General features: G+C 47.4%; 1 protein-coding gene across 1 annotated transcript; it reads left to right on the forward strand.

Annotated features, from left to right (window-relative positions):
- The first annotated feature begins 38,134 nt into the window (after nt 1-38,134).
- Nucleotides 38,135-59,517, forward strand: WNT5B (Wnt family member 5B). Its single transcript, XM_049783241.1, is given in 16 exon segments — nt 38,135-38,252; nt 38,254-38,276; nt 39,843-40,050; nt 40,052-40,091; nt 44,466-44,470; nt 51,101-51,182; nt 51,185-51,276; nt 51,278-51,383; nt 54,821-54,828; nt 58,904-58,948; nt 58,950-59,006; nt 59,008-59,049; nt 59,051-59,152; nt 59,154-59,204; nt 59,207-59,266; nt 59,268-59,517. Coding segments are annotated over 16 exon segments (1,095 nt in total). The 5' UTR covers nt 38,135-38,195; the 3' UTR covers nt 59,385-59,517.
- The last annotated feature ends 4,250 nt before the right edge of the window (nt 59,518-63,767 follow it).

Here is a 63,767-nt window from a genome sequence, read left to right on the forward strand (position 1 = left end):
CCTTCAACAAAGTGACTTCAAGTTTTTTTTACTTCAATTTCTTCCTGTCTCAGAAGGAAGCAATTGCTATTCGTGGAACAGTTGTATGGATTCCTGGAGAAAAATAGAGATCTGGTGTGGGCCGGGACACACAGTAGGGGTGGCCGGGGCACACAGTAGGAGTAGAACTGTTGCCCTTTTTGGCTTTTTCTTTCATAAGTCATAATGGAGGCAGGGAAATATGCACAGATGTGCCTCCAAATTGTACAGATATGCATCTGCAGACTCTTGTGTTTTTTTTAAGCTTTATTTCCTGTTTTTAAGAAAATGTGCAGGTTAAAGGAAGGGAAACAGAGCTGAAGTGCACAAGCAAAAGACATAGCTGCCAGTGAAAGTGAACCATCCCTCTCTTGGCACCTCATTTTCTCGGGCTGGAAGGGCAGCGCATTCCAGAACTCTCTTCTGTCAGACAAACATCCTGTCTACTGCCTTTGACCTTAGCCACTTACCTTACCTCACAGTAGCAGCTCTCCAACTTGAGTGGGCATCGGACTCGCCCAAAAGGAGCCGAAGCAACATTCCTAGCAAGTTCTGGGCCACTGTGACTGACCCTGAGCTGCCAACCTTCCATCTCGGTGGAGAGCAACTCACAGAACAACTCTCACTGCTCCGTTTTCTGCCTTCTGCTGTAAACATTGGGTGGTGGAGAGACAAAGCTAGAGCATCCCTCAAGGCACTTCCCTTGCAGATAGTCCAGCACATGATGCATTTGCCTTGCATGTGCCCCCCCCCTTGGATTCAGTCCCTGACCCTCTAAGTGGTCCCCTGGGCACTTCTGGGAGTGATTCCTGAATGCACAGCCAAGCTATCACCCCAAGACTGACTAGACAAACAAATATGGCAGGTCACACCCAGTGGTCCTTGGGAACTTTTCCAGCTTTGAGAATCATATGTGGTGCTTTGGCTAGAACCAGTGTCGACTGTATGCAAAGCAAGTGCCTTAACCCCTAGACTATCTCCTCTGTTCTAAAACTTATGAGAAGCGAGCAGGAGAATTGGCTCAATTTGCTCTGTGTGATCTCCTGAACTCTGCAGTCAGTGTGTGCAAGCACCCAGACCAGAAAGTGCAGTTTCCAGCAAGTACCACACAGATGAAATTTAGGGGGTACTACAGCAACCACATACGTGTGTAACATCAACAGCAAACAATCCCCGAAAGGGCAAAAACCCTTTTGATAATTTATACTTCTTTAAAAATTCCTCTTTTGGGGCCGGGTAGGTGGCGCTGGAGGTAAGGTGTCTGCCTTGCAAGCGCTAGCCAAGGAAGGACCTCGGTTCGATCCCCTGGCGTCCCATATGGTCCACCCAAGCCAGGGGCGATTTCTGAGCACATAGCCAGGAGTAACCCCTGAGCGTCAAACGGGTGTGGCCCAAAAACCAAAAAAAAAAAAAAAAAAAAAAAAAAAAAATTCCTCTTTTTAGCAAGATATAAGTATTGAACAAAACCTTTCTTTGATGGGTCCCATCTTTGTTCCTTAATTCATATATTTTCTGGCCCAAAAACTGAATACTAGGGGCTGGAGAGTACAGTGAGGTAAGGTATTTGCCTTATACGGGGCCAGAGCAATAGTACAACAGGTAGGACATATAGACCCGGGTTCAATACCCAGCATCCCATATATGCCCCTGAGCACTACCAGGAGGGATTTTTGAACACAGAGCCAGGACTAACCTGAGAATTGCCAAGTGTAGCTTCCCCACCTGAAAAGGTATTTGCCTGCAGGCAGTCGACCTGAGTTTAATACCTGGCATCACAGACATTCCCCTGAACTCCCACCAGGAGTAAGACCTGAGCAAACTGGATGTGGCCCAAACCATCTCTCACCCCTTAAAAATATTAAATTCTAAACACTACCTGCTCCCCTCTACTTTGCTCTTCCCTCCCCCCCCATGATATAATGAAAGAACATAGATTTATAGTTAGGGAGATTCTGGATTAAAATCTTGACTCGAATAGTACAGGAGGTAAATCACTTTCCTTGAATGAGACTGTGGTGACAGCAACCATGGTTCAAATCCCTGCATTGCATGGAGTCCTCTGAGCTCTGCCGGAAGACACTCATGAGCAGAGTCAGGAATAGCCCCTGAGCACCGCTGGGTGTGGCCTCCAAACAAAATAAAAGTTTGACTCTGTTTAAGTGACTAATTAGAGCCACGCAGTTCTTATCCTCTCCAAAATGAGACTAGGGATTTTTATATCCTGGTTGTTTTGTGAGGATTGCATGAGATAATAGATGTAATGTACTAATATAGTACCTAACCAAAATGAAAATTGCATTAAGGGCCACAGCGATAGCACAGTGGTCGAGTGTTTGCCTTGCATGTACCAACCCTGGAAGAATTTCGGTTCAACTCCCAGGATCCCATATAGTCCCCCGAGTCTGCCAGGAACGATTTCTGAGCACAGAACCAGGAGTAACCCTGAGTGTCACTGGGTGTGAGTGTGATCCAAAAATCAAAAAGAAAAAGAAAAGAAAATTGCATTGAGCACTGATTTACTTATTAAGCATTCTCTTTTGTGTGTGTGTGGGGGGGGCAGGTTTTTGGCCTACACCTGATAGTGTTCAAGCTGATTCTGACTCTGCACTTAGGAATCACCCCTGCCAGGTTCAAGGCACCGTATGTGGTGTCAGGGATTGAACCTGGGTTGGCCACATGCAAGGCAAGCACCCTCCCCTTAGTACTATCACTCCATCTCCCTTTATTAGACATTCTTTTATTGGTTTATTTTGCTTTTTGGAACACACCAGGTGGGACTCAGGGGTTACTCCTGGCTCTACACTCAGAAATAGCTCCTGGCAGGCTTGGGAGTCCATAAGGTATGCCAGGGATCAAACCTGCATCCCTCCTGGATTGTCCACATGCAAGGCAAATGCCCTATCACTGTGCTTTCGCTCCAGACCCTAGACATTCTTTTAAAGATCTTTGTCTACAGATTATTATCTATATACAAGAGCAAATCTTTCTCAGCTCGGAAGAAGGCTTCTTTTTCATCTGGATCCATGTGAGCTGTGAGGAACCAGAGATCAAGAACCCAACAGCCAGTAGAACTAGGAGCCTAGATCTAGAGACCGCACTGTCAAGCACTGTGCCTTGGGCGCAAGCACTGTCCATTCGGTGTCCTGCCTCTCTAGGATGCAGTTGCCAGAAGACAACAAAGAAATGTCCAAATGCACACAGAAGTTGTCCCGGGTGAAGAAGTATTGACTCGCCTAGGAACCCTAGTGGCTTTCCTAAGAAAACGTAGCGGGCAGGCCGATTTGCTAGTCAAAGTAGCCTGGGGTGTGTGTGCACGTAGGGGCCATGCCTGCTTGGGTGTGCATACACGGAGTGGGTAGATATGCTGATTCCCAATTCATACCTGCAGGCCATCAGCTGGATGCCTGGTTGTGAGGCCCCAAAGGAGTGCTTGTGTGTCATTCTGTCACCCTCTAGTGGCTACTCACCTATTAGCTTGGTGTCGGTGACCTCTTCTGAAGGAGTCTTTGATCTTCATCAGCCTAAGGGAAGGGTCTGGCCTGGAGGGGCAGGACTGAGGCCAGAGGAGCAGACCCTAAGGACCAGAAGACCCTGGCAGGGTCTGAAAAGGTTTGGACCAGTAGGACAGGGATACTGAGGCGTCCTGGCTGCCAAGAAAGGGGAGCAGGACCAGGCAACAAAGGGAGGTGCTCGCACAGCCATTTGGTTGTGGGCAGATTCTGACCCCCTTTGCAGAGTTTCGGCACTGCAGGCTGAGTGGAGCAGAGTGGTTCCAACTCGTTTCATTTCTCTCAGACAAGTAGACCCAGGCCTGGCACTGACAAAAGCCAGTGGTCTCCAAACTTCCATCTCAAGGGACTAGATTACCAACTCTTCTGCTTCTCTATAGCTTGGGACTAGGTTCTCTCTGCAGGAAAACTTTGTTTTATGCCTAACTCTCTTTCTTCCTTTCCATTCCTTCTTTCCTTTCCTTTCCTTTTCCTTTCTTTTTTTGGTTTTTGGACCACACCCGGCAGTGCTCAGGGGTTACTTCTGGCTGTCTGCTCAAAAATAGCTCCTGGCAGGCACAGGAGACCATATGGGACACTGGGATTCGAACCAACCGATTGGTCCTGAATCAGCTGCTTGCAAGGCAAACACCGCTGTACTATCTCTCCGGGCCCTCTTTTTCCTTTCTTTTCCTTTTTCCCTTTCCTCTTTTTCCTTTCCCTTCCCTTCCTTTCCTTTTCTCTTTCCTTTTCTTTCCTCTTTCCTTTCCTTTCCCTTCCCTTTCTTTCCTTTCCTTTCCTCTTTCCTTTCCCTTCCTCTTTCCTTTCCCTTCCCTTCCTTTTTTCTTTCCTTTTTTTCTTTCCCTTACCTTTCCTTCCCTTCCCTTCCCTTCCCTTCCCTTCCCTTCTCTTCCCTTCCCTTCCTTTCCTTTCCTTATCTTTCCTTTCCTTTCCCTTCCTTTCCTCTTTCCTTTCCCTTCCCTTCCTTTCCCTTCCTTTCCTCTTTTCTTTTTTCTATCCCTTCTTTTCTCTTCCCTTCCCTTCCTTTCCCTTCTCTTCCCTTCCCTTCCTTTCTTTTCCTTTCCTTTCCTTTCCTTTCCCTTCCCTTCCCTTCCCTTCCCTTTCCTTCCCTTCCCTTCCCTTCCCTTCCCTTCCCTTCCCTTCCCTTCTCTTCCCTTCCCTTCCTTTCTTTCTCTTCCCTTCCCTTCCCTTCCCTTCCTTTCTTGTCTTTTTGTTCTTTCCCCCTCCGCTCTCCCCTTCCTTTCTCTTCTCTTTTCCCTTCCCTTCCCTTCCCTTCCCTTCCCTTCCCTTCCCTTCTTGTCTTCTTTCCCTTTCTCCTTTCCTTTCCTTTTGTACACCCAATCATGCTTAGTGCTGTCTCCTGGCTCTGGACTCAGGGCTCATTCTTGACTGTGCTCAAGGGACCACATGGGGTGTTGGGGATCCAACCCAGGTCAGCCAGGCACACACAAAGCAAGTGCCCTCCTGCAGTGCTATCGCTGAAGCCCTGGGCTTGTCCTCTCTTGAGAACTATTTCAAAAGACAAGAAGGGAATCCAGATCCATTGACTTCGAACGGGTTTGCCTTCACCACACCAGGTCTGGAACTGTGCTGTCTCCCGCCTCGGGCCGGAGAGAGCAGGTTTTTCCCCATTTTGAAGAGATGCTGGCTGCCAGCCAGGCCTTGCTGGAAAAGCCCATTTGAATAAACGAGATCATTTACATTTCTTACATAATGTGAGACCCAGAGGAGTATTAGGAATCAGCCTCGTCGCAGAAGGCACAGCCTGTCTCCTTCTCGAAAAGAGGATGGGTGAAAGGGTTAAAGAAATAACCAGAGTCTCCTGGGAGGACGAGAAAGTGCAGTCTCAGCCAGTCTGCTGATTAACTCTTCGCACCCCAGAAAAGATACTTAGGAGGTTAAAATACAATCTTGGAGGCCAGGGCCCGAGAGATAGCACAGCGGTAAGGTCTTTGCCTTGCAAGAGGCTGACCCAGGACCGATGGTGGTTTGAATCCTGGCATCCCATATGCCCCCACCTTGTGCCTGCCAGGAGCAATTTTTTGAGAGCAGAGCCAGGAGTAACCCTGAGCACTGCCGGGTGTGACCCAAAAACCAAAACCAAAATAACAATAACAAAAAAAATCTTGAAGGCCAGAAAGATAGAAAGTCAGGGCCTATTCCTGACACTGCTCAGGAGTGTCTTCTGGCAGTGCTCAGAGGACTACAGGTCATGCTGAGTGATCCCTGAGCACTGAGTGATAAGTAAATCCTGAGCACCTCCAAAGGTAGCCCAATACCAAACAAAAACAAAAATATTTTTATATCTTTATTTAAACACCTTGATTACAAATATGATTGTAGTTGGGTTTCAGTCATGTAAAGAGCACCCCCCTTCACCAGTGCAACATTCCCATCACCAATGTCCCAGATCTCCCTCCTCCCCACCCTACCCCCACCTGTACTCTAGACAGGCTTTCCATTTCTCTCATACATTCTCATTATTAGGACAGTTCAAAATGTAGTTATTTCTCTAACTAAACTCATCACTCTTTGTGGTGAGCTTCATGTCATGAGCTGTTCCAGCCCTCTGCTCTTTTGTCTCTGAGAATTATTGCAAAGATGTCTTTTATTTTTTTTAAAAGCCATAGATGAGGGAGTCTATTCTGCATCTATATCTCACCCTCTGACTTATTTCACTCAGCATAATGGATTCCATGTACATCCATGTATAGAAAAATTTCATGACTTCATCTCTCCTGATGGCTGCATAATATTCCATTGTGTATATGTACCAGTTTCTTTAGCCATTCGTCTGTTGAAGGGCATCTTGGTTGTTTCCAGAGTCTGGCTGTTGTAAATAGTGCTGCAATAAATGCAGGTGTGAGGAAGGGATTTTTGTATTGTATTTTTGAGTTCCTAGGGTATATTCCTAGGAGTGGTATAGCTGGATTGAATGGGAGCTCAACTTCCATATGGAGAAATCTCCATATCGCTTTCCATAAAGGTTGGACTAGACGCATTCCCACCAGCAGTAAGTAAGAGTTCCTTTCTCTCCACATCCCTGCCAGCACTGCTTATTGCCATTCTTTGTGATGTGCGCCATTCTCAGTGGTGTGAGTTGGTACCTCATAGTTGTTTTGATTTGTATCTCCCTGATGGTTAGTGATATGGAGCATTTTTTCATGTGTTTTGGCCATTTGTGTTTCTTCTTTGACAAAGTGTCTGTTCATTTCTTCTCCCCATTTTTTGATGGGATTAGATGAAAAACAAAAAGTTTTAAGGTGGGCTGGTCAGTGGAATGTAGCTCAAAGATAGACTTCCTGCTTTTATTTTATTTTATTGGTTTTTGGGCCACACCTAGTGGTGCTCAGGGGTTACTCCTGGTTCTGCTCCTGGCAGGCTCTGAGGACCATATGGCATGCTGGGAATTGAACCTGCGTGCAAGGCAAAAGCCCTACCAGTGTGCTATCGCTCCTGCCCCAATTTCCTGCTTTTTATGCATGAGGCTTTAAGTTCTGTTTTCAGAATCCCAAATATTAATCAGTCAATCCTTATATGACATGCTACCTATTCTCCTGAATGTTCAGTTATCCTCAAAAAAAGCACCCATTGCTCAGATCTGGCATTTCCTCTTTGGTGAGGAATATGAGAACCCTGTCCTCTCCCCCCCCCAAAAAAAAAGTTTAAACAACTTGTCTCAGTCTTGAGGTCTGAGAATTCAGTGAACCTCTATGCTAGTTACTTACTTTCTACTTTTATTTTTATTTATTTTATTGTTTGTTTTTGGGTCCCCATGCTCAGGGTTTACTCTGGCTCTGCGCAAAGAAATCACCCCTGGCAGGCACAGGGAACCATATAGGATGCTGGGATTAGAACCACCATTCGTCCTGAATCAGCTGTGTGCAAGGCAAACGTCCTACTGCTGTGCTATCTCTCCAGCCCCATATTTTCTATTTATAAATGTTTCTTAACCCTTTATGGCCTCAGACTTAAGTAATTTATTTGAATGACAAGTGAGACTGCTGTCACCTCCAGGAGTCCCAGATTTAGTAGTGAGGGAAGACTTCATCAGAGATATCAACCCTGTTACCTAATGAGAACTTCTTAGTAATTAGATGATACCTTCCGCCTCAAAAGTGTGTGCAGATGTAGAATGTCAACCCCTGGGTTTTCACAAATGGAAGAAATGAGGCCTAAAGCAGTGGTTTTCCCAGGGGCAGGGGGCTATTGGGGGTTGAGTGTCTGTTTTCTCGGACTCATAGAGCAGCTCTGGTCCTGTCCCTCCGCTTGGATGCACACTTAGGATTGCCTTTGTACTTGATGGTCCCCTAAAACTCTTTATTTATTTATTTATTTGTTTATTTATTTATTTATTTATTTATTTATTTTTGGTTTTAGTTTTGGTTTTTGGGTCACACCCGGTGGTGCTTAGGGGTTACTCCTGGCTGTCTGCTCAGCAGTAGCTCCTGGCAGGCACGGGGGACCATATGGGACACCGGGATTCGAACCAACCACCTTGGGTCCTGGATCGGCTGCTTGCAAGGCAAAGGCCGCTGTGCTATCTCTCCGGCCCCCGCCCCCTAAAACTCTTGTGCAGTTGGCAGGAGAAGCAGACTTTGCCAGCGTCCATGGAAATTTGATCTCTTGGGCTGCTCAGTGCTGAGGATTGCTAATTGGAAATAATTGCAGTCAGGGAGAAAAAGCAGACCTTTTCTACGGCGTGATTATGTGTGACACCCAGGCATGTCACAGACTGTCACAGGGCTCTGGGAGAATGAAAATTGCACTTGGGGTCCTCTTTCTGTTTCCCTTGACATTTTCCCGATTTTAGTCCTATATATATTTTGGGAAGAAATTTGACATATTTTCAGAAATTGGGCCAGAGAAGATGATTCAGTAACCTGAGTGCATGTTTTACATGTAGCAGATCTGAGCTCAATTCCTAGAAAGGGGACCGAAGAGATAGTACAGAGGTTAAGGCATATGTCTTGCATGCAGCTGATTCTGGTTCTATCCATGGCACCATGCAGTCCCCCTAAATATTGCTGGTTACAGCCTTAGAGGTTCCTGAGGCTGCTGGGGTGACTGTGGCCCCCAAACAAACAACAACACTGCTGTTTCAGTTGACCAATAATTGCCAGGAGTAACTACCAAGCCTCCTGCCCCAAACAAAAACAGACAAACAAACAAAACCATGAAAAAAAAGTGCAGGCAAAGCTAAACTTGAACAGCTCTCATTGTCACGTCATCAGAAACACTTCCTGGTCTGTAATGCTTCTCTATAGAAAACTTCTCTGTTGGGGGCCGGAGAGATAGCATGGAGGTAAGGCATTTGCCTTTCATGCAGAAGGACAGTGGTTTGAATCCCGGCATCCCATATGGTCCCCCATGCCTGCTAGGGGCAATTTCTGAGCATAGAGCCAGGAGTAACTCCTGAAACCAAAAACAAAACAAACAAAAAGTACCCTGCCATTTCTTGATCTCCACCTTTTGACTCTCCTGTGTTTCATTATAAACACAGAATTTAACCCCTGTAAAACTCCCAGCCTAATAGATGGTTGGGAATACTATGTGAAGTAAGATTCTAATAGTTTCTGTGTTATATAGTTTAAGATACTGAGTACTTAAAGATTGTGGGGTTGGAGAGAGAGTAATCGGGTGCTTACTTGCACGCAGCCAACCTGGGTTAAATGCTCAGCATCCCAAAAGGTACCCTGAACTTGCCAGTGATCTCTGAAGGCAGAACCAGGAGTGAGCCCTGAACACAGCTAGGTGTAGCTCCAAAACAAAACAAAACAAAACAAAACATAACAAAACAAAACAACCAAAACCTCAATAATTCCAGCCGCTGGAGAGGTAGTATGAGGATTAAGGTACTTACCTTGCATGGAGCTGACACTGGTTCAATTCCTGACTCTACATATGTGCCCCCCAACCCCAGTCAAAACTAAACCAAAAAAGCAATGTTTCTTAATCCTTGACCACCTTTTTATTTTTCTTGAAATCCCATGATTAACATTTATCACCTTAAATTATTTGTGGCTCTGAGGGATGTTTATTCAGTTCTAATGCAGAGATCATATTCCAAGCCGAGAATTTTTGTTTGACCTTTTAAAGGAAATACTCAGATTTATGGGACTGGAAAGATGGAATAGGTGTTAAAGCATTTGGTCTTGCATATAGCTAGCCCAATACCCCAGTTTGAATCCCAGCAGCACGTAATGATCACAGCCTGATCACAGCCAGGTGTGACCCCTGAGCACAGAGCCAGGAGTAGTCCCTGAGAGCTGGGGAGGGGTGTCTTCAAAACAAAGAAACCAAAATCAAACAATCAAGTCTTATATTTGGGTATGGCCCAAAAACCAAGAACCAAAAAAAGGAGAACTGAAGACCTGGAAAGAACATTGACTGCCATTGCTGCTCCGCCATAGAAATGACTCATCAAAAATGAAAATTAAGAACATTGGTGGAAATAAACTTTGCAGGATTACGCAAGAGAAAGCAGCCAGGTTACATAGAAAAGTCAAACTGTTTCACACCCTGTTCCCAAACATGAGAGATGCAAATAGGTGGCAGCAATAGGGTAAAAACTGGAATGTTTTCTTAAACATTTCTTAAATGTTTAATGATCCTGAGAGATCCCTAAACAAGTACAAGGTTCTGCCCTGAATGAGTTTGTGTGTGCTTGCTAGAATGTTTTCTTTCCTTTCCCTTTTTCTTTTCTGGGGGAGCCACACCTGGCGGTGCTCAGGGGTTACTCTTGGCTCAAACTCAGGAATTACTTACTCCTGGTGTGTGCAAAACCCGGGAGTGCTGGGGTTTGATCCCAGTCAGCCGTGTGCAAGACAAGCATCCTACCCACTGTATTATTGTTCCGGTCCACTAGACTGTTTTCTAGACCTTCTTGGGTTGACCTCCCACTATACCTCTCCTCATCTCATCAGAAAAGGATAAAGTAGCTTAAAGGGAAAAAAAAGTGAAAATCAACAATGAAACAGCTTTAAAGAAATGCTTTAGAAGTGTCTCTGGATTTTATTCCTACAGTTTCCTGCAGCAAAAACAGTTTGGTTTGTCCAGAGTGAGATGGACAAACAATCTGGGTGGTGGTTTTGTGGTGTATGGCATATGTGAAAGCCCGTAGAGCTGTATATTTAAGATTGGTGCATTTTATACCGTTTTGTTTTGATGAAAAACGAAAACAATAATGTTGCTTGTTTGTCCAAGTCAAGGTTTTAATGGGTCAAGGACATTTTACTTCTCTGCATCTAAATGACCACAATTGCTGTTTGCTGAGCAGGCGAATAGAACGGAATACATTCAGCAGTGGCCGCTGCCCAGATTTAACACGAATAGTAATTTGACAGGGAACTGCGTCCTTCCCCTCAACCCCAACTCTCCCTGCCTGGGATGGCTGACTTGCTCTCCTTGGCATTCTCAGATTGCTTGGCTCTAGGCTTGGGGCCTCAAATTGCACATCTGCAGTGAGGATTCTCCTGCAGGTCTCTGCTTATTGCCAACCCCTCCCCCTCCCTCCTTCCCTTCCTTCCTTCCTTCCTTCCTTCCTTCCTTCCTTCCTTCCTTCCTTCCTTCCTTCCTTCCTTCCTTCCTTCCTTCCTTCCTTCCTTCCTTCCTTCCTTCCTTCCTTCCTTCCTTCCTTCCTTCCTTCCTTCCTTCCTTTCTTTCTTTTTCTTTTTTTTGTTTGTTTTTTTGGGCCACACCCAGCGGTGCTCAGGGGTTACTCCTGGCAGAAATAGCTCCTGGCAGGCACGGGGGACCATATGGGACACCGGGATTCGAACCAACCACCTTTGGTCCTGGATCGGCTGCTTGCAAGGCAAACGCCGCTGTGCTATCTCTCTGGGCCCTTTTCTTTCTTTCTTTCTTTCTTTCTTTCTTTCTTTCTTTCTTTCTTTCTTTCTTTCTTTCTTTCTTTCTTTCTTTCTTTCTTTCTTTCTTTCTTTCTTTCTTTCTTTCTTCTTTCTTTCTTTCTTTCTTTCTTTCTTCTTTCTTTCTTTCTTTCTTTTTCTTTCTTTCTTTCTTTCTTTCTTTCTTTCTTTCTTTCTTTTCCTTCCTTCCTTCCTTCCTTCCTTCCTTCCTTCCTTCCTTCCTTCCTTCCTTCCTTCCTTCCTTCCTTCCTTCCTTCCTTCCTTCCTTCCTTCCTTCCTTCCTTCCTTCCTTTCTTTCTTTCTTTTTTCCTTCTTCCTATTTGATTTTGGGACTATACCTGGCTATACTCTGTACTTACTCCTGGCAAGGGGTCAGGGAGACTATATGGGGTGCCAGGGATCAAACCTGGTTCAGTTGTGTTCAAGACTAGCACCCTACCCACTGTTCTATTTCTCTCTAGCCTCGTTGCCATCTTTAATTCCTAGTAAAGTATGCCCAGTCAGTGATATTTATCAGTAAATAATGAATTTAATCTGTACTTTTTTTCTTTCCTTCATTAGCTTTGAGAAGTAGGGAGTGAAAATAGGAGAGAAAAAGTAACTGGCTGTGTTTAGGGACTGGATGAGTGTCTCGAGAAGCAATCTGGATTGGCAGCTGAGAGAACACACAGACATTTCTCGCTTCGCCTCCATCTTTGAGCATTTTTCTCCACACTTTCTTCGCGTTGGAAAAGCATAATAATTTTATCATTTGCTGTGCACCATTCCATGCCAGGCCCAACCAAACCAGATCAGCTCACATTATACTTGTTATGTTTAGCAGTGCTGTTTTCCATTGACTTTCAGTTGTTGATATTGGCTTTTAGGATGGGGTCTGTGGTTTCCCTCGACACAAACATGAATACATTTTACCACCAGAATTTTCCTAGGCTGGAAATTGTCATTGGAGATGTGCTTTTTGCATTCCTGGTCTTGCTTTCCTCTTGGGTGCCACCAGAGTTTATTCACAGTGTAGACATGTGACTGATGAGCAGAAAGAAAAACAAACAAATTGACAACAACAAAAGGCAAAGCCAGAAGATAAGGAAACCATGGTTCTGTCTTCTACTATTAACTTACTTTTTTTTTTTTTTTTTTTAGTTTTTGGGCCATACCTGGTGACGCTCAGGGGTTACTTCTGGCTCTGTGCTCAGAAATTGCTCCTGGCTTGGGGGGCCACAATGGGTGCTGGGGATCCAACCCAAGTTTGTCCTCGGTCAGCCGAGTGCAAGACAAACACCATACCGCTATACTATTGCTCTAGCCCCTGACATGTATTATTAACTTACAATTTTATCTGTGGTATATCAGACCTTCAGACCCATCTTTCACTTGTTTCTTTGTTTTTATTTTAGCCTGCCCAGAGGTGCTCTGAACTTTGTGTCAGGGACCAGAATTTGGTCTTAACAATGCTTAGGGGACCATATGCTTGGGGTACCAGGTACTGGGAATTGAACTGGAGTTAGTCTTGTTCCAGGGAAGTTGTACTGTCTCGCTGATCACATTTCCATTTGTGTTCATTTTTCCTGTCAGCCTAGATAGCATTCCCACATTCTCTGCTTTTGTAGAAGACAAAACAAACAAACAAACAAAATTGCTGAGAATCTCCCACCCTTCCCAAGAGGGTTGTAGTTAGAATTTCTCTCTGAAACTTTTTAGACTATATTTTATTTTATTTATTTTTTATTTTTTATTTTATTTTTGTTTTTGGGCCACACCCGGCGGTGCTCAGGGGTTCCTCCTGGCTGTCTTCTCAGAAATAGCTCCTGGCAGGCATGGGGGGCCAAATGGGACACCGGGATTCGAACCAACCACCTTTGGTCCTCGATTGGCTGCTTGCAAGGCAAACGCCGCTGTGCTATCTCTCTGGGCCCTGACTATATTTTATTTATTTATTTTCTTGGATCACACCCAGCAGTGCTCAGGGGTCACTCCTGTCTCTGAAATTACTCATGGCAGGCTCAGGGGAACCATATAGGATACCGGGATTCGAACCACCATCCTTCTGCAAGCAAGGCAAATGCCATGCTATCTCTCCAGCCCCCTTTTTTTAAACTAAATTTCTAAAGGCTCTGGAAACCTGCTGGGTTTTGGTGGTGGTGGTTGGTTGGTTGGTAGTACCTAGATGGCAGAAGACAGTTAGTTGTCTTTTGCCCTTATTCGAGTCATTTTGCAGGCATGGTCACCTACACAAAAGAGTGTCGAGACAGACATGTTGTGGCCACAACGTGAGTGAGTTTAGGACAGAAACAATCCCATGATGCCTCCTGATTCAACACTTCTACCTTCTGGGTGACTTCAGCTCCTCTCTGGTTACAGGATTTCTTTGGCAAAATCAAATTTCTTTTGCACTAGAATTAGCCAGGCAGAGCTGGTATCTCTCAGCCAGTAGGATTCTGAGGACCCATCTGCCTCACACATCATTAGCAGCATTGTTTGCTTAGGGCCCTTCTGCAGCATCTTTATTCATGGAAAAGGAGAAAGAAGCTTAAACAGCCCAGCTGGATTTCCAGGTCCTGGGTGGAATTTGTAACCCCTTTGACTTTTCAACTGAGAAAATTGGATGCGGCTGTCACAGAGAAAGAATAAATATGGAACTCTACAATGCAGTGCTTACAGCACTTTTATGCCATTGAATCGAGCACATAATGAAAGGCAGCCATGCGCTGGGGGGCACAGAGCTGAGCCAATGCTTGGAGACCTACAATTCCATCAGTTGAGCCTGCAGTAGATAGTTCTGGTCCAGATATTTGGGTCACCTTTGGCTGGCAGCGGTGTGAAGGTGCAGGCCATATTAGGCCTTCCCGTGGCCCTACTGTGAGTGCTCTAATCCTAAATGCAAATGATCTATGAAAGAGAAACCTTTCATAGGGCTGGGGACATAGGACAGCAGGTAAGGCTTGCATGTGGTTGACCCAGGTTCAATCTCTGGCACCCCCTTTGGTCCCCAAAGCCCTGTTAGGACTGATCCCTGATCCCTGTAGAGCCAGGAGTAAGATCTGAGCACACCCAGCTGTGACTCAAAAATAAAAAGGAAAGCTAAAACTCAACTGATTTGAAAAATGCATGCCCAGTTTCCTCCCAAGATCATGTTTTCACTTAAACACACATATTCCTCTTTCTCTCTCATGTCTTCTTAAAGTGAATTTTGTTCAGTAAAAACTATATTGCAGGGCCAGAGCCATAGATAGCACAGCAGGTAAGGCATTTGCCTTGCATGTGGCCGACCCGGGTTCTATTCCTGACATTCCAAAAGGTCCCTCGAGATCTGCCAGGAGTGACCCTGGAGCAAAGAGCCAGGAGTAACTCCTGAGTGTTGCCCAAAACCCAAACAAAGAAAAATTACATTGCTTCACACACACACACACACACACACACACACACACACACACACACACGCAGAATGAAAGTGCATGCCCTCATTAGTAGAGAAACTCAATTTAAGAGGAAATCATCATGATCTGAAGAGATGACCTTAAAGGCTAGAGTGCAGATTTTGCATATGGGGCCCCACTCCTCCAAGCACAGTTGTGAGTGACCCCTGAACACAAACACAAATAAGATTAAAAGGCTGAAGATGTGGTTCAGAGTTATTGCATACCTCCTGTATAGGAAACCCTGAGTTCAGTCCTTGTCACCACAAGTGAAATAAAATTCAACCGAGATAACCATTTTTTAATTATAAGGAGAAAAAAAAATTTTTGTTAGTTTTTTGTTTGTTTGTTGTTGTTGTTGTTGTTGTTGTTTTTTGTATTTTGGGTCACACCCAGCAGTGCTCAGGGTTTACTCCTGGCTCTACACTCAGAAATCACTCCTGGCAGGCTCAGGGGTCCATATGGGATGCCAGGATTTGAACCACTGTTCCTCTGCATGGAAGGCAAACGCCCTACCTCCATGCTAGCTCGCTGGCCCCAGGAGAAAAAAATTTTAAAGGATACTATCCAAATGTTTTTATTAGCTTTTGTTAATAAACTCAAAACTAAAAACTAGGGGCAAAAGATAGTTCAGTGGGCTGGCATCTACTTTGCAGGTGTGAGGCATTGATTCAATTCCCAGAACTACGTGGGATGGTCCTCTGGCACCAACAGGGGTTTACCTGAATATCACTGGATGTAGGCCCCCCCCCACACACAAAAATAACACCAAAGCCAGATCGCAGAGATAGTACAGGGAGTCAACCACTTGCTTTGCAAATGGTCTCTTTGATCCTCTGCCAGGAGTGCTCCCCGAGCACAGAGCCAGGAGTAACCCCTAGCACCATGGGTGTGGCCCCCAAAAGCAAAACTAAAACAATGAAAAAGAAAACCTAGCTTATTTTTTTTTATCACATTTACTTCATATAAAGTTAGAAATACTTCCAACATTGGCCAAAGCCATATACAGGAGGTAAGGTACCTGCTTTGCATGCAGCTGTGTCAACCTCACGTGTGGTCTCTTGAGCATTGCCACGAGTCATTGCTGAGCGCAGAGCCAAGAATAACCTCTGAGTACCACCAGGCGTAGCCCCCAAAACCCACTCCTCTCTCCAAACAAAACAAAACAAAATATAATAGGTGCAGAGAGAGTAAAGGGATCAAGGCACTTGTATTTCAGTAGGTGCAATGTTTTTCCCTCTTTTATTGGGGATGAAAGGGTGGGCCACACCCAGCAGTGCTCAGCATTTACTCCTTGCTCTGTTCGTGGGGATCACTCTTGACAGGGTTGGGGGACCATATGAGATTCCGGGGGTTGAACTCAGGTCAGCTGTGCACAAGGGAAGCCCCCTGCCCTCTGTACTATCGCTCTGGCCCCAGATAGCAGCTCTTTCTAATCAGTAGCATGTGTTTGCAAGAAGTCAGATCTGCCTTAACCACTGAATGTGCACAGAGTCCCCAAAGCCACGCGGAGTTTGAGGTTCCCCTCAGCCTCCTCTGCTTCAATGCAGTAGTGACCAGAGGCAAGCGGCCTGAGGCCTGGCCCTGGCGGCTGGGCTGGTTCCCACCGCAAACATGTGTCTGGTTCCCATCTGCACGGCTGCCTCACGAAGACCTCCTCTCCTCCGCTGCTTCCACTCGGGCTGACTTGTCCTCTGCCCCTGGTGTTTCGACTGGATTAACCCTCCCAGCTGGGTTTCCAACCTCCAGACTCCATCTTTCTCCATGGCATCAATCATCCTCGCCTGCCAGGCACAATAAGAAGCTGCCAGTGCCTTTCTCCCAAGAAAGCGCCTTGTGTGGCCCCTGTTGGTCATAGTTTGTGCCCATCCTCTTGGGCAAGGTGATGGGTCTTCCCGGAGGGCCCCACTAGGATGATCTCTGACGTTTGTTCAGTGGAAGGGTCTTCTCTGCTTCTGCCTCCTCCTCTTTCTTCCCTTTTCTCCTTCGCTTCCTTCTTACCTACCTTCTCCTCTTCCTCTTTCTTTTTTTCCTTCTTTTCCTTCTCCACCTTTTCCTCTATTTCAACCACCTCCTCACTTTTGGGTCACAACCAGAGTACTTCAAGAGGGGCTGGAGGGTGATAGATAGCACAGTGGTTAGCGCGTTTGCCTTGCACATAGGCGACCTTCAATTCTTCAACTGACCCGGATTCGATCCCCGGCATCCCATGTGGTCCCCCAGCCTGCCAGGAGTGATTTCTGAGCAGAGAGCCAGGAGTAACCCCTGAGTGCTGCCAGTGTGGTGGTTCAAAAACAAACAACAAGGACAAAAAAAAAGCCCCCACACACCAAAAAAATAGAAGTACTTAAGATACCCTGTACTCTGGAACCATATACAGTTCTGGGGATCAAACCAGGGTCAGCTGATCAAACCAGGGACGCACCTTTACCCTGTACTATCTCTCCAAGAACGCAGTGTCTTCTCCTAAGGATAAGCTATAAATGGCTTCTCATTGGCTGCTTATTTGGGGGAGGACAGCATGGTTTATGATACTGCTAATGATAATGCATCTGAAGCTGTCATTGGCATGGAAGTTTCATTCCATTGCTGGTAGATGGTGTCTTAATCCTGGGCCATGGGTTACAAAGTTGATTAAATTGACCCTAAATCCAGGCAGTGCTTTCCAAATTATCTCTTGTTTATAACCTTAGCACTTCATAGATAAGAGATTCCAAATGGAGCTTTTCCTCTCATCTGAGGCATGATCTGCTTCTTTCCTGGATCCTCTTCTAGACCATGCATACACACGTTCTCTCTGAGGGTGGAATTGGTCTCTGATCTGTTCTGTCCAGGACGTTAGCCACCTGTGATCGCAATGTCCTTGAAATGTGACCTCCCGGGCCCGGAGAGATAGCTCAGCGGTGTTTTGCCTTGCAAGCAGCCGATCCTAGGACCAAAGGTGGTTGGTTCGAATCCCGGTGTCCCATAGGGTCCCCCGTGCCTGCCAGGAGCTATTTCTGAGCAGACAGCCAGGAGTAACCTCTGAGCAAGGCCGGGTGTGGCCCAAAAAAAAAAAAAACACAAAAATAAATAAATAAATAAAAATAATAATAAAAAAGAAATGTGGCCGCCCGCTGCTAAGAAGTCAAGTGACCATGTCAGTGCATCTGAAAAGTGAAGAGTGACGCATGTCAAAGGCATGGTGATAGAGCTCTGGAAGAGATGTATTTATCTCTTGTAACCCCTAGAGTGCTAGGAACCTAGTAGGTGCACAGTAAATACCTGTGAAGGGAACACGTCAGCATTTACTGCGGGGCTGCCCAATGCTAGGTGCTTGTCAGAGGCTGTCTGCATTGCCTTTCATTTTCCACAGAGCCAGCCCCTTGCTGAGGCAATGCGAACCACAAGGCTCAGCTTCTGTCTCTGCTGCCTTGGGGGCAATTAGCCAGAAGGTTGGGGGAGCTGTGAAAGCTGCCTGGCAGAGCTATCAAAGAAATGGGAAGCAACCTCAGCCGCCGCGAAACGGGTATCTTGAACCTGTCCAGGCCTGAATTTGGCAATCTGGCTTTCCCCCAAGTAGCCACAGGAGTTTGCTGGCAGAGACTGTGTTTTGGCATAGAAAATGTGAACATGTGAATATTTCAGCCCCAAGTGGAGGGAGCTAGGAGCCAGCCAGTTTGGCTGAAAGTTCTTCCTCTCCTCTGGCAAAGAACTTGGACTGTTATCAGGGAGAACAGAGCTTTTTCTGCCTCTGTTTTTTCTCTAGAAAGTGCTTCTCCCTGGACTGGAGAAAATAGTACAGCAGTACTGAAGTCCAGCCCCGATAGACAGGCCTGGAGCAGGGACACTGAGAAAAGTAAGTCAACAAGACAGGGGCCAGAGCAATAGCATAGCAGATAGGGCATTTGCCTTGTATGAGGCCTATCCTGGTTTGATCCCCAGCATCCCAAGGGTCCCCTGAGCTTCCAGGAGTAATTTCTTTCTTTTTTTTAAAATAAATTTTATTTTGGGGGCCGGAGAGGTAGCATGGAGGTAAGGCGTTTGCCTGTCATGCAGAAGGTCATCGGTTCGAATCCCAGCATCCCATATGGTCCCCAGAGCATGCCAGGAGCAATTTCTGAGCGTAGAGCCAGGAGGAACACCTGAGCGTTGCCAGGTGTGACCCAAAAACAAAAAATAAAGAAATTTTATTTTGACCAAAGTGAATTACAGATCTTTCACAGTAATGTTTTTAGGTACATAGTGACATTGAATCGGGGGCATTCCCACCACCAGTGCTGTCCTCCCTCCACCCCTGTGCCCAGCATCTTCCCATATCCCCATATCCCATATCCCCCCAGGCTGCTAGTATAAAGTTGTCCCTTCTGTGGTCTAGCTTGTTGTAGAATTGGGTATTGATTCTGTTGTGGTTGGCTTTGGATTTGGTGTTAAAGTCTGATCATTTTTTATCTCTACTCAATGTTCATTACAACTGTTTGGTCTTGGGACCTTCCAGGAGTAATTTCTGAAGCTGAGCCAGGAGTAAACCATGAGCACCGCTGGATGAGGCCCCCGAACAAAAACAAACAAAAATAAAACAAGACAAACTGAGGCAAGCATGAGGTCAGGAGGCTCCCAGCTTCATGGACTGAGAGCCTCCACTGCCCTCCATGTAGAACATTTATTGTTCAGGAGTAATCCATCACAGGAAGACCAGATAACAAATTCCTAACCAATGCTAACTAAGCCTAAAGGGGGGAGGGGCTACGTTTTAGAAGAGGATGTGAGGAAAGAGGAAACTAAGGTAAAATCTCTGAAGATTGGGCCAGAGAGATAGCACAGCGATAGGGCTTTTGCCTTGCATGCGGCCAACCCGGGAGGGACCCGGTTCGATTCCCAGCATCCCATATGATCCCCTAGCCTTCCAGGGGCAATTTCTGAATGCAGAGTCAGGAGTGACCCCTGAGCATCACTGTGATGGCCCCAAAACAAAAACAAGCAAGCAACTAAAAAAAATTCCTTCTCCATTTTTGACTGAGGACTTAGGAATCCTCCACAGAATAATGGAAAGGTCACTTTGGGAATACAGTGACAGTAGCATTCATTCTAGAGACCCATAGTAACTTAATTGCTGGTGTCCCTTTAGATCAAAGAACCAGAACCATTTCTGTGCTCGCCCCCCAAATGCTTGTAAGAATAAAATAACTGTCTGTTTCTTTTCCAAGTAAAAATTGCCAGTTTTTGAAACAGGAGGTTGGCAGTTTTGGAAAGACTTCAAGAGAGCTAGAAGCCTAGAATCAGATGAGGCAATAACTGCTCTTTCAAATAGTTTCTGGGATGGAAATCAAGGACTGTTTTGTCCTGGAGAGAAAACACAGGGGGGAAAATGTTTGTCTTGCATGTGCTGATCCTAGTTTGATCCCCAGCACCACGTATGGTGCTTAACATTGCCGGGGTCACCTCTGAACACAGAGGTGAGACTATTCCCTGAGCATTGCTAGCTGTGGCTCCACAGTCAAAGAAATAAAGGATTGTTTCAAAAAAGTAAGAATCTGGGGCTGGAGTAATAGCACAGCAGTAAGGGCATATGCCTTGCACACAGCAGACCCAGGACAGACCTGGGTTCGATCCCGGCTTCCCATATGGTCCCCTGAGTCTGCCAGGAATGATTTCTGAGTGCAGAGCCAGGAGGAACTCCTGAGCACCGCTGGGTGTGACCCAAAAACAACAACAAAAATTCCTAAAGCAGCTGAAGGTCTTTTCTAGAACATCTTTGGCCCTCATTTACCTGGGACTGGGAACACAGCTCCAGCAGAAAAAGCATGTCAGGGACCCAACATGGCCCCGGAGCCCCCCAAATGGCGCTCTGGGGCTGGGTGTGGCTCCAACATCACCAGGTGTCCCTTTAGAGATCCCCGGACAACACTGGCAAGGACACTACAAAATAAATAAAATTACATTACTTATTTTCTAGAACTTTTCTGAGAGGGGGTAGCTTCCAAAAGCAGAAAGGGAGTCCAAAGGCAACTCTGAGCTGAGCTGATGGAAGTTGTGTGAGGGCATGGCAGTACCTGGGCCACCCAGCAGGGCTGCACCCCACCCAGGATGTGGGGTCTGTGTGTGGGATTGGGGGAAAAGACACCCTGATACTGGGAATCAAGTTGAGTTCAGCTGCTTGTCAGACCACGTGCTTTAATCTCTGAGTGACCTTTCTGGCCCCAGAGGCATCTTTTGAGTTTTCATGATCTGGTTGATTCAAGAGAGGAAAAAATTCTTTTTTACCATCTTACAGAATAAGACTTCTGATGGGCTTGTGCTTGGGGCCTGAGGATAAAATGATGCATCCCAATATGATGTGGGGGTTGATAAAAAAAGCCAGGAGAAAAAATGGACCTGAGCGATAGTACTATTTAGGGCACTTGCCTTGCATGAGGCCAACCCCAGTTTGATCCCTGGCATCTCATATGGTCACCGGAGACCCTGCCAGAACTGATTCCTGAGTACAAAGCCAGGAACAACCCCTGAGCACTGTCAGATGTGCCCCCCCCCCACAAATAAGCAAATTAAAAAAAAAAAAGACATAGTATTTGGAAAATAAAGACCGATGGTATAAAAGTTTATTCCACCAAAGTTTTCAAAAAAAAACCAACAGCTCATTACCTGACAAGAAAATTGATTGGGTCTGGTGAGGTGGCGCTAGAGATAAGGTGTCTGCCTTGCAAGTGCTAGCCAAGGAAGGACCGAGGTTCAATCCCTTGGCATCCCATATGGTTTCCCCAAGCCAGGGGCAATTTCTGAGCTTAGCCAGGAGTAACCCCTGAGCATCAAACGGGTGTGGCCCAAAAACAAAACCAAAAAAAGAAAGAAAGAAAGAAAGAAAATTGATTAAATTGTTATACCAAGAAATGCCGTGCCTTGGGGCTCAGAGAATTCACTGAGTCAGACTTAAAAGGAAAAACCCGAAAGAATCCTGGGACCAGAGAATATTGAGAGGAATGATTAAAACTGGCAGGGAAAAGCTGCTCAATTGAGCTGAGAAGAAAAAGGACCGTTTTGGCCAGACCAATAGTACAGTGAGCATGGTGCTTGCCTTGCATGTGCCTAACCCGGGTTCAATCTCTGGCATCCCTGTGCTCCACCAGGCAGTGCTCATGGGTTACTCCTGGCTCTGCATGCAGAAATAACTTCTGACAGTGCTCAGGGGATCATATGGAATGCTCAGGACTGAATGAATCCAGTTTGGCTGTATGCTGCACTCTCTTGGGCCACATACATATGCTTATAGTTGCAAAAAAATTTTTAAAGAAAAGTTTGAAAAAAATTATGCAACAGGAAGCCAACAAACAGACTAAATAATGCTGCCTGGCCAAGAAAAAATAAATCAAAGAAGGCTTTTGCCAGATCCTCTCTTCCTGGAGTCAGAAGAGACAAAATGCTAAGCTACCCCCACCCCCATGTTGTCTGATGAATCATCTAGAGTGGATCCAGGCCTCGGGTCCCAAGACCTACATGATTTCTGCTGACCCCCTCCTGCTCCATCAGCCCTGCCTGCCCTCACAGAGGCATCATTCCAGTGCTTGTCTCTGAACTTCTGTTTTTTTGTGAATAAGAGAACCTTTCCTAAGGAAGAAGAAGAAAACAAAAGATTATGAACCTCATAAGATGATAGGTGAGTTTTTCATCGAGAAAATCTATATCAGGGCCAGAAAGCTAGTACAAGGGGCATATGCCTGTCTTCTATGCCAAACCCTGTTGGCCCCGTATGGGGTCTGTTGAGCACTGGCAGAGCCACTCCTGGACATGGGGCTAGGAGTGGTCCTGAGTACAGTCAGTTGTGGTTCAAACCAGAAGCCAAAGGGAGGTTGGGGGAACCAGCAAGGAACATGTGAAAAGATCCTCTTAAGCTACTGTGTATTGGTAGAATTTTCCTATACTTTTTCTGTGTATGTTACATAACATGACAAAAATACTTTAGGAAAATTCTATTAATACACAGTAGCTTAAGCCCAAATAATAGGTACTTATGACATGAGTTGCTGTATGTTCATTGCTCAGCTGCAAAATAGAACAGGGGGGCACCCCCAAAAAATTCCTGTTCCTTTCTCTTTGTGATCCCCTTTTCTACCCTTGAGGAAACCACACTTCTGACTTTATTTTTTTAAAAAAAATAGAAAAGAGGAGCAGGAGAGATAGCATGGAGGTAAGGCATTTGCCTTGCACGCAGAAGGACGGTGGTTCGAAAAGAGAGAGAGAAAGTAGAGGAGATGGGGCCGGAGAGGTGGCGCTAGAGGTAAGGTGTCTGCCTTGCAAGCACTAGCCAAGGAAGGACAGAGGTTTGATCCCCTGGCGTCCCATTTGGTCCCCCCAAGCCAGGGGCAATTTCTGAGCGCTTAGCCAGGAGTAACCCCTGAGCATCAAATGGGTGTGGCCCAAAAACAATAAATAAATAAATAAATAAATAAATAAATAAATAAATAAAGGAGATGGGGCTGGAATGGTAGCACAGAGGTAGGGCATTTGCCTTGCACACGGCTAACCCAGGACAGACACAGGTTCGATCCCAGGCATTGCATATGATCCCCTGAGCCTGGAATGATTTCTGAGCGCAGAGTACCACTGAGTGTGACCCAGAAAACCAAAAAAAAAAAAAAAAAAGTAGAAAGAAAAAGTTCCTCCATGTAGGAAGAAAGTTAGCATAGGAACTTAGCACAGGACTCTAAGTCCTCTTCTGATTTTATAGTAATCTTTTCCTTTCTTTTCTTTATGGTTTAACTACCTCTATAAGGATTCCTAAATTGTTACTCCACCCTGGATTTACGTGTAGCCACCTGAGACCCACCCATTTCTGGGAGGGGTCTTGGGTACGGATAATAGGTGTGACTTTACCTGCAAAGCCCGGCCCATTCCTGGGAGGGGTCTTGGAATAGGTAGATAAACCCGGAAGCGAGGGGATTAAGGGTCTTTGCCCTTTTGGCCCTGCAGAGCTCGCTGGCTTTGGGGCCTTTGTGTTTTGGTCTTGGACCAGCATGGAGCCCAAAGGGAAGATGGCTGAAAGGAGTTTAGATGCAGGGCCAAAAACAACTTGTGCTTAAAAGGTTATGAGATAGGCCACACACACGTGGTGGCTAGGGCCTAAATAAAGTTAATGCTTTCTGAAGCCTGCATGTGAGTGAGTGATTTCGCGTTTCACCTGGGCCTGAAACTCGCAGGTTCATGGGGTTGCTGAGCCACGTGGCCTGGGATGGCAAAAAGAAATCCATCGCCATCCACCACCATCCAGCTCCATCTTTAATTATTTAATACAACACTAAATAATATCTTATTTTGCTAAAAGTGATTATTTCTCAATGGTATGTTTGTGTGATTCATACATTTAGTAGTGACTCAATCATTTTTATTGCTGTCTAATATTCCAGTATCGACGAATCATAAAGAATTGGTCCATTCGTTGTTAATGGACATTTTCTGTTATTTGTCTTTAACAAAAACCTTCTGTTCTTATTGGTATCTTAGTGTTCATGTGGGCAGATTTCTCTGAGAGAGAGAAATTGCTGAAACACCAGGCACATTTTTAAAAAAATACAACAGCAGGGCCAGAGAGATAGTATAGTGGGTAAGGTACTTCCCTTGCAAGCTGCTGACCTGGTTTGATCCTCAGCTTCCCATATGATTTCCTGAGAACTTCCAGTAATGATCGTTGAATATAGAGCCAGGAATAAGCCCTGAGCTCAAAAGAGAAACAAACAAACAAACAAACAAACAAAATATATGTAATACCTACCTCTGGAAGCCAGGAAGATTTTATACTGTATAGTGTGCCTTGAATATGGTCAACCTGGGTTCAAATCTCCAGCACCTCACTTGTCCCCCCAAGCCCCACAAGGAGTGATCCCTGAGCACAGAGCCAGAAGTAAGCCCTTAACACCCAAACACTAAAACACAAATCATAATCACTTTCTTTCTTGGGATAAAATCCACAAATCATACAATTAAACCACTGAAGTGTCCATATTCAGAGACCCAAGGAAAACTCAATGACAAAAAACAGAAGTGCATATCTTGATAGCACAAAGCCATGGATTTGATCCCTGCTGCCATCCACATGCTGTGATCATGCTGTTCCTGACTCCTGCACTGGGGGCCCGTGGGGCTGCAATGTTAGTGTTCTGTGTCTGGTCCGCCACCGCCAGCCCCACAGCTAACATATGCAAGCACCAGTGGCCAGATATGCGGCTCAAATAAGTACCAATGACCAGAAAAAACATATGTGTAAACCCCGGTGAGCACCGCAACCAACTGTGTGCCAAACTCAGATCGTTACTATAACAACAGCAAAAAAAGGACAGGAAGGGAATTTGAATAATTTGTTTGTGGAGATTGGAGAGATAGTACAGGGGATAAGATAAGGTCTCGCCTTGCATGCAGATGGCCAGGGTTTGATTCCTGGCACCACAAAGGGTCCTCAGAGCAACACCAGGAGTCCCCCTTGAGCACCAGTGAGTGTGGCCCAAACCCAAACAAAAACAAAACAAAAGCAAGCAAGAAAAAACTGCATGTTTTAGGCCTACGATTCTGGCCACACCCAGTGTGTGTCTTTGGAGGATGGGACCTGGGGTGCTCGGGCAGGAACTCAGGGCCTCCCACACACAAAGTCCGGACTTTCCCAGTTGCGTCATAGCTCCAGCCCCCTAAGTAGGTTTTCATGTATTCCTCAAGTTGTGCAACCACCACCGGGGTCATGCTAAGGCTTTGAAATGAATCGTGTGGAGGAAGGGTTCGTAGTTCTTCATTCCAGAGGCAGTGCTGGGTTTACAGGTGTTCTGTGGGTCCCAGAGATCTTTAGCTCCCAAGTGGTAAGACTAAAAGGCCACTTTAGTATTCTGTGTTCCTCGGAAGACTTCATGCTTTAGTTCATTATGTATTACTGTGGACCAGAATCTCCTGAATTGTCTTCAATCGGATCTCTACTCACTTCCATGACTTTCACATTTACTATGCAGTGGCTTGAGAACGAATCTATCTAATCAGTTTCCAAAATGATGCTGATGCTCCTATTGGGAACTTTGATTTTCTTCTCATTTTTTCCTTGCTTTTCTTTAGTTCTTTTTCTGGATATATGTGTATGCATATATAATTTTGGTTTTGGGGAACTATACTTTTGAGAAAGCTGGGTCACTGACTGTCAGTTTGACAAACAGCATGGAAGGATTGCATTCTTTTTTTTTTTTTTTTTAAACAAAACGGGGGGAAACAAAACACTCACACTCAGGGCTTACTCCTGTCTCTATGCTCAGAAATCGCTCCTGGCAGGTTTTGGGGGACTATGTGGATGCTGGGATTCGACCCACCTGTCCGTCCTGGATCAGCTGTGTGCAAGGCAAATGCCCTACCGCTGTGCTATCTCTCCGGACCCTAGGGAATACATTTATTTTTTTGGATTTTTGTTTTTGTTTTTGGGCCACATCCGGTGATGCTCAGGGGTTACTCCTGGCTATGCACTCAGGAATCGCTCCTGGCTTGGGAAACCATATGGGATGCCGGGGGACCGAACCTAGGTCCGTCCTAGGTCAGTGCATGTAAGGCAAATGTCCTACCACTGTGTCAGTGCTTTGGCCTCGTTGTTGTTGTTGTTTTATTTTTTGTTTTTTTTGCTTTTTTTTATTTAGGGGCTGGTGGTCTCAACCCAGCAGCAGTGTTCAGGGCTGACTCCTGGCTCTGCTCAGAGATCATGGCTGGTGGGTTTGGGGGACCATAAGTAGTGCTGGGGATCGAATCCCAGTGGACTGCGTGCAAATAGGCACCCTACCTCCTGTACTGTTTCTCCAGTCCTGGCAGTAGCTGTATTCTTGAAAAGGTAATAAAATTCCACGCTATCAAGGCAGGTTTTCCTCTGGCACAAGTAATAGTTCCCTGGATGGTTTCCCTGTTCAGGCTGATTTAAAGCTTCTTGCCAGGCGTTCCCAGACCAGATATTTCTTTCCTCCGAGAACTACTCTGCCCTGCAATTCTGCCAGTGTCTCCCATGAACCCCTCATACCTTGCCAAAGCGAACACAAACACCAGCTGTTGTTCTGTCTGAATTCTCAATCCACAGCTCACCCTGGCGAAGGTATAGTCTCTCTGTCTCTCTGTCTCTCTGTCTCTCTGTCTCTCTGTCTCTCTGTCTCTCTCTCTCTCTCTCTCTCTCTCTCACACACACACACACACACAACACACACAAATATAATTGTAGTCAGTGTTTTCATTTATCCATTTATTGATTGGGGGTTGGGCCCTATTTGACTGTGCTCATATTTGGCTGTGCTTACTCTTTTTAAAAAAAAAAAAAAGAATTTTGGGGGCCAGAGAGAGGTAAGGTGTTTGCCTTGCATGCAGAAGGACGGTGGTTCGAATCCTGGCATCCCATATGGTCCCCTGAGCCTGCTCAGAAGTCGCTCCTGGCTCGCTATGCTATCTCTCCAGCCTCTCTGTGTTGTGATTTATAAACCTGTTAATACAGGGTTTCATGCATAAAACATTCCAAGGCCACAACCTCTACCTGTGTCTTTTCTCTCCACACTTCTCTTCCTTGATAAGCTTCATATTAAAGACCAGTTCTCAGTGGCTGTTGCCCTGGGCATATTGATTCCCTCCCTCTCTCTCTTCTTCCACACCTCCTTCCTCCCTCCCTTCCTCATTTCCTTCTCTTTCTTAAATTTTATTTATTTACTTATTTATTTTTTGGTTTTTGGGTCACACCCGGCAGCACTCAGGGGTTACTGCTGGTTCTATGCTCAGAAATCATTCCTGGCAGGCTCGGGGGACCATATGGGATGCCAAGATCAAACCAAGGTCTGTCCTAGATCGACCACGTGCAAGGTAAACTCTTTACTACTGTGCTATCACTCCGGCCCCACTTTCTTTATTCCTTTTCGTTTTGGAGCCACACCTGGCAGCATTCAGGGCTTATTTCAATCTCTGTGTTCATGGATTATGCCTAGAAGGGCTCACCATATGGAAAGTCAAGGATCAAACTGGTCGACTGCATGTAAGGCAAGCAGCCTATCACATACTCCCTCTCCAGTCCTGACCAACTGTTTCCTTATATCCCACATAGACAAGAGATCGTTCTGCGTTCAGAGCTTATTCTTGGCTTTGTACTCAGGGATCATTCCTGGCGATGTTCTGGAGACAATCTGTGTTGCTGGAGACCTAGCTGGTGCACTACATACAAAGCAAGCACCTTAATCCTGGCTGGGTTTATCTCTCTCACCCCTGTCATCAGTCTTTAAAAAAGGGTAAACCCGGCCCCCCCTCTCCCCCTTTCCTCCGGATCTCCAGGTGGGTTTCTGGGAGGAGCTGATGGGGCACCCTGGGTTTTTCCCCACTCCCAGGCCGGGTCTGGGGACCGGCCTAGGTTGGGCTTAAATCCCTGTCCTTCAGGCTTGGGAGGGTCTCTCTCTCCCTTCCTGGAGCAGGATTTTTAGCAACACGGGCGGGCAGCTGGCAGACCTCCGCATGTGCCAGCGGCTTTTTGGCCTGGCCTAGGGTAGGGGGGGCCCGGACCTGGGTCACCCGGCCCCCCTCTCCCCCTTTCCTCCGGATCTCCAGGTGGGTTTCTGGGAGGAGCTGATGGGGCACCCTGGGTTTTTTCCCCACTCCCCAGGCCGGCTCCAGGGTTGGCTTAGGGGGTGGCGTTTGATCTGGGGGGTGGCAGATAACTACTCAGCTATACTCAGGCTGTCACTGGCAATTTCATACCAGTCTACATTTTGAAACCGCGCGGGGCGAACTTATGCTCCTCCCAACCACCAGTACCCCTGATTTACCCTTCTTCCTTCAGTAACAAACAGTTTTTAATCTCTGTCCAAAGACATACAGTAGATCTTACAAATCTCAGAACTATCTAGAAGGACATAAATTGAACACATATTGAACACATATATATTTTGAATATTTTTATGATTATTTTCTTTAACTGCTGTAACTCTCTATTCTTCTCCCATCATGTTTCTATCCACTTTTCATCTTGTCTTTTCTTTGTAAGCTGTATAGTAAGGATTGTTGGTGGAACTGTCCCTCAGTTTGATGTCTATGATTGAACTATGTCATGGAAATTGCTGGTCTTGTTCCTATTGCCTCCAAATGCACCAATAACGCTTCATGGCATTGATCCTTGTTTGCATAGACACATTAAAATGGGAAAACACTATACATACAGATTAGTTATTATCTAATAAATCTCATTACAATGTACCTTACACCCTGAACATTGATATAATGTCCTGGCACAGGCCTCAGATGAATGGGCATTCTCCATTCACACTGGAACCAGGCACGCTACCTACGAAACATCCAAGGTCTTTTATAGCAACAGTTGGAAGCAGTCCTCTACCAGGAAAGACACTACCAAGGGTCTGACATCGACTTCCTAAAAAGACACCTCCGTTTACACTGAGAAGACGTGACAAAAACAATGACCTGCGATAAGACGTGACAACAACAATGACCTGCTCTACAGGACATGGTTCTCTCTATTGCCCCTTAAGTGTGAGATGAAACAAGAGAATGCTCTGCACCATCCTGACTGCTATATGAGACATGCAGACTCCAGGATCTTTAATACAGAAGCATGATACCAACAACAGAGACTATGTGAGGAATGGAGGTGTATTGCCACTACAGACGATGACTTGAATTGGACAAACTAGTTTGCCTGGAGCCTAGAGTCAGTCCTGTGCCAGGAAACTTCAGGGGTAGGGTCTCCATCTATTTAGACCATAATTTGTCTTTCCATGTCCCTTATGTTTTGGTGGGCCTATGCAAACAAATGCCACTTTAATATCGTTTTTTACTATGGTCCCTTGACTCCAATCCTTAAGAAAAACAACCCACTAAAACTTTTGAGGTTAATTTAAACTAGTAAGCATGTGCATGGATCTAGATAAATGTACTTTGCTCTCAATGTTTAAAGAGTTACATAAGTCTAATATCTTTAGATTATATGGTGTGCTGCTAAGAAATAATATGTACTACAACGGGGGATTTGAGGGACAAAGTAATTGTATGGGTACATGGGTTCAGTTTTGTTTTTCTTAATGTTCTTTGCTGAAAGTATAAGGCTGGGATATCATCGATGGGACTACTGAGAATCCTGTTTATGGGTGATTGGGCTTCCACTGTAACTTTACCCTGTCCTCTTTCTTTGCATCTTTGTTGTCATAATTAAAATAAAAAATTATAAAAAAAAAAAAAAAAAAAGGGTAAACCCTGGGACCAGAGAGATAGCACAGTGGTAAGACATTGGCCTTGCATGTGGACGGATGGACCCCGGTCCGGATCCCGGCAATCCCATATGGTCCCTCGAGCTTGAGCTTGCCAGGAGTGATTTCTGAGCACAGAGCCAGGAGTAACTCCTGAGAGCTTCAGGGTGTAACCCCCCAATAAAACCCCCCCAAAATTAGGGTAACCTTGCTTTTTGTGCTACTTTCTCTAAATCAGCATGTTGCTCTCTGATCATCTCCATCGGCAGCCTCGTAGAGGCCAGCGGGGCGAGGCCATTGTGCTCCAGTACTGAGCCTGTGATGTATTTCTGTGGGCTGTAGCAGAGCAGAAGAGTTTAATTCCAAATAGTAAAGCCAACCATTCGATTGCTGTTGGAGCAAAATTTGCAGAACATCTTTATACCTTGTATAATATAGTTTAGCTATATTAAAAATGAGGACAGCAATCGCTTGTAGCACACAGAAATCTAATGAAGATTAAATGAGGGGGAACTGGCTGTAAAGCAGTTAGCTCGCAAGCTGGTAGGTGCTAATAAATGTTCACTCTGTTGTCCCTGTCGTCAACCAAGCACTCTTTCGACCATTAATGGAATGAGGCTATTAGATTAAATGCCTGCTCAGGGCCGGAAAGAGAGTACAGTGGATAGGGCAAGTGCCTTGCACATGACCAACGTAGGTTCCATTTCCCAGAAATGCCTATGGACTCTGAGCACTGCCAGGAGTGATTCCTTACGGCAGAGCCATGAGGAACTCTGTCATGTCCTGGTGTGGCCCAAAACAAAGCAAACAGCATTGGAGGTGAGACTGAAAAGAAAGTTTCCATGCAGTCTTTTTTTTTTGGTTTTTCGGTCCCACACCCCGGTGACACTCAGGGGTTCACACCTGGCTATGCGCTCAGAAATTGCTCCTGGTTTGGGGGACCATATGGGACACTGGGGGCATCGAACCGCAGTCAGTCCTAGGTTAGATCGTGCCTCAAGGCAGACGCCCTAGCACTTTGCGCCATCGCTCTCCGGCCAAAACGTGGTTCAGTCTCCCATAGGACATGGTTCTCTGAGCCACAAAGCTAGGTGTAGCCTTTAGAGTATAGCCAGATGTGGCCCTTCTATGCATCAAAGTAAAATATTAAATAAAAACAGGGGCAGAAAGATTAATTCTGATATACTGACAATTGCCATTTATAAATGTATACTTTGCAACTCTGTTCTTACAGAAATAAATGGTCAAGTGAGATATTTCTTTTTGTTTGTTTGTTTTTGGGCCATACCCCGGTGGTGCTCAGGGGTTACTCCTGACTCTGCTCAGAATCAAGTCCTGGCAGGCTCGGGGGACATTATGGGATGCCGGATTTGAACCACCGTCCATCCCTATGTTGGCCGCGTTGCAAGGCAAACACCTTATCGCTGTGCTATTGCTCTACTGTTGTGTTCTTTTTATTAATTTTTTTTGTGTGGTTTTTGGGTCACACCGGCAATGCTCAGGAGTTACTCCTGGCTCCACGCTCAGAAATTGCTCCTGGAATGGGAGACCATATGGGACGCCGGAATTCGAACCAATGACCTTCTGCATGAAAGGCAAACGCCTTACCTCCATGCTATCTCTTCGGCCCTCTTTTTATTTTAATCTTTCCTTTGACATAGATCATCAAAGAACTAGAGGGGAAACTATTGGGATCCCTGAGAAAGTAATAAAGTGTACTGTAAATGCATTGGTAATAATAATAATAATAAAAACAAAGCTAACAACAATAACAAATAAATGTTTGATCATCATGGGTCACACAGAGAGCGCTGCACAGGAGAGTGGAAACCTCGGGGAGCTTTGGGACCTAATAGACCTATAACCCTATTTTTCACTTTTCCAGTAGGATAGGGGTCAGGCTCTGCAGTCAAACTTTGGTTTGTTCCCTATCACCACATATGATCCTCCAAGAATTGCCAGGAGTAGCCCCCAAATACAGAGTTAGGAGGAAGTCTGAATACAGATTGGTGTCACCCCCAAAATCTACCCCCTCTTCAAAGAAATATAAAACAACCTCTAAAGCAGCAGGAGGGACAGGAAAATGCAACTAAGAACTCTGCATTCATTTTCTTTTTTAGTTTTGTTTTGTTTTTTGTTTTTATTTTTTTGTTTTGGGTCATACCTGGAGGCACTCAATTCTTGGTTCTGCGCTCAGAAATCTCTCCTGGCAGGCTCAGGGACCATATGGGATGCTGGGATTCGAACCGGGGTCCTTCCTGTGTTGGCCATGTGCAAGGCAAATGCCTTACTGCTGTGCTATTGCTCTGGCCTCTCTGCATTCATGTTCATTTCTTCTTTCTTTCTTTCTCTTCTTTCTTTCTTTTTTCTTTTCTTTCTTTCTTTCTTTCTTTCTCTTTCTTCTTCTTCTTTCTTCTTTCTTTCTTTCTTTCTTTCTTTTCTTTCTTTCTTTCTTTCTTTCTTTCTTTCTTTCTTTCTTTTTCTTTTCTTTCTTTCTTTCTTTCTTCTTTCTTTCTTTCTTTCTTTCTTTCTCTCTCTCTCTCTCTCTCTCCTCTCTCTCTCCCTCCCTCCCTCCCTCCCTCCCTCCCTCCCTCCCTCCCTCCCTCCCTCCCTCCCTCCCTCCTTCCTTCCTTCCTTCCTTCCTTCCTTCCTTCCTTCCTTCCTTTCTTTCTTTGTTTTTGGGTCACACCAGGCAGCACTCAGGAGTTACTCCTGGCCCTATGCTCAGAAATTGCTCCTGGCAGACTCAGGGGACCATCTGGAATGCCTGGATTTGAACCACCATCCTTCTGCATGCAAGGCAAATGCCTTACCGCCATGCTATTCTTCAGCTCCCACCTGCATTCATTTTCTAACATCATCAATCACATTGTATGAACTATGTTCTACTAAAGATAGTATATCATACAATCATGTATTACATTATATTTAACATTATGTTATTGATTATACAAATAAATACACCAGAAAAATAGTATGGGAGGGTATGTGCCAATATGTAAAATTTGACTTTTTTTGATGTTAAGTGAATTGAATGGAGCACTTCATTATTAATATTTTTATTTTGGTTTTTCGGGCCACGCGCGTTTGCCGCTCAAGGGTTACTCCTGGCTAAGCACTCAAAAATTGCCCCTGGCTTGGGGGGGACCATATGGAACGCCGGGGGATCGAACCGCCGTCCTTCCTTGGCTAGCACTTGCAAGGCAGACACCTTACCTCTAGCGCCACCTTGCCGGCCCTGCACTTCATATTTTTTAAACTTGATTGATTGATTGATTTGGTTTTGGGACCACACCCAGCAGTGCTCAGCAGTCACTCCTGGCTTTGCTATCAGAAATTGCGCCTGGCAGGCTGGTGGGACCATATGGGATGCCGGGAATCAAACTGGGTTTCTCCCTGGGTCGGCTGCATGCAAGGCAAACACTCTACCGCTGTACTATCTCTCTGGCCCCCGGGATAGAACACTTTAAAATGTCTGAAATACTTTAAGGGATGAGGAGTTTGACACCTCATTTAATAAGCTGCATGATATTAAATTTTTATTTATTTTTCTGGCTGTTAGATTCTTTTTTTAATAATAATTTTGATTTTGACCAAAGTGGATTACAAATCATTCACGAGTACTATTTTAGGTACACAGTGATATTGAATCAGGGGCATTCCCACCTTAAGTAAAAATAAAAACTGACAATTGAGTATGACTGAGTCTTAGAGCTGGCAAAATTTGGGGGGTGGGGTGGGGGACCACAGCCAGTGGTGGCGCTCAGGGGTTACTCCTGGCTCTGTGCTCATAAATCCACTCCCGGCAGGCTTGGAGGACCATATGGTATGAGGGGATTCAAATACCTTCTGTCCCTAGGGAACTAAATCCAATGATTAGAAAGAAAATAGTCCTGTTTTCAAATATGGACCCTCAGGGGACTCTGGGAGCAGGGTGAGGGGATCCCCTGCCCTCCCCCCCCATCTGTGCAGGACATCTAGCTGGAAAATAGTTGGTGGGTTTTTTGTTTTGTTTTGGTTTTTTTAGGGTCACACCCGGCAGTGCTCAGGGGTTAGTCCTGGCTCTTTGCTCAGAAATTGCTCCCGGCAGGCTCGAGGGACCATATGGGATGGAACTGTCATCATCCTGGATTGGCTGCTTGCAAGGCAAATGTCCTACTGCTAAGCTATCTCTCTGACCCCTGTTTTTGTTTTGTTTTGTTTTTTGCTTGTTTTGTTTGGTTTGTTTTTGGGTCACACTCAAGGATGCTCAGGGGTTGCTCCTGACTCTGCACCTAAGAATCACTCCTGGCAGTGGTGGAGATATGTACCATTTAGGATGCTGGATTCAAACCCAGGTCATCCATGTGCAAGAAAAATGTCCTACTTGCTGTGTTCTCACCCTGGCACCTGGCTGGGAAATGGCTGGGGATGGGGCAGCTAGTCAGAGGGTGACTTTCCTCATGGATTGATCCTAAACTGGAGAGCCCTCACCCTTTTGTCCTTGATTTTCACCCTTGTGTTTCCTGTTGGTTGGTTTGGGTTTGGGTTCATACCCAAGAGATGCTCAGGGTATCTTGCGTGCAAGGCAACCGCTTTTCCTCCTGTCTAGTGTCTTGAGGTCCATGCAGGAATAGCTGGATGGAGAGGGATAGTAGCTTCCTGTCTGACAGCCCACTGGGACCCTCTGGAAGGTTCTAGTCTGAGACTTTGTGTCCCCCAGCTTCACTTCCGTCTCACTCTAGACATGCTGATGTGTCTGAGTTCTGTTTGCTCATTTGCCTCTCCGGGGAAGGGAGAAAAGGGAAATCTGTAACTTTGACCAAGGCAGTTGGGAACCTCACTCTCCTGTCTTGAAAAATTATTGAAAAAATGTTTAAATTAAATCATCATCAGATATAGAGTTAAAAAGTGTTGATCATGGGGCCGGAGAGATAGCATGAAGGTAAGGCATTTGCCTTGCACGTAGAAGGAAGTGGTTCGAATCCCGGCATCCCATCTGGTCCCCCAAGTCTGCCAGGAGCGATTTCTGAGCATAGAGCAAGGAGGAACCCACTGAGCACTGCGGGTGGTGACTCAACCCCCCCAAAAAAGTTGTTGATCATTGAGTTTCGGTCATACAATATACAATATTCTAAACACCCCTCCCTAAACCAGTGTTCATTTCTGCCACCAATTTCCCTTTTCCTCCTGTCCCCACCCCCACATCCAGCCCTGCTTCCTATGGCAGATACCTCCCTCCCTCTCTCTCTTCCTTTCTCTCCACCCCTCTGTCTCCCTCTTCTTTTCTCTCTTCTCCCTCCTTCCCTCTTTTTCTTTCTCTTTCTCTCTCCCCTTATTTTTTTTCTTTTAGACACTGTGGTTTGCAATGCTGTCCTGAGGGATACCGTGCCTATCCCTTCATCTCTCAGCACTCCAGTTCTTGTCCAGAGTGGTCATTTCCAACCATTACGGTCTTAATCACCTTCCCCTCTCTGACCTGCATTTCCCACCTATAATTTCCGTTGTCTTTGGGCGTGAATCTCACACTATGACTTTGTGCTGGTTTCTTTTTTAATGTCCCACAGATGAGTGCGATCTGGACCTTCCTTCTTCCTGCACCCACCCCAAGAACCCCTCCCTGGAGCCCTCCTGCTGTCAAACGCTGGGGCATCCAAACCTTCATGCCCACACAACTTCCTCCCTCCCAAGCGGAACCCCTCAGTTCCCCTTCTGCCCTGCTCCTGAGATCCGAGGGCCAGGCTGAGTTCTGAGGATACTAGCCCGAGCCCTTCAGCCGCCACAGCAGGGAGGGAAAACCAGACGTGGGGCCAGACGCCCCGACCGAGTCCTGTGATCACTCAGGGGCCGCCACAGCTGCCTGCCAGAAGGGCTTACCGGGAGAGATGGGGCGTGTATCTGTGCTGGGGGGGGGGGGATGTCGAGTGCGCGCGGACCCCACACATCTGGAAGGCAGAGAAAGAAGCCTGCCCGCTTGCCCGGGCCTTAGTTTTCTTTTACAGGTTATTCAAGTATATTTCTGGGGTGCTGAGACTTTGCTGAAAGCTCAAGGCTGTGGGCTCAGAAAAGGTATCCTGACTCCCCACCCCACCCTAGGACTCCCCAGAGCCTGAAAAGTGGGGGTCAGGAAAGTGGACCCCTGGTGTGGTGTGTGGCTGTGGCTGTGGAAATAGTGTCTTCTATTTGGGGGGGTGAACCCCAAATAGGATGTGCAAATAGAGAAGGGGGGCCAGGCTGGGAGGGCAGAGGGCAGCTGGGAGAGTTGGTCCCTAAGAGGTAGTGGAGGGGAGGATGTTTGGACAAGGGAACAAACTTCTTTGAAGCCTGCTGCGTCCCGTCCTCGAGTCTCTGGACTGTCCCCTCCCCTCCATAAAGCCATTAGCTCCCGGAGCCAGCCCTATCTCTGCAGCATCTCTGGGTTCCACCCAGCCTTCACAGACCTCCTGCCCCGAGGGATGGGAGGATTTATGGGGGTGAGGCATCCTTTAGGGCCCAGAGGTCTGTGCGGAAAGTTGGGTGTGGAGCTGTTAGTCGGCTGGGGTGGAGGCCGGATCATTTCCGTGCTGGTTCTGCATGACAAAGGGGCAGGAGCTTTGATCTGCACCCCGACCCCAGCAGGGCCCACACACCTGCCTGTTGGTGCCCCCCCTCCAGACCCAAACTGAGACCTCGAGAAGCTAGACCCAAACGGGTGTGGGAACAGGCTGTGCTTGCCCCAGGTCCTTGGAGCTTGCCCAGGCTGCCTTCGCTCTTGGTGGCCCCAGGACCCCAATATCTTCTGGGCCGATGACCCAAAGCACCTGCCACGCCCTCCCCGAGAGCCTGGAACCCCAGATCTGAGGGAGCAGCATGGTGAGACAGCGGGGGCAGTTGGTGTGGGTGCCCGTGTTTGCCTTGGTCGACTGGAGGTGTTAAGGGGTCCGCCACATCTCCCAGGGAAGATCATTGGAGATGTGGGGTCACGCCCTGCCCTGGTGTTGAGGGGGGCTGGGGGGAGCACGAAGGGGGCGTGTTTATAGACCTGCTCCAGCCACCAAGCATGGATTTTTTTCTTCTTTTTTGGGCATGGGTTCGAGGGTAGCGGCTGGCCTACAGGTTGGCACCAAGTGCTGTTTCCCACAGTGAGAGGCAGACCGACCTCTCCGGGCTCCCAGGGAAAGCTGGATGTTTTCGAAGAAGGTGTTAGGGGCACAGATGTTTGCAGCCAGAGCAGATGTTAGAGGCAAAGGTTGCAGACAGAAGCCGGCAGTGCTACGGGGGAAAGTGCCCTTGTGGGACTGCTAAACTGCAAACGGCATACAAAGGAGAAACCGAGAAGGTTTCTCCCCCAGCCCCATCACCATCTGAGCTTTCACGAGCCGGCTCTTGGCTAGCTGGCTTCGTTGCTATTGTCTCAGAGATCTGCTTTGAGAAAGTGGGGGGTCCTGGCTTTCTCTTCACTATTGTTCCTAGTAATAGCCAAGGCTGGTTCCCGGGACCTTCTATGGATGACTTGGGGGTGTAGGGAGAAGTCTCTGGCTTGGTGGAGGGTGAATCCAGCTCAATGGGAGAAGAGGCTACTGATCAGAGAGTTGCAGCTCAGGTGGGATGAAAGGCAGAGGAGCCCCCTACCCTCAGATTGTCCCATTACCTGGAGATGTGCAGGAAGCCAGGCAGCTTGGGGGCTTGGGCCAAAGAATCTTTTTTTTTTTTCTTTTTGGACCACACTCAGCAGTGCTCAGGGGTTACTCCCGGCTTTGTGCTCAGAAATCCCTCCTGCAGGTTGAGGGGACCATTTGGGATGTCGGAATGGTCCATCCCGGGTGGGCCATATGCAGGCAACGCCCCCCCTACTGCTGTGCTTTCACTCTGGTCCCCAAAGCATGTTTTTAAAAATGGCACAGAGCACCTCTGTTCCTGGTGGGATTGGCAGCAGAAGGTCTTTTTAGTTGCAACGTTCAGTGTTTCCTGTGGGAAAGGTTCTGAAGTGGGAGCCGAAGCCCGCCTGCCCATCCACCGGATTAACAGATAAAGGTGGAATCTCTTTTGGGAGTGAAGGGGACGGAAAGGGGTGTCTGGAATGTGACTTCCATTCACCTCTGGGCTTTGCCTCTGCGTTTCCACTCGGGTTGATCCTTTTCGCTTCTGTTTTTCCAGGAACCCCCGGCTTTGGAAGCCTTCGGCCCCTGGGGTCTTCACAGGCCCCGGGGAGGGCCGAGGCCCACCATGCCCATCCTGCTGCTGCTTGCTGTCGCCACGCTCCTCTCCAGCTGGGCCCAGCTGCCCCGCCGAAGCCAGCACCTGGTGGTGAGTGATGTGAGGGGCAGCCCCCTGGAAATGCAGAGCCCAGCAGGGTGCTCTGCCTTCCTCCCCTTATGCACAGGCCCCCCTTGGGGACAACTGGCCCAGTCTTCCTGCAGAAAAAAAAAAAAAAAAGGCTGCCTGCCTGAGGACTTCCGCCTGAGTCCATCCCCAGATGCCACCCTCTCCCTTCTTTCATGCACACCCACCGCAGATTGTGTGAAATTGCTCTTCTGTTGCAATTGGATCGATAAGAATATTGATTATGTTCCCTCTCCTTTGGTGGTTGAGAGCAAGGACAGTGACACTCTTGGTTTAGTCTGTAGAGCAGATGAGGGATTCCTAAGGCCATATGCGGGTTTTTCTTTTCTTTTCTTTTCTGGAGACCGCTGTCACTGCCTCCTCCCCAGCAGTCAGCACCCGGACTTCAGGGCAGTGAGGTCTGTGCCCTAGCCGGTGGTTTTCCCCTCCGAGGGGAAATCGAACTTGACAGGCGCTTCCAGCCTGAGGATGGAGAGGAAGCTGAGCTGATCCAGATGGCAGGGGAAAACATTTCCAAGAGATTGAAATGTATGTAGATTGGATTCTCATTGAAAGGGAGGGCCTGGAGAGATAGTCGTGTGGTAGAGAGCTTGTTTTGCTGGCGGCTGATAAACAGGTTTCAGCAAGCCCCCAGTACCCCAGTATGTTCCCTGAGCGACACCAGGAGTGATCCCTGAGTGCAGAGGCTGGAGTAAGCCCAGCATAACCAGGTGTGGCCCCCAAACCCCAAACTGAATCAAAATCAATAAAGGCCTAAGGGGAATTTGCTTGTTTGTTTTTGGACCACACCGGTGGCACTCAGGGGTTACTCTGGCTCTACACTCAGAACTCACTGCTGGCAGGCTCAGAGGACCATATGGATTCGGGAATTAAACCCAGGTCTGTCCAGGTTCTACTGCTGTGCTATCTCTCTGACTTTAAAAAAAAAAAAAACTTTAGGGGCTGGAGAGATATTCAGCGGGTAGAGCACTTGCCTGCAACTGCCTGACCCAGATTCTGTCCCAGGCATCCCATATGGTCCCCTGAACACCGTCAGGAGCAATTCCTGAGTGCAGAGCCTGGAGTAACCCCTGAGCATTTCTGGGTGTGGCAACCCCCCAAAATAAAAAAAGGGACTTTATTGCATTCCCTTCATATAGCCTTGGTCTAAGGAAAAACAAATCTGTTTGCTGTCCCGGTAAGTCAGAATCTCTCAGTTAAGAACCCTTTTAGCCTTTTGTCTCAAATAAAGATCCTGGCTGGGCCATCTAGTCTGTGCACCCAACCCCAATTCTAGCAGAAGCCCCCCTCTTCCACTTTCTCTAGCTCTCTCTAGATCACCACCAAAGCCAGCTGCCTCTGACTCATCCGGCATCTCATGAGTGACGCCCCTCTGGCTTTCACTCAGTTTTCAGCCCAGGCCCTTGTGCAGCAGGCCGGCACCCAGCATGTCCTGTAGCTGCGTGTGGCATGGGTGAGCAGTTGTTCCATGCAGATGTGCACTCGCTCACGTATGGGCCTTCCTTCCTGTCTGCCGCGCTGCCCCTCTAGGTCACTAGCCATGAACCCGGTGCAAAGACCCGAGATGTTCATCATCGGGGCCCAGCCTGTTTGCAGCCAGCTGCCTGGGCTCTCTCCGGGCCAGAGGAAACTGTGTCAATTGTACCAGGAGCACATGGCCTACATCGGAGAAGGGGCCAAGACTGGCATCAAGGAGTGCCAGTACCAATTCCGGCAGAGGCGGTGGAACTGCAGCACACGTGGACAACACATCTGTTTTCGGGAGAGTCATGCAGATAGGTAAGGGCCCCTGCGCTGACGTCGCCTGGCTTGGTTCACTGGCTCTGGCCCAGGGATCACCTGGGCTGGGTTCCTAAAAAGCTTGTGCATCTCATGGAAGATGGCGTGGGGGCAGTGATGCCAAGTCACTCTGTGTCTCAGAACTCAACTAGGCCTCTGCTTCTGGGCCTCAGTATGTCTGGGTGGAGTTGGGGATGCTGAAGGAAGCCACCTTATGGCTCTCCTGTGCCCCATGCCAGAGCTTCATTGGAGAGTCTTGAGTAGCCATTAGGCAACTATATTGTCTTCATTAGGAAAGTGTCTAGGATTTCTGCCTCTTCCATTTGGACCCTGAGGAGAGAAAACTGCCCATCAAATTGGTGCTGGTGAGGCCAGAGAAATAGCCAGCCAGTAGGGCATTTGCCTTGAACGCAGCCAATCCAGGACAGCCAGTGGTTTGAATCCCTGGCAACCCCATATGGTCCCCCCGAACCTGCTAGGATTGATTTCTGAGCAGAGTCAGGAGTAACCCCTGAGCCACTGCAGGGTGTGACCCCCCAAAAAAAAAACAAAACTTGGTGCTGGTGGTCTTGATGCAAAAAAGACTTTTGCCCTTTTTCTCTGGAAGAGGATGTGTGTGAGTGAGACTGGGGGAAGGGAGAAGAGAGCAGAAAGATGAGGGGCCACCCTCTTCCCCCCTTCTGCTCCCTTCCCCTCATCCACTCCCTGCCTGTGGATTCTTTGCTTCTCTAGAGGTGTGATCTGGGGGGTCTAATTGTTTTACGTCCTTTTGAAATGCAACCCTCCCCCTCCCTCACAAGAAATCGAGAAATCTGACTCTATTCTTCTGGCTCATCCTGGGGCCATAAAAGGAAGGTGTTAGAGAGTTCTGCTGTCTCGCTTTCTTCCAGAAAACCTCTGCCCCTGAAAAAGGCAGCATTCTGAAGTTTTCCCCCACTGGGATTTTAGCATGCAGGCTTGGTGGGGGGTAGAGACAGCTCCTCCTCTGAGAAGGGGTCCCCAGGGCCTTGCCTCTTCAGGAACCTCAAGGCTAAGTGCCCCCACCCCCTGCCTTCAAATATACACTCACAGCCCATCAGGGACCCTTGCTAGCTGGTTTCTCTAACAGACTTCCTGAGCCTCAAGCCTAGAACTGGGGCAGGGAGGGCCAGGCTAGCCCCAAGGGAGATTTGTGCATAAAATACTCATTCTTCTAAAACTCATTCTTCTGGTACTGTGAGAAGGGTATTTGCCATCACTTACCCCCCAACCCAGATTTGATCCCCACCGCCCCATATGGTCCCCCTGAAGCCTGCCAGAAGTGACTCTGAGCCCAGAGCAAGGAGTAAGCCCTGGGCACTCCCGGATGTAGCTTCCCAAAATACCAACAACAAATCAAATATCTTTCTTAGTCTTTGTCCCTTTTTCTCCATGGAAGTTCTGTCAATCAGTAGACTCTTCCTGGTTGAGGGTGCAAAACTATTAAGGTGAACCAGAGACAAAGCATCCTTGGCTGCTTTTCAGGGGGACACATACTTATCTGGGACCTAATGTCTGTCTGCTATTGGCATGTGTTATGTGGTCTGTGTGAGGGCCCCAAATGACGTTATTGGCTTTAGGGATGGAAGAGTTGGCAGGATTAGAAATTTGAACTGGGGCCCGGAGAGATAGCCACAGCGGCGTTTGCCTTGCAAGCAGCCGAATCCAGGATCCTAAGGTGGTTGGTTCGAATCCCAGTGTCCCATATGGTCCCCCGTACCTGCCAGGAGCTATTTCTGAGCAGACAGCCAGGAATAACCCCTGAGCACTGCTGGGTGTGACCTAAAATACCAAAAAAAAAAAAAAAAAAGAAATTCGACTGGACAACAGTGGTGACATGACATGATCTGTGAGAGAGAGCAGACCCCTCATTGTCTCTGCACCCTGTTCTTGGATGAATGGAACCACCCTTCCATGTGTGTTTCCCACCATTTCTTTTGGTAGCTTTTCTGCAGGCTTATGCTCCCTGGGAAACTATCCTTTATTCCCTCCCTCTGGGTCCAGAGTAGCTCCTGCCCAGTTCTTTTAACTGCCAAAGATGGAAGCTTCTAGAAGTTGCTGCAAAAGCCCACCACCAGAGGGCAGCCAGGCTGCTCAGAGGGAGCTACTACTGCTGGGTCCCAACCCCAGCCCAGTCCCAGTGAAGTGTGGGTCTAGATGGGGACACCTGGAAGTCACTGACTTCTCTGACAGTCCTGCTCTCTTTCTGTTGAGGGACCAGAAGCAAAATCTCTTGGGTTGGTCCATCCATTTTTGGTATATCCTTGAGAGGGTTTGTGTTTCCCCTCCAAACCATTTCATATACAGGAACCAGAGTGATAGTACAGTGGCTAAGGTGCCTACCTGCCATGCAACTGACCTGGATTCTATCCCTGGTCCCCCATATGGCCCCTGAGCCCAACCAGGAATGATCCCTAAGCATAGTTGGGTGTGGCCCCCCAAACAAAACAGAAATAAAATGGTTTTATACATAAAGAAACGCCCTATATAGCTTCTCAAGAAGCCCTAACAGAGGACCCAATGCCTCCCTGACTTCCCCACTCTGAGCTACCATTCTGCCCCCACGATGCTCCCAGCCAGAGAGGCAGAGGGAGTGCCTGGCAGCCATTCACCGGGAAACACATCAGGCTCTGGAGCCATTGTGGTGGGCCTGGCCCTCCGGAGCACACATCGTGTGCTGCTTCAGGCCCAGCTGCAGCTCTGTTCTCTTCAGAGGCAATTCTGGGAGTGGTGATTCAGCTCCCCAAAGCACATTTGCTGCAGAATGAAAGAAGAAATCCGACATATGTCACTCGGAAAAGAGAAAGACATAAAAGGCTTACTAGCTGTTTTCAAATACTGAAGGGCTGTCAAGTGGAAAAGGGAATGAGGCAGGGAAGCTACAGTTGCAGCAGAAGGAGGTAGGAGCTCAGCTGAATATAAAGAAAAAAAGATTCTGGGGGCTTGGAATGATAGTGTAGCGGATATAGGGAAGATAGCCTGCCTTGCATGCAGCTGACCCAGGATTGATCCCTGACACCCCATATGGTCACTGTGCACTGATGCCTGAATGCAGAGGCTAGGGAGTAAGCCTTGAGTGTATAAGCCTTGAGCACTGCTGAGTATGCCGCCCCCCCCAATGCACAGAGAGAGAGAGAGAGGAGATGAGAGAGAGAGAGAGATGAGAGAGGAAGAGAGAGAGAGAGACTGGAGAGGAGAGAGAGAGAGAGAGAGAGAGAGAGGAGTAAGAGGAGAGAGAGATGAGAGAGAGAGAGAGAGAAGGAATATTGGGGGCCCTGGAGAGATAGCACAGCAGCGTTTGCCTTGCAAGCAGCCAATCCAGGACCAAAGGTGGTTGGTTCGAATCCCAGTGTCCCAATGGTCCCCCGTGCCTGCAGGAGCTATTTCTGAGCAGACAGCCAAAAGTAACCCCTGAGCACCGCTGGGTGTGGCCAAAAACAAAACAAAAAAAAAAAGAAGGAATATTAGACATTAGAAAGAACTAGGACAGTAAGATAGATGGCTGGGGAGATAGTATAGTGGGCAAGGTATTTGCTTTGATAGAAGATGTGGGCAAGACTTTTGCTTTCCCATATGGGATGTGTTGACCCCCTGCATCCCCTATGGTCCCCTGAGCACTGCAGGAGTGATTTATAATTGCAGAAGAATCAGGAGTAATCCATGAATATTGCTAGATTTGGCCTCCAACCAAAAAAAAAAAAGGAGAGAGAGAGAAAAATAAATGGTTGAATTACAGAGATGTTGCAAGGATTATGGTGATTACCTTGCATGCAGCCAATCTTTGTTCTATCTCTGGCATTGTGAGTCAGGCAGTTTTGGGGCCACAATTGGTGATGCTCAGAGGTCACTCCTTGCTGGGCTTTGGGGACCATATGTAATGCGGGGGGGATCGTATCTGTGTTGATTGCATCTAAATCAAGCTCCTTTTTTTTTTGGTTTTTCAGGCCACACCCATTTGATGCTCAGGGGTTACTCCTGGCTAAGCGCCTCAGAAATTGCCCCTGGCTTGGGGGGACCATATGGGACGCCGGGGGATCGAACCGCGAGTCCTTCTTGGCTAGCGCTTGAAAGGCAGACACCTTACCTCTAGCGCCACCCTTGCCGGCCCCTAAATCAAGCTCCTTATCACTAACACTCTGGCCCCAACTAAGTGGCAGCTTTGTTGACTCCCTCCTGACAAAGGGAGTAGGAAATCTAACTCCAATTAGGGAGAATTCTAGGCATCTCCCATATTGTGGGGTCAGGCTCTCTTCCCAAAGGACCTCTTTGCCATCATACGTCCCAGGTGCTCACTCCTTTTTTATTTTCCTTTGGCTTTTTTTGGCCATGCTTGGTGGTGCTAAGGTGTTATTCCAGGCTCTGTGCTCAGAAATCAGCAGTGGCAGGCTCAGGGGACCATAATGGGATGCCGGGAATGAACGAGGGTTCATGCAAGGCAAATGCCCTACCCACTGTGCTATTATTCTGGTCCCACGGGAGCTCATTCTTACTGCTTTATTTTATTTTTATTTTATTTTTTGGGGGGGGCCACACCCGGCAGTGCTCAGGGGTTACTCCTGGCTATCTGCTAAGAAATAGCTCCTGGCAGGCACGGGGGAGCATATGGGACACTGGGATTCGAACCAACCCACCTTAGGTCCTGGGTTGGCTGCTTGCAAGGCAAACGCCGCCTGTGCTATCTCTCTGGCCCCTCATTCTTACTGCTTTATGCTGCAGACCAGAGATACTTTCTTGTCCTTATCCCCAAGGCTACAGTTCTAGTCCTGCACCTTTAGCTTTTTCTTCCTTCCTCTAAGTTCCAATCTCTGATCAGAAAATGAATCCTAAGAATAATAGATGTGCCCATTAGCCAATCAGAAAAAATAAATCACCTGTGCCATCCTGGAAACCTGCCTTTTCTAGTCAAACCAAATAGAAAGTGACCTAGTTACACCCCAGCATGTCCCCACAAACCTCCAGGCTGGTATCACTGCTTTGGGAAATGCTGTTCTAGACCTCTGAGTGACTGCAGATTGTCTCCCCAGACAGGACGTTTCTGGGCTTGGAACCTCAGGAAAGGATGTGGAAAGACAAAATGTCCTTTCTGGCCGTCTGGCTCAGCTCAGGATTGCGGCTCGTTTTCCTGCTAGGAACTGCGCCTTCACTCCAGATATAAATCTCAGTGCATAGGTTTTGGTTCTTGGTTTTGTGGTTGAGGTAACACGGGTACATCGTCACCACTATAGGACCCAAGACTCTCCCCCATGGCCCTGTGTCATTTTTAGTCGGCCTCCTCTTTCCTGTCCCCTTCTCTTCTCCTGCTATGGCAATTATGGCTTTGCAACCAAAGGCCAAGGGTTTGACCTCATTTAATATCGTCCATCTTCATTTTGTTTCTCTGTAAACCACGATGTGTTAGATTATCTGGTATTTGAGCTTCTCCCTCTGACTAACTTCACTTAACCTGATGTCCCTAAAAAAACAAAACAAAACAAAACAAAACACCACAAAACACATAATGTCCTCTGGTTTCATTCACTTGCAGCAACAGTTCATGTTTTTTATGTGTGTGTGTGTATGTATGTGTATATATATATATATATTAATGTGTGTGTGTGTGTGTGTGTGTGTGTATGTGTGTGTGTGTGTGTGTATGTATGTATAGTGCAATTTGTTTTTTTAGTGTTTGGGTCACACCTGACTTTGCACTCACTATTGTTGGTGCTTAGGGGTCCATATGGGATGCTGGGGACTACATGCAAGTCTAGCACCTTACCTGAAACTATAGTACAATAAAACAAAACAAAACATTAGGGTGGAGTGATCGTACAGTGGATAGGGTGTTTGCTTTCTACAAGGGTGACCTGATTTTGATCCCTGGCATCCCATGGGCTCTGCTGAGCCAGAATATGATTCCTCAGTGCAGTCAGGAGAAAGTACTGAGTACTGCTGGATATGACCCCAAAACAAAATAAACATCCCCCCAAATAATTTTTATTTAGGTACTGAGATTTACAATATAAGTTCCTTATACTTTCCACAAGCACATCATTCAATCCCACACCCACCATCACAATCCACTTCTCTCATTAGTGTCCCAGTGACCACTCCTACCATTCACGTGTCCTTGTAGGCTCATTCCTGTAGACCAAATCTTGCTTCTGATGACTTTGACCCTTTGTTGGTCCCTTATCATGTTTCTTCTTTTCATCTCATTGGAGATAAATTCTTATATTTTAAATTTGGAGGTGGTGATACCTTATACCTTAAAGGTGAATAGAGCTAGCCTTAGGAATTCCACAGGAATACACTATTGCTGTATTATTGCTCTGCCCAAGAAACCTTTTTTTTAAAAGCAGGTATATAAATTTTAAAAATTAAAATGATGAGGGGCTGGGCCCAGAGAGATAGCACAGCGGCGTTTGCCTTGCAAGCAGCCGATCCAGGACCAAAGGTGGTTGGTTCAAATCCCGGTGTCCCATAGGGTCCCCCGTGCCTGCCAGAGAGCTATTTCTGAGCAGATAGCCAGGAGGAACCCCTGAGCATCGCCGGGTGTGGCCCAAAACCAAAAAAAAAAAATGATGAGGGGCCAGAGCGATGGCACAGCTGTGGGCTGTTTGCCTTGCCACACGGCTGACCCAGGATGAACCTGGGTACAATACCCAGCAACTCAGATGGTCCCCCCAAACCAGGGGTGATTTTTGAGTGCATAGCCAGTAGTAATCCCTGAGCATCATCAGGTGTGGCCAAAAACAAACAAACAAAAAATTAAAATGATGAATAATTCTGTTCTAATACAATGATTGATTCTGGGCCAGTATATATACCCAGCAGTATTTAGAACCTACTCCTGGATCTATGATTAGGAGTTACTCCTGGTGAGCTTGGGGATCATATCGGGTGTCAGGGATGGAACCCCAGGTTAGCTGCATGAAAAGGCAATACCCACTCTACTATTGCTTTGGTGCTATGCTAATGCATTTTTTTTTAATTTTGGGTCACACACCAATGGTGTTTAGGGGATACTCCTGGTTCTGCACTCAGAAATCACTTCTGGCAGGCTTGGGGACCATATGGGTTGCTGGGGGGTTGAACCCAGATCTGTCCCAGGTCGTCCGCCTGCAGGCAAATGCCCTACACTGTGCTATCACTCCAGCCCCTGCTAATACATTTTAAGACTTAAATTAAATGTAGATGAATCATAGGAGTGTAAAATTAGTAAGAGTTAAGAGAGTTAAGAAAAACTTGGGGGTTGGTGAGATAGCATAGAGGTAAGGCATTTGCCTTCCATGCAGAAGGGACAGTGGTTTGAATCCTGGCATCCCATATGGTTCCCCGTGCCTGCCAGGGGCGATTTCTGAGCGTAGAGCCAGGAGTAAACCACTGAGCACTGCCGGGTGTGACCTAAAAATTCAGCAGTGCTCAGAATTACTCTTCTTTTGTTTTTGTTTTTTGTTTTTTGGGGGGTCACACCAGTAGCATTCAGGGGTTGCTCCTGGCTCTACACTCAGAAATTGCTCCTAGCAGGCTTAGGGGACCATATGGGATGCCGGGATTTTGAACCACCATCCTTTCTACATGCAAGGCAAACACCTCACATGCAATCTCTCAGCCCCTCAGAAACTTTCTCTTGGCTCTGTACTCAGGGATGACTCCCAGCCATCCTCAGGGGACCATACATGGTGTCAGAGATTGAAACCTGAGTTAACTATGTGCAAGGTAAATGCCCCTACCCTATCTGTCTGGCCCAGTATGTGACCTTTTGTATCTAATTGAGTACAGAATCAATATTTTAAAATTAATTACTTTAAACATCCTGGTTACAAAGTTGGCTTTTTCCACAAATACGAAATTATTCATCATTGAGTTTCAGTCATGCCCTGTCCAATACTCTTTCCTTTCCCACTGCCAATGTGCCCAGCTTTATCTCTCCTAGTCTCCCCTCTGCTTGCCTATGGGGCAGACACTTTTCTTCTCTCTGTTTCTGTATCTCTGTCTGCCTCTGTCTCTGTCTCTGTCTTTTAATCACTGTGGTTATGCAGATATTGTACTGAGGGTGTTATTGTTATTTTTTTTTCTGGACCACACCCAGCAGTGCCTCAGAGGTTACTCCTGGCTGTCTGCTCAGAAATAGCCTCCTGGCAGGCACGGGGGACCATATGGGACACCAGGATTCGAACCAACCACCTTAGGTCCTGGTTGGCTGCTTGCAAGGCAAACACCACTGTGCTATCTCTCCGGGCCATATTGTTATCTTTTATCTCCTTTCAACACTCCATACAGAGTCAGAACAAAGATTTAAGTGGGATCCGAAGTGATAGCACAGCAAATGGGGTGTTTGCCTTGCACTCCTGCTGACCAGGTTCAATTCCCCAGATCCAATACGGTCCCATCCCATATGCTGTACTATCTCTCCAGCCCTCGGGGGGGAGGGGGGCGCCACATAGCACTTCTGATTCTACTCCTTGGTAGTTAGTGTAAGGCTAGTGGTCCTCAAACTATGGCCGCAGGCCACATATTGTATTTGTATCTGTTTTGTTTCTTCATTGCAAAATAAGATCTATGCAGTGTGCATAAGAATTCGTTCATAAGTTTTGTTTTTACTATAGTCAGACCCTCCAATGGTCTGAGGGACAGTGAACTGGCCCCCTGTTTGAAAAGTTTGAGGACCCCTGTAGGGGATCAAACTTAGGATGTCACATCTACAGTGTATGTGCTCTAGCCCTCTGAGACATCTCCCCAGCACCATACCTGGTCCCCTTTGATGGCTGAATAGCATTCCAGTCTGCATAATACCACATTATATTGGCCAATGCCTATGCTGATGGGCACTCACTGGTGTTTGTTCCACTTTTTTTTTTTTGGTTTTGGTTTTGGTTTTTGGGTCACACCCGGCCATGCTCGGGGGTTGCTCCTGTCTCTATGCTCAGAAATCGTCCCTGACAGGCTCAGGGGACCCTATGGGATGCCAGATTCAAACCACCGACTTTCTGCATGCAAGGCAAGTGCCTTACCTCCATGCTACTCTCCGGCCCCATTGTTCCATTTTTTTTTGGCTTTTGTGAAGAATGCTGCAACGAACATAGGTTCAATGTGCAATTTTTGGGGGCTGGACATGTGTTTTCATTTTTTCCTTTGGAGTGGATTTGTTGGGTCATATGTTAATGCTATGTTTAACCTTTTGAGAAGCTGCCAGGCCGTTTTTCAAAGCCGCCTGTGCTGTTGAAGGTTCCCACGAGCAGTACACGAGGGTTCCAGTTTTTCCATACCCTCACCCACTTGCTATTTACTGCCTTTTCCAGCCTCGCCGTCCTGTGGGTGTGGGGTGGGAGCTCGTCGTGCTTCTGATTTCCATTTCCCTTGTGACTGAGTGACTTTTTTTCTAGACGTTTCTACTTGCAAGTAGAACAAACCTGTTCTTAGGAGTTTTTAAGTAGTTTGCTGCATCAGTAGACAGGAACACCTTTTGGACATTCTCCTGGAAAGGACATGGACCTTTACTGAATTTATTTATTAATTGTATGTATTCATTGATTTTGGTTAGGGGGCCTCATTGGATGGTGCTAGGAGCTCACTCCTGGCTCTGTGCTCAGGGAACAGTAAAGGATGTTTGGAGCCTGAGTTGGCTGATTGCAAAGCAAGCACTCCACTTACTGTACACTTTCAGCCTCTAGGATATGGCCTATTGAGAGAGACAGACAGTTCTGGTTTTTCCTAATATGTGGGTCCCCCACATTTTAGTTTCTCTAATTTGGAAGTTGTGTGGATTTTGTGAGAGAGGGAGAGAGAGAGAGACAGAGATATGGAGAGATAGAGACAGAGAGAAGAGACGACAAGAGACAGAGATGAACTAGGAAAATCCCATCTATTAATTTTTTATTTCACTCAGCACAGAGCAGGAGTAACTTCTGAGCACTGCCGGGTGTGACCCAAAACCAAAATAAAAAAAGAATTTTCGTTCATTTTCTACTCCTGTGTCACCAATCAAGAAGACCGATGGGTGACGCTTAGAGTGATGAGGGGTTGCATCTGGGAGGAGCAGTTTATGCTCCCACACAGACTCTCTGCCTACGGGCATGATTCTCTTGCTTGGCTTTGGTGCTGGTCTCAGATGTTCCCCTAAACTGCCTTCATGCCCACTCTCCCCTCCAATTAGGCCTTCCCTCTGAGGAATCCCTGGATCATGTAAGCCTCTTGCAGGGAGGTCAGTGCAGGCCCAGGCGGGAGGGATTCATTCTACATGTGTGTTCATAGGATAGGGGAGATGAAGTTTCAGCACATCATCAAGACAAAGACAAATCTTTCTTTCTTTCTTTCTTTCTTTCTTTCCTTTCTTTCTTTCTTCTTTCTTTCTTTCTTTCTTTCTTTCTTTCTTTCTTTCTTTCTTTCTTTCTTTCTTTCTTTCTTTCCTTTCCTTTCTTTCTTTCCTCTTCTTTCTTCTTTCTTTCTTTTTTTTGTTTTTGGGTCACACTGGCAGTGCTCAGGGGTTCCTTCTGGCTCTACGCTCAGAAATCGCTCCTGGCAGGCTCAGGGGACCATATGGGATGCCGGGGTTTGAGCCATTGACCTTCTGCATGCAAGGCAAATGCCCTTACCCTCCATGCTATCTCTTTGGCCCCCACATTTCTTTCTTTTTTTAAAGCAATTTATTTATTTGTTAATCGATATTGGTTTTTGGACCACAACGGTGATGCTTAGGTGTTACTCCTGGCTCTGCGCTCAGAGATCGCTCCCTGGCAGGCGTGGCTGGGGGAGACCATAAGGGATGTCAGGGATCGAACTTGGGCCCATCCAGGTCAGCTGCATGAAAGCGTAAATGCCTTACTGTTGTGCTATCTCTCCGGCCCCCAAGACAAGTTTCTAACCAGCAGAGCCAGGGGGGCATGCCAAGGTCGCCTCCCTCCTGACCTGTCTGCCTCCCTCTGGGATGGTGCTGACCAGGCGAGGAGAAGGGTGCCTGAGCTGGCCCAGCCCTGCCCACTGCCCTCTCCCACCTTCTCTTGTGCAGGCAGCGCGAGACGGCCTCTCACCTACGCGGTGAGCGCAGCGGCGTGGTCAACGCCATCAGCCGGGCCTGCCAGCGCTAAGGGGAGCTGTCACCTGCGGATGCAGCCGGGCGGCCAGGCCCAAGGACCTGCCCCGGGACTGGCTGTGGGGCGGCTGCGGGGACAACGTGGACTACGGCTACCCGCTTCGCCAGGGAGTACGTGGACGCCCGGGAGCGGGAGAAGAACTTCGCCCAGGGGCTCGGAGGAGCAGGGCGGGTGCTCATGAACTTGCAGAACAACGAGGCGGGCCCGCATTGGTAAGCTGGGCCTCACCCCTGCCACGCAGCCCTCGGGGTGGACACTATGCCTGGTCCGACCCCCTCAGCTTTTTGCCTAGTCCTGCTGGCCCCGAACTCCCTTTGCTGCATGGTGTCACGGGCCGACGGGGCCTGACACTTTGGAATTTGGGGGTTCCCTTGAAAGGGTGTGTGGATGGTGGCCTGTGGAAGACAGAGACCAAGGACTTAAGAGAATATTCACAGACCGATCGGTCAAGACACTTTGGAATTTGGGGGTTTCCTTGAAAGGTGTGTGGACGGTGGCTGTGGGACGACAGAGGCCACGGACTGAAAGAGAATATGTCACAGACCGATCGGTCAAGACACTTTGGAATTTGGGGGTTCCCTTGAAAGGTGTGTGGATGGGTGGCTGTGGGAGACAGAGGCCACGGACTTAAGAGAATATGTCACAGACCAATCGGTCCTAACACTATGGAATTTTGGGGGTTCCCTTGAAAGGTGGTTGGGACGGGTGGCTGTGGGAGACAGAGGCCAAGGACTTAAGAGAGTATGTCACAGACCTAAGGACTCTTTGGGGTTCCCTTGAAAGAAAGGTGTGTGCAAGGATGACTGTGGGAGACAGAGGCCAAGGACTCAAGTTGGATTCAAGCTACAGTTTATTCAAAAGCAAAAGGGGCAATACTTACAATTTTTAAAACAAAAGCTATTCAGACAACTAAATAATTTTACCCAAAAGAAAAGCACAGGGGCAAATTTTCAAAACCTTTTTTATGGTTTTTGGGCCACACCCAGTGATGCTCAGGGGTTCCTCCTGGCTCTGTGCTCGGAAAATTGCCCCTGGCTCAGGGGACACTATGGAGACACCAGGGATGGAACCCAGGTCTGTCCTGTGTGAACTGCATGCAAGGCAGATGCCCTCTACCGCTGTGCTATCCCTCTGGCCCTGTTCAAAAACATATTTGACACAGGCCCAGTTTCACTTTTTGAAGCCGCGTTTTGCTACCTGAGAGCCCTAGCCCAGCAAGCTCAGGTATACTGTTTTTGGTTTTATGCATTCTGAGCAGGAGCCATGAAACCGACCCTTACTAAAGCTGTGTGTAGGTTCAGAGCAAAAATTAGATTATGAGGGTAAGTAATAGTTGATTAAGAACTAAATAAAAATACATTGAATCCGACGCAAATGTTCCTCATACGGGTGTGTCTATATATCTGAGAACTCTTTAAAATGTCAGCTAAATTATGTCTCAATTAATGTTTGTGCTACATCCTCTAATTTCCTGAATGCCTCATGGACAGGCAACAGAGTGTTTTTCAGGGACCTCCAATGCCCTGTGAGTACAGCTTTTTCTTTCTTTCTTTCTTTCTTTTTCTTTCTTTCTTTCTTTCTTTCTTTCTTTCTTTCTTTCTTTCTTTCTTTCTTTCTTTCTTTCTTTCTTTCTTTTCTTTCCTTTCTTTCTTTCTCTTTCTTTCTTCTCTTTCATTCTTTCTTTTCTTCTTTCTTTCTTCTTTCTTCTCTTTCTTCTCCTCCTCCTCTCTCCTTTCTTTCTTTCTCTCTTTCTTTCTTTCGTTTTTGGGTCACACCTGGCAGCACTCAGGGGTTACTCCTGGCTCTAAATTCAGAAATCGCTCCTGGCAGCACAGTGGACCATATGGGATGCTGGGATTTTAACCAGATGACCTTCTGATAAAAGGCAAAGCCTTGCCTTACCTCCATGCTATCTCTCGGCCCCAAGCATCCTTTTCTTATAGGTGCTACTTTTCTCAAACATCCCCTCTGTGAGTACAGACTGCTTTGAAAACGTTTCTGTAATAGCAGACAGCTTTAAAACAAAAACAAAAACCCTCCTTTGACAATTAGGACCTTTGTAAACTGGGTGCCTTTAGGCCACAGGATTTGTTAGCACGGGAGATGTAGCAAATGAAATCTTTTCCAGAAAGCTTCCATTTCCCAGTGGGCATATGCAAGTATTGTCTCTGTTGCTCTTGTGGTTTGGGTTTGGGGTAAGCAGAACTAGGCTTGGGGACCTTATGGGGTACCAGGGTTGGAAGGAACCCCCCTAGGTCAGCCACACTGTGAGGCGAGCGCCTTACCCGCTGTAGGGAATCAGCACCCAAGTTTTATTTTTTTATTTTATTTTTTTGGTTTTTGGGTCACACCCGCCCAGTGCTCAGGGGTTACTCCTGGCTATCTGCTCAGAAATCGCTCCGGGCAGGCTCAGGGCACCCTATGGGATGCCGGGATTCGAACCACCAACCCTCTGCATGAAAGGCAAATGCCTTATCTCCATATTATCTCTCCGGCCCCCCAGCACCCAAGTTTTAAGAGCTGGTCTCACATTTTCAGATCCCGGAGTGTAGCAAGTTGGGCTCTTGTTTTACACAAAGCTGACCCAGTTTTGGTTTCTGGCACTCCCATATTGGTTCTCCCTGAACCTGCCAGGAGTGATGCCTGAGTAAAGAACCAGAGCACCACTGGTGTTTGTGTGTGGGGTCTGTGCAGAGCACTAGCACAGAGGGCAGGCGTTTGCCTTGCACACATGCCAACCAGGTTCGATTCCTGGCATACTATATGGTCCACCTAGTCTTCCAGGAGTGATTTCTTTTGGCACCTGCGTTCAGATGTCGCTCCTGGCAGCCCCGGGGGACCCTAGGGATACTCTAATTCGAACCACTGTCTGTCCTGAATCAAGTTGTGTGCAAGGCAAATGCCCCCCAAAAAGCATGGTAGGTCAGCTTCATGGAGATGGGGAGTGGGGGGGGATCCTATCTTCTCTCTGAGCCCTCCATCCTGCAGGCAGTATAGTGGTTGACTAAGCATTCATCCTGCTCTCCCCCTTTCAGTCAGTCTTGTCCCATCTTCTGCTGGCTCCTCAGTTTATTGCCCTTAATTGTTCTGTTTGCACTGGCCCTTATCTCCACCAGCCTTCCCTTCCTTCACCCCCACTCTCTCACACACCTTGCCTGTCTTCCACTATGTCTGGCCCCCCCTCTTCTAGTCTCATCTCTTGATCTCTTTTGTGCCTGCTCCAGTTGGGAATCTCCATCTCGCTGTGGGAATTCCCCTCTTTATTTTTGACTCCCCATCCAAGGAACAGGCCTGAGCTATCCATCACCATCTGAGGTCAGAGGATAGTCCACCCACCCCCTCCAGCCCCCTGCATACCCTAAGAGTTCCTTAGGGGCACAGATGGAACCGTTCCCCCTAAACATCCCAGCACCCAGATTTGTCTGTGACTTATATAGTTTGTGTCTGGCATCTTGGACACTGAATGACACTTGGGCTGACTTGACAAGACATTGCACTTGGCCCACGAATCTCCATCACGAGTGATTGGCAGCCAGAACAGAGCTGTGGGGGAAAGGACACAGCCATGTATCTGGTCTCCATATAAAGCTGCTAACCCAGTGACAGTTCTGAGCATTCCCATAGATCCCTTCAGTTGAGGGAGGAGGGTGGAGACAGGACTCTAGCACAAGGCAAGCTGTAGATCTAAATACAATTTTATTTGAATAGGACTAAAATTGAGATTTGCTGCTTTGTGCTAGAAGAAATAGTGATATAATTTATTGATGAGAGAGAGAATCAGTAGTAAAACATTTTTTTTTTTTTTTTTTTTTTTTTTTGGTTTTTGGGCCACACCCTGTGACGCTCAGGGTTACTCCTGGCTATGCGCTCAGAAGTTGCTCCTGGCTTCTTGGGGGACCATATGGGATGCCGGGGGATCGAACCGCAGTCCGTCTTAGGCTAGCGCAGGCAAGGCAGGCACCTTACCTCCAGCGCCACCGCCCGGGCCCCCCAGTAGTAAAACATTTAAGGGGCCTTTGCATGTAGTCAACCCCAGGTTCAATGCCCTCCTGGCACTCCAGATGGTCTTCCAAGCAACACCAGAAGTTCTCCCATCGTTCATAAATGCAGAACCAGGACGAGATATCTGAGCACTCACTAGGTTGTGGCTCGAAAGAAAACAACAAAAGGAAAAATATTGAAAAACACAAACATGGGCATCAGGGAGATAGCTCAAGTGCTGGTGCAAACGCCTCACATGTATGAGGCCTCTTTAGTTCAATCCCTGGCACCATACTGTCTCCCACGTTGCTTAGTGCAACCTCGGTGGGCCTGTTGCAGAGATCCCAAAACAAAAAAAATTAAAAGTAATATCAACATCACTGTCTCTCCCATAGCTTTCTTGTCAGGGGATGCAGGAATCCAGGTCTAGAGCAACGGACAGAGAGTCCTTTGCTGTCTCTCCTCACTTGGCGTTGTTTAACTGAAAGGCTTCGCCTTGCTCGGTGGAGTCTCGCCTGGGGCTCTCCCTTCCCCAAGTCTCCCTCCGTGTTTGCTCCCAGGGGAGATGCTTATCGGCTCTTCCAGCCCCTCAGCAGTCACTCAGCGGCAGGGTACACAGCATTAGGCCCTTAATTCTGCCTGCTCCCAGCAGCGCCAGATGCGGCCCCATCCTTTCTCCAAAGCAAGCCCCATTTCCAGAGGAAATGTTCGGGCTTCAGCTCAGAGCAGGGGGATTATTGCTTAGGAGAATAATGGCAAAGGCTCCTCTTGAAGTGCCTGTTGGAATGGGGTGTGGGCTTCCCCTTAAGTCTGGAGCTGCCCAGCCAAGTGCCTTCTAGCCTTGGGGAGGAGCCATGCCTGTCTTCTCCATCCTCAGCAGCCCCTAAACTCTGTCCCTATAAGCCCCTAAGCCCTTACACCTTAGCAGTGGGTGTGAACCAGTCTGGCAGCCTTAAGGGTGGCCCCGGGGAAGTCAGTGGAGCCTCCTTCCAGGACTCCTATTCCTCCACCATAAAGGGCGTGGCATGGTTTCTGCCAGGGAAAGCAAACAAACAAAAAAAAAAGCCACAAACAGGAAAGAGTTTCCACAATGGTTGTAATGGGAGCGATGGTGTTAAGCTCTCTTTCTGCACCTGCAGGCCCTCCCGAGGAGTGCGGGACTAAAGATGCAATCTGGGGGCTCCTTGAAAAGGAATGGGAGAGAAACCTTGGAAAACTGAAGTCCCGACTCAGTGGGGGGACAATAGCGATGGCCCTAACGAAATGTGCCGCCGCCCCCCGTTTGCATTTTGATCTGCCATCTGCACTTCTGGGCCTAGTTGCCAGGGCCTTGGACACAAGCATCAGGCTTTCATCGGAAAGCGCTTTGTCAGCGGCTTTCTGGGCCCCCTTGCTTTTCACTTCAACTTTGGGGGAGCACAATTCAGGTCCATTCCTCGCCCGTGGTGGTTGGCCCTTCGGGATGAATTTGCTTTCGGGGTCAACCGCCCCTTCTCCTTGAGATGGGCCCATCCAATGAGTGACTCTTTCCCCACTCTCTTAAGGGGATAACTGGGCGGCAGAAAGAAAGCAACTCTTGCTCGCAAATGGCCTTTTTTCCTTTTCAGTGTGAAAGCTGTAAAGGTTGATGCTTATTTGGGGAAGTCTGGGTTTAGTTATTGTTTGGGTACAGTACCAGGGCCTCATACATGTGGTAGGCTCTTTATGTTTGTTAGTTTGGGCGGCTACACCTAACCTGTACTCAGGGGTTACTCCTGCCAGGCTTAGGGGGACAGTAATGAGGAGCTGGGGATATAAACCCAGGTAGGCCACATTCAAAGCAAACCCCCTACCCCACTGCGCTCCCCCAAGTGTGATGTTTTTAATTTTTATAGGAGGATCCGGACAGCTCCTCTGAAGTTAGTGAAACAAGGTTAAGCCAGAAAGAGGGACCACTGAAATCCTTTGGGGGATTGGCAGAGGTGGGAGTGCCCAAAAGCTAAGCAGGTCCATGCCAGTAGGTTCTGTTAGAGCCTCCTAACACAATTAACTTCCCCTCCCTTTTAGTCTTTGGGTTTCTGGACCACCACCTGGCACCTGCTCGGGACTTACTCCCTGGCACTGTGCTCAAAAATCAAGCCTGGTGGTTCTCGGGACACAGGGAATGCCAGGGGATTGAACCGCAATGAGCTATATGCAAGACAAATGCCTCTACCCACTGCTATTTCTCCCGGGCACCCACTACTGGCTTCTTTCATCAGACCAATAGCATATAAACTCTGAACCATGTTTTGTTGGTGTTTATTAGTTTGGGCTTTTGATCCAGGATATAAAATATCAGGAGATGAAGGGGAGAGAGAGAGAGCAGAGAGTGTGTGTATATGTGTGTGTATACATATATATGTATATATATATAGAGAGAGAGAGAGAGAAAGAAAAGAGGAGTGAGAGAATAGCAGCTTGGGTAAATATATATATTATATGGAGAGAGACGAGAGATGAGAGATGAGAGAGAAGAGAGAGAGGGGGGGTGGGGGGGGGGGAAGGAAGAGAGAGGAATAGCGCCTTGGGTGTTTGCCTTCCATGTTTCCAACCTGGTTCAATCACTGGAACCCACATGTTCTCCCTCTGAGCCTGCAGGACTTATCTCTGAGCACAAACCAAGAGTAAACCCTGAACACAGCCAGTTTTGCCCCCCAAAATGTACTTTACACACACACACACACATACACACACACACACACAGAGCCTGTTTGTTTGTTTCTTTGGCTACATTGGCAGTGCTCAAGACTTATTCCTGGCTCTCATTCAGGAATCCCCTCCTAACAGTCTCTTGGGGACCATCTGGAATGCCAGGGGATCACACACACACACCACACACACACACAACACACACACACGCACAAGAGAGAAACAGCCCCTTTCCCTATTGTAAAACTGACATTGGCGAGTAACAAATTCTAAGTGATTGTAAATGGGTAAGCAGAGAATGTGAGACTCCTGGCATTTGTACTCTCAGTAGTTTTCTTTATTTTTTTAGTTTCTGTTTCTGTTTTGGGCCACACTGAAAGGAGTTCAGGGCTAACTCCTGGCTCTGTCCTTAGAAATCACTCCTAGTAAGACTTTGGGTACCATTTAGGGTGCCAAGGATTGAATCCGGATAAGCCATAGACAAGACAAACCCGTACCCACCATACTATTGCTCTGAACCCTCCCCAGTGCTTTTCTAAGTAATGGATAATCCATTTATCTGCTTTCAATTCAAACAACCAAGTAAATTGAATGTAGGTCACAGACAAACATTTGGATTGGGGGGCAGAGAACTAGTTCAAGGGGTAAAACGTTGGCTTTATATATGCAGTCAACCCTGGTTTGATCCCTGAGCACTGGGTGTAATCCAACTCTCCCCCCATCCCAAATAAAGGCACACAGCACTTGGAATTTTTGTTTGTTTTTTGGCGACACTGGCAGTGCTCAGGGCTTACTCTCGGCTCTCCACTCAGGAATCCCTCCTAGCAGGCTCTGGGGACCCTATGGGATGTCAGGGATCAAATCCAGCTCAAGTTCCTGCAAGACAAACACCCTGCCTGCTGTACCATCCCTCTGCATCAGCATTTGGGAATCTATCACACCCGGGACATTAGCTCGCTTGGGTTCTCAGCCTAGGCCCTAGGGTTGTCTGTCTGGAGCGGCCCGAAAGCAGCATCTTTCATCAGAGTGATGCCACCCTCTTCCTACTCCCTCTTCCCTCCCTCCCTCCAGGCCGTGCTCAAGACGGCAGATGTTGCCTGCAAGTGCCACGGCGTGTCGGTCGGGGTCCTGCAGCCTCAAAACCTGTTGGCTCCAGCTGGCCGAGTTCCGCAGAGGTGGATGGCGACCAGCTGAAGGAGAAGTATGACAGTGCCGCGGGCCATGCGTGTCAACCGCAAGGGCAAGCTGGAGAGCTGGTCAACAGCCTCATCTCAACCAGCCCCACACGAGGAGGACCTGGTCTACGTGGACCCCAGCCCACGACTACCTGCGCTGCGCCAACGAGACCACCGGCTCCCTGGGCACTCGAGGCCCGCCCTGTGCAACAAGACCTCGGAGGGCATGGACGGCTGCGAGCTCATGTGCTGCGGCCTGAGGCTATGACCAGTTCAGGAGCACGCAGGTGGAGCGCTGCCAGTGCAAGTTCCACTGGTGCTGCTACGTCAAGTGCAAGAAATGCTCCCACTCGGTGGAGCAGTATGTCTGCAAGTAGCCAGCAGCCTGCCTGTGTCCACACCCACTGCGCAAAGTTTATATTATATAAAGCTCTATAAATCTATTTTATATTTGTATGAATGGATGGATGGAGGAGGACTCATTAAAAGGAGAAAAGTGGGAAAGGAAAATGCTTCTTCGAGAGACGTCCGAGGGCTTTGCGGGCTGGACTCTTGCCAGTGTCACCCCTCTCAACTGGTGATGAAGGGGTTCCTCTTGCTCTCTGTACTTCTCTCAGGATGTGGGGGTCTGGGGGCATTCCCTCTCTGTCTACCCTGGCCAGGAGGGAGATGTGGTTCCATGGAGGCAGAATGGTCTGGAAGTCTGGAGTTTGCAGTCTGGTGAGTGACTCTTCAGTGGGTCCAGCCTTAGGCTAGGAGGTTCCTTGGGAGGTGACAGAAACTCAGCTTAAACCTTGATGGTCAGGGGCCCGAAGAGATAGCACAGAGGTTAGAGTGCTTGCCTTGCATGCGGCCGACCCGGGAGGGACCTGGGTTCGATTCCCAGCATCCCATCCATATGGTCCCCTGAGCCTGCCCTGGGGGTGATTTCTCTCTCTCTTTTTTTTTGGTTTTTGGGTTTCTGAGTCACACCCTGGCAGTGCTCACAGGTTACTCCTGGATCCCAAGCTCAGAAATCACTCCTGGAAAAAAAAAGAACAGCAAATCCCTCCCTGGCAGGCACAGGGGACCATATGGGATGCTGGGATTTGAACCCAATTGACCTTCTGGCATGAAAGGCAAACGCATTCCTCCCATGCTATCTCTCTGGCCCCACCAGAGGGTGATTTCTGAATGCAGAGCTAGGACGTGGCCCCTGAACATCACTAGGTGTGGCCCCAAAAACCAATCAATCAATCAATCAATCATAAAGTTAAAAAAAATAAATCTTGGGCCGGAGAGATAGCGTTTGAGGTAAAACATTTGTCTTGCATTGCAGAAGGGCAGTGGTTTGAATCCCGGCACTCCCATAGGGTCCCCCGAGCCCAGCCAGGAGCAATTTATGAGCATAGAGCCAGGAGGAAACCCCTGAGCACCGCTGGATGTGACCCAAAAAACAAACAAACAAAAATAATATATAAATAAATAAATCTTGATGTCAAGGCTGCAGAATAAAAAAACAGGAGGTAAGAGTAAGGGTTCAAACCCTAGTGTCTCATAGGGTCCCCTCCAGGAGTATAATCCCTGAGCACAGAAGCCAGGCATAAGAGCTGAGCATCTCGGGGGAGAGGGAAGGCTCCAAGACCAACAAACCAAATCAAAGCCCAACCCTTGAATGTCCCGCCTCAGGGTTGCGCTTGAGACATTGCTTGGCTTGCTGAGACGGCCTGGGTCTTTCCTCAGCCTATCATCCCTGACTGACGAATCCGTGACATCTCTGGCAGGTGGCCTGGCACCACCCAAGGGGCCCCTGTCTTTCCAGGGCCTGAATTCTTTCTTCACAGCTCACTAGCTCCAGCCCCAGAGGAGGGGAGGTGGGTGTGTGACGTGGTAAGAGAGACATGGAGTTAATGTCTGTGCTGCAAAGCCCAGGCCAGAGCCAGGCAGGCGGATGTGGCATTGTGTTCTTTGGGGAGCAGGCATGGGCGCTGCTGCTGTCAAGTTCCTCTATCAAAGAGGCCCATGAGCTACAGAAAGCAGAGCCAGGTCAGGCCCGGCCTGCGTGCGCTGTCTTCGTTTCTGTCTCAGGTGGATTTTCTCTTTGACATTAAACACCTTTACTGCTGGTCTTTCCCTTCCTCCTTCGGACGTGCGAGTCACATGGATGAGACGAGTCCGATGGTTCCCAGCCACAGGGAGAGGAAGGTCAGGAAGTTGAGACTGTCCCCAGCTCTAGCCTGGCTGTTAGAAAGGAAACTGGAGGGGCCGGAGAGATAGCATGGAGGTAAGGTGTTTGCCTTGCATGCAGAAGGATAGTGGTTTGAATTCTGGCATCCCACTATGGTCCACCATGCCTGCCCAGGAGCAATCTTCTGAGCAATAGAGCCAGAAGTTAACCCCTGAGCGCTGCTGGGTGTAACCGCCCCCCCAATAAAAACCTGATCTTTCTGGGGGCAAAACTGGAACTAATGAATCGGTGTATATATATACTTATTATTTTTGTTTGTTTTATTTTATTTTAATTTTTTGGTCCACATCCATTGACGCTCAGGGGTTACTCCTGGCTAAGCGCTCAGAAATCGCTCCTGGCTTGGGGGGACCATATGGGACACTGGGGGACTTGAACATCGGTACGTCCTAGGCTAGCACTTTACCAAGGCAGACACCTTATGTCTAGCACCACTGCTCCGGCCCCCATTTTTTTTTTATGGGTTGATCCAATGATGCCTCAGGGATTATTACTGCTCTATACTCAGGAATCACACCTGGCAGGTTTGGGGGACCCCTATGGGCATGGCTGAGAGTTGAACCTTGGTCTTCCACATGCAAGGCAAGGCAAGGCAATGTGCCCTACTCCTTTTTTTTTTTTTTTTTTTTTTGGTTTTTGGTTTTTGGGCCACACCCGGCATTGCTCAGGGGCTACTCCTGGCTGTCTGCTCAGAAATAGCTCCTGGCAAGCACGGGGGACCCTATGGGACACCAGGATTCAAACCCACCACCTTTGGTCCGGGATCGGCTGCTTGCAAGGCAAATGCCGCTGTGCTATCTCTCCGGGCCCTACTACTAGTACTATTACTCCAGTACCTGTTTTAGGTTTTTGTTTTTGGGTTTTTCGTTTTGTTTTGTTTTTGAGCCACACCCAATGGCACTCAGGGCTTATCCCTGGCTCTTCTATCAGAAATTTCCCCTGGCAGGCTGGGGCACCATATGGGATGTCAGGGATCAAACCCTGGTCTGTTCCAGGTTGGCCACATGCAAGACAAACATCCTACCGCCGTTCTATCACTTTGGCCCATCGTTTTAGATTTTTACCTGAGAGTTTCTGTGACCATTTATGTGACGTATACTTTAGAAGCAAAAGAATCATCTGGTTCCATTATCAGAAAAATGTGGGACAGAGGAGATACTAGTATTGTGGGATAGGGTGCTGGCCCTTGCAGATAGCTGGCCCAGGTCTCATTCCCTGACATCCCAGATGGTTCTCTGAGCACCTCCTCAGGAGTGATTCCTTAGTGCTAGTCAGGAGTCAGCCTGAGCATCTGCTGGGTGTGGCCCAACCCTGCCAGCCACAATTAACCGCAGCAGATAACCACCAGGCCTGAGGATTATTCGGCACTTTCGCTCAGATTTCCTTGGTCAGCCTTTACAAGGGGGATATTGGTCGAGGAAAAGAAAGAAATTTAAGGCAGCTGGCCTGCCCCACAGATCAAAACCACATCATCATCTTCATTTGTCAAGTAAAACAAACAGTCACACCAGATTTACCAAGGGTTTTGAAACATTTAATAAATAAATAAACTCATGGTATAGACTTTGGAGTGCTTTTTGGAGTCTTCAAATCATTTCTCCAGATTATATACTTCCTGCTTAAATGTTATAAAAATAATAGTAATAGCATGGAGATAAGGCATTTGCCTTGCATGCAGAAAGTTGGTGGTTCGAATCCTGGCATCTCATATGGTTCCCCGAGCCTGCCAGGAGCGATTTCTGAGCAGAGCCAGGAGTAAGCCCTAGAGCGCTACCAGGTATGACGCAAAAACCAAAAAAAAAAAAAAAGAGAGAGAGAGAGAAAGAAAGAGAGAGAGAGAGAGAGAGGAGAAGGAAGGAAGAAAGAAAGAAAGAAAGAAAGAAAGAAAGAAAGAAAGAAAGAAAGAAAGAAAGAAAGAAAGAAAAGAAAGAAAAGAAAGAAAGAAAGAAAGAAAGAAAGAAAGAAGAGAAAGAAAGAAAGAAAGAAAGAAAGAAAGAAAGAAAGAAAGAAAGAAAGAAAGAGAAAGAAAGAGAAAGAAAGAGAAAGAAAGAAAAGAAAGAAAGAGAAAGAAGAAAGAAAGAAAGAAAGAAAGAAAGAAAGAAAGAAAGAAAGACAAAAAGAAGAGAGGATAACTGAAAAAGAAAGAAAGAAAGGAAGAAAGAAAAGATAGAGAAAAGAAGAAGAAAAGAAAGAAAAAGAAAAACTTAAGGGTGGAGAGGTAGTATGGTGGGTAAGGTGCTTATCTTGCATGTGGCCAAGTTGACCTAGATGGCATTACGGTCCAGTTGACCTGGATTCACGGGTTTCTCCCAAACTTGTCCAGAGTGATTCCTTTAGCACCCAAAGCCAGGAGTTAATCCTTGAGAATAGCTAAGCATGGTTCAAAACTAAAATTGAAGAAAAACTTGTGAGCAAGAGATAGTACAGTGGATAGAGCGCTTGCCTCACATATGATATGAGTTTGGTCCCTGGCATCCTGTAATGGTATCTCGAGCCTCTGCCCGGAATAATTCCTTGACACACGAGCAAGGAG

The sequence above is a fragment of the Suncus etruscus genome, chromosome 11 (assembly GCF_024139225.1).
Source record: "Suncus etruscus isolate mSunEtr1 chromosome 11, mSunEtr1.pri.cur, whole genome shotgun sequence".
NCBI lineage: Eukaryota > Metazoa > Chordata > Mammalia > Eulipotyphla > Soricidae > Suncus > Suncus etruscus.